The following is a 72,089-nucleotide window of genomic DNA, read 5'->3' as shown; positions in this document are numbered from 1 at the left end:
CAAGATCAGAAGATTTTGTAAGCCATATTATTTTCATTGATGGCATTAGAGTTGATCCTCAAAAGATCAAAGCGGTGAGAAACTGGTCTAGACCCATTCTCCATTCAACATTAGGAGTTTGTAGGTTTGGCTAGCTATTACCGTCAGCTTGTTAAAGAGTTTTCATCTATTACATCCCCCATGTACAGATTGATGCAGAATAAGGTTAAGTTTTAGTGTTTAGATTCTTGCAAAAAGAGTTTTCAAGAGTTGAAGACTTGACTCGCCTCAGCTCCAGTTCTTACTTTGCCAGATAGTTTAGATGGGTTTGTTATGTACTGTGATGCATCCAGAGTATGTTTGGGTTATGTCCTCATGCAGAGAGGTAAGGTCATAGCCGATGCCTCTAGATAGCTTAAGCCTCATAAGAAGAATTAGCCTACCCATGATCTTTAGCTAGCAACTATAATGTTTGCCTTAAATATTTAGAGGCACTATTTGTATGGGGTGCATGTTGATGTGTTCACAGATCACAAAAGCTTGCAGTATGTATTCTCTCAGAAATATTTGAATTTGTGTTAGAGGAGGTGGTTAGAGTTATTGAAATATTATGACATGAGTGTTCAGTATCATCCGGGCAAGGCCAATGTAGTGGCTGATGCTCTCAGTAGATTGTTTATATTAGTGTTGCTCATGTTAGGAATGGTAAGAAGAAGTTAGCTCGGGAAGTTCATCAGCTTGGCTGACTAAGAGTCCGCTTAGTTAACTCAACAGAAGTTAGTGTATGGGTGCAGAGTAATTTAGAATCATCCTTAGTTTCCGAAGTGAAGGAAAAGCAGGATAGAGATCCTAGTCTAGTTAAGTTGGAAGAATCAGTCAAAGATCAGAAAGTGTAGGTTTTCTCCCAAGGGGGAGATAGTGTCCTACGTTGTCAGGGCTAACTATGTGTGCATGTTTTAGATGATTTAAGGCCAGGAATTCTTGCCAAAGTGAATAGTGCGTGTTACTCGATTCATCCAGGGGTCACTAAGATGTACCGTGATTTGTTAGAGATCTATTGGCAGAGTGGAATGAAGAAGGACATTGTAGAATTTGTAGTTAAGTGCTCTACATGCCAACAGGTTAAGATTGAGCACCAGAAACCAAGTGGGTCCATGCAGGAGTTTAGTATTCCCACTTGGAAGTAAGAGAAATTGAACATGGACTTTGTGATAGGTTTGCCTCTTACCCTTCATCAGCATGATTCTATTTGGGTTATCGTAGATAGAATGACCAAATCATCTCATTTCTTGCCAGTCCATACCTCTGATTTAGCCGAGGACTATGCCAAATGCTATATCAGAGAGTTGGTTTGGTTGTACGGTGTTCCCTTATCTATTACCTCAGATAGAGGTACCCAGTTTACCTTACTTTTGGAAAGCATTCCAAAAATGCCTCGGTACCTAAGTCAACCTCAGTATAGCCTTCCACCCTAAGACAGATGGTAAAGTATAATGGACCATACAGACTTTGGAAGACATGTTAAGAGCCTGTGTTGCTGATTTTAAAGGTAGTTGAGATGATCACTTGCCCTTTATTGAATTCTCATATAATAATAGCTATCATTCTAGTATTCAGATGACTTCATTTGAGACTCTTTATGGTAGGAGATGTAGATCTCTGATTGGTTGGTTTGAGGTGGGTGAGGCCACAGTAGTATGTCCAGTCTTGGTGTTTGATGCATGAGAGAAAGTTTAGTTGATCAGAGAAAGGCTTAGGGCATCCCAGAGCCGACAAAAATCATATACAGATGCTAGAAGAAAAGATCTTAAGTTTGAGGTTGGTGGTTTTGTGTTCTTGAAAATCTCTCCCATGAAGGGAGTGAAGAGGTTAGGCAAGAATGGGAAACTTAATCTCTGATATGTTATTCCTTTCAAAATTCTTAGTCATTTCGAAAAAGTAGCGTATGAGCTTGAATTTCCTTCAGATCTAGCTTCAGTGAACCCAATGTTCCATGTTTCATTGTTGAGAAAGTGTATTGGTGACCCAGTGGTATTTTTCCTCATAGAAAATGTGGATTTCTAGAACAACCTTTTCTATGAGGAATTTCCAGTCAAAATTCTTGATCGTCAAGTTTGTAGACTAAGGAACAAAGAAGTTCCCTTAGTAAAAGTTCTTTGGTGGAATTAATCCATTGAAGGAGCATCTTGGGAAACAGATGCAGATATGCGGACCAAGTACCCTCATCTTTTTGTTGCAGATTCAATTTAAAGTCACTAGTTTCCTCAGATCATCTCTTTTCACTCCAAGTTTATCTTTATATAGCCATTTATTCAATAGTTCTTGCATTTATATATCAGTTTAGTCATGCTTTTAGTTGTGCATGCCATATATAGCCTCAGTTTTCAGCTTTTAAACTTTATTAATCTCATTCGGGGACAAATGTTCCCCAGAGGGAGATATTGTAATACCCCAAACACTTCTAGCTTAGTCCGACCATTAGTACAAACTTGTAACACTTAAAAGCTGGAAAATAGCATATTTCAGGTAAGTTTCGAGATTTTCAAATAAGGATTCGATCATATTTGAATTGGCAAAATAGTAGCTCACCGCGATTAGGACACGTCGCGGTAAGTATAATGATGAGCATGTCATCGCATTACGATGAAGACTATTTCAGCATTTGTCAATTTACAGAGGGTCACTGCGGTTGTACCACATTGCGGTGAACCCCAAAACGGCAATTGTCATAACCCAGAGAGTTACCTCAATTCCACCGCATTGCGGTGGGTATCGCAATGACCCACTCACCGTGATGTGGTAAGGCCTTAATCGACATTCCAGTGGCAGGATTTAAAATTCCAAGGGCAATCTTTTCTTTCATCAAGCCCCCAAATCGTGTAAACAGAAGGTTAATCTTGAAATTAAGCAAAATATGATCATTGTTCATCAAATTTCACTCCATTAAAACCCTAGCTCTCAAATACAAGATCAAATATCATGAAATCTCGCCATCAATCATCTCAAATGCATCAACCCAGGTATGTTACATGTTCACCCATGGGTTCCTTCCACCCATGGAGTCTAAGTATCCAGTTTAAATTGCAAAAATAATGATCCTTTCAAGTTATTTTGACTTTAGATTATGATTTCACCCATGAATCTCCTTGAACTATGATTTTACACCATGAAAAAATAAAATTATTGTTGTTATTGAATTCTCCACGTTTTAATGTTGTATTTCATTGAATTAAATCATGATTCAGTGCTATTAATGTAGAATTCATGCTATTACTACAAGTCCCATAATATTCCCATCATGTAAATAAACTATGAACTACAAGTGTTTGATAAAATGCCTATAAGAGTGAAGATTTGATAGAGGCTTGCATGTTATGTCATTTAAGCTTAAGTATCATGTTAACTATTTTTGCTTTTAAGTCCAGGGGGTATTGAATACTCGAAAACCATAGTTGTTTACTTAGTCTCATCTTAGTATTTTTAGGATAACTTCAAAATTTATTATGAGCATTACTAGATCAGTCAGTTAAACTAAGAACAGTTTAGCATCCAGTGTCATTCAGTTGGGATTACGATTTAGCACCGATCCAGTGCAGGTATGACAACTTCCTCGTTAGATAGGCAGAGTCACTAATACCAATCCTTATACTCCAAAACTACATAGCCAGCGTAGGATATGAGAAGTCACCTGTCAGTTTAGGATTGACTATCTCGTAGGGGTCACCCGTAAGATTAGGCTTGACACCCTTAGTCCATTGAAATGATATAATATACCAGTTTGGTGAATCCACATACCCAGCATTTGTACCCATGGCATAGTACTAACACCCTTCCAATTGGGGTTACATGTTGGACCCCGATTAGCTCAGATCAGGGCTTGTCAGTTAGATATACCTCTTACAGTCTCAGCTATAGTTTTAGTCCAATAATAATTTAAGACACTCAGTCTCGGTGTTATTTGTACAAAGTTTATGGATATCAGATATTTCAGTTATTTTAGTATTTTATTTTACAAATTTTATTCAGTTCATGTTACATGTTTGGTCATAAATCCTCAGTATTTACAGATTTTACATATTTTTAGTAGCTCCAGATTTCATGCATTCTATTCAATACCTTATGTTATACATACATATTCAGATGATTATTTATCCATGTTCATGAAATTATGCATATTAGCCTACCTTATTTAGCATACCAGTACATTCAAATATTGATCGCATACTTTTTCTTTTACGCTATAATGTATTATATCATAGGTTCGTACACCCAGTTCTCAAATCACGCTTAGACTTCTCAGGCTCACAGCAGTAGCAGTGGTGAGTCCTCATATTTTGAGGAAAGATTATTTTATTTCATGCTTTCAGTTTTGTACTTAGTTAGAGTTAGTTGGGTCATTTCCCATCAACTCGTATTCAGTTAAGTTTAGAGGCTTTTGGATATATCAGTTAGTTATTCATTTCATAAGTATTTTATCAGATTTAAATAGTTATTTTCTTTAGATTCATGTTTCAGTACTTATTCAGTTGATAAAACCTTATGGCTAATCAATTGTTCTTCCACATTTATTATGTTATTATTCAGTGCTCACAGTAGGTACTCTTAGGGTGTTACAAACTTTGTATCAGAGCCTAAGGTTTTAAAATACCTAGGAAGTCTAAAATTCGCATCAAGTAGAGGCTTGTGCATAGGTGTGTAACGCGCCACACTTATGGGCAAGAGGCTACAAGGCGCTTAGGAAAAGTTTCTTTTTATTCAGTACTCATGTCGTGCCATTGAGCATGAGCTCATGTTAAACTCTTTACCTAATCTAATCTTCCTTCCATTTATAGAAAATGCCTCCCAAAATGAAAAATAGAAGAAGAGTGAGAAACCAGCTAGTACCTCCGCCCGTTTAGATAGATCCTCTGAATGAGAATGTCTCCCACGTAGAATACAAAGTTGTGTTCACCACTCTAGTGAACTCTATAGTAGCTTAGAATAAATGGACAGCTACTTTTCAGGACAACCCAGTGGCCAATACTGCTGCAACCAGGATTTGGGACTTCACCCGAATGAATCCTCCTTTTTTCACGGGATCTAGGTCTGAAGGGGATCCACAGAAATTCTTATATATAGTTCAGAAGGTGATAGATATTATGGGGGTGACATTTAGTGAGAGTGCTAATTTGGATGCATATCAGTTGCAAAATGTAGCCCATTCATAGTTTAAGTAGTGAAAAGTAGATAGGGGTGTAGATGCAGGGCTTGTTGAATGGGAAGAGTTTTCTACATCATTCTTAGATAGGTTTTTCCCAATGGAGTTGAGGGAGGTCAAGGTGTTAGAATTAATTAACTTGAGGTTGGGCAACATGAGAATGAAGGAGTATTCCCTCAAGTTTACTCAATTAGATAAATATGCTCCTCATATAGTAGATGATAACTGGTCCAAGATGAGCAAGTTTGTGTATGGAGTGTCTAATGTGTTCAATGAGTGTAGGACTGCAATGCTGATTAGGGAAATAGACTTATCTAGGCTGATAGTCCATGCTCATAAGATAGATGAGTAGAAGACTAAGGAGAGAGAAAGAGAGAGCAAGAGGGCTAGGATGGATAGTTTTAATTTTAGCCAGCCAAGGTTAGAAAGTGGTAACCGTCCTTAGTTTTATCATAGATCTTCAGCCCAACACCCTCTTCAGCTATTGCCCCTATACCTAAATTCTGAAATGATCCTCGAGATAGGGAAGCAGGCTCCAAGTCCCAGGGTAGTATTAACAGTGACCGTACGAATCCTCTATATCAGAAATGTGGTAGACACTATTAGGGTGAGTGTAGGGCTGGCAACGATGTGTGCTTTGGGTGTGGAAAGCTAGGCCACTGGGTTCGGAAGGGTCAGGTGGTTGCTCAGAAAGGTAAGGATTTATGCCAATAAGGCTAGTCCCATCAGTCATCAGTTCCAGTCGATCGCCCAACTCAGCAGGGTGTCGCTTCCAGTGCTACCAGTGGTCAGCATCCGAACAGATTATATGCTCTTCAGTCCTGACAAGATTAGGAAAATTCTCCTGACATAGTTACTAGTACATTGCAGATCTTTCATTTACATATTTATGCTTTACTATACCTTGGAGCTTCTCTTTCTTTTGTAACTCCATATATAGCCATCAACTTTAAAGTTAGTCCTGAATCTCTAGTAGAGCCCTTTTCAGTGTATACCCTAGTAGGTGTTTCCATTATAGCTTGGTAGGTACACAGAAACTGTCCGGTCATATTATCTCAAAAAGTTACTTCAGTTGACCTCGTAGAGTTAGAGATTACAGATTTTGATGTCATTCTCGGCATAGATTGACATTACTCATGATATGCCTTAGTTGATTGTAGAAACAGAATTCTGTTCCCAAATGAACCAGTCCTTGAATGGAGGGGTAGTACTACAGTTCTTAGGGGTCAGCTTATTTTGTACCTTAGATCGAGAAGGATGATATCCAAGTGGTGTGTTTACCATTTTGTTCGAGTCAAAGACTCTAATTCAGAGACTCTAACCCTTGAATCAGTTTTAGTAGTTAGGTAACTCCTAGATGTGTCCCCTGAAGATCTTTCTGGAGTTTCTTTCGAAAGGGAAATAGACTTTGGAATAGACCTTCTTCCAGATACTCAGCCTATATCTATTCTACCACACAGGATGGCTCCAGCAGAACTCAAGGAGATACAAGAATCATTAAAAGATCTCCTGGATAAGGGATTTATCAGGCCCAGCATCTCCCCGTGGAGGGCACCAATTCTATTCATGCGTAAGAAAGACGGTTCTCTCAAAATGTGTATAGACTACCTTCAGTTGAACAAAGTCACAGTCAAGAATAAATATCCACTCCCTGGAATCGATGACTTGTTTGACTAACTTTAGGGTGCCATCTACTTTTCAAAGATAGACCTTAGATCAAGCTATCATTAGCTCAGATTCAGGGAATGTGACGTTCCAAAAATAGCTTTCCCAACCCGATATGGTCACTTTGAGTTTCTAGTCCTGTCCTTTAGTCTTACTAATTCCCCAGCAGCATTCATGGACTTAATGAATCGTGTGTTCAAGAATTACTTAGACATGTTCATTATAGTCTTCATCAATGACATTCTTGTCTACTCTTGTAGCAAAAACAATCATGCAGACTATCTCTGAATAGTGTTGCAGACTCTTAGGGCTATCAGTTGTTCACTAAATTCAGTAAGTGTGAATTCTGGATAAGATCAATAGGTTTTCTTGGTCATATTATTTCTTGTAATGGAATTAGAGTTGATCTTCAAAAGACCAAAGCGGTGAAAAACTGGCCCAGACCCATCACTCCATTAGACATCAGGAGTTTCTTGGGTTTTCCTGGATATTACCATCGGTCGGTTAAAGGGTTTTCATCTATTCCGTCCCCAATATCCAGATTGATGCATAATACGGTTAACTTTCAATGGTCAGATTTCTGCGAGAAGAGTTTTCAGGAGTTGAAGACTAGACTCACCTCATCCCTAATTTCTACTTTTCCGGATGGTTTAGATGTGTTTGTTGTGTACTGTGATGCATCCAGAGTATGTTGGGTTATGTCCTCATGCAGAGAGGTAAGGTCATAGCCTATGCCTCTAGACAGCTTAAGCCTCATGAGAAAAATTACCTTACCCATGATCTAGCAGCTATAGTGTTTGCCTTAAATATTTGGAGGCACTATTTGTATAGGGTGCATGTTGATGTGTTCATATATCACAAAAGCTTGCAGTATGTGTTCTCTTAGAAAGATTTGAATTTGCATCAGAGAAGGTGGTTAGAGTTATTGAAAGATTATGACATAAGTGTTCTGTATCATCGGGGCAAGGCCAATGTAGTGGATGATGCTCTCAGTAGATTGTCTATGGATAGTGTTGCTCATGTTAAGGATGGTAAAAGAAGTTAGCTCCGAAATTTCATCAACTTGGTCGTGTCTGCTTAGTCGACTCAGCAGAAGGTAGTGTATGGATGCAGAGTTGTTCAGAATCATCCCTAGTTTCCAAAGTTAAGGAAAAGCAAGATAGAGATCCCAGTTTAGTTAACTTGGAAGAATCAGTTAGAGATCAGAAAGTTAAGGTTTTCTCCCTAGAGGGATATGGTGTGCTGCGTTGCCAGGGTCGACTATGTGTGACTGGTGTAGATGATTTAGGGCAATGAGTTCTTGTAGAAGAACATGGTGCGCGTTACTTGATTCATATAGGGGCCACTAAGATGTACCATGATTTACGAGAGTTCTATTAGTGGAGTCGAATAAAGAGGGACATTACAGAGTTTGTAGTTAACTGCTTTACATGCCAGCAAGTTAAGATTGAGCACCTAAAACCTAGTGGGTCTATGCAAGAGTTTATTATTCCCACTTGGAAGTGGGAGGAAGTGAACATGGACTTTGTGATAGGTTTGCCTCATACGCATTATCAGCATGATTTTATTTGGGTTATCGTAGGTAGGATGACTAAATCAGCTCATTTCTTGCCAGTCCATACCTCTTATTCAGCTGAAGACTATGCCAAACTCTATCTTAGAGAGTTGGTTAGGTTGTACGATGTTCCCTTATCTATCATCTCAGATAGAGGAACCCAGTTTACCTCTCACTTCTAGAAAATATTCCAAAAGGGCCTCGGTACCCAAGTCCACCTCAGTACAGCCTTCCACCTTCAGACAGATGGTCAAGTAGAAGGGACCATTCAGACTCTGTAAAACATGTTAAGAGTCTGTATTATTTATTTTAAAGGTAGTTGGGATGACTACTTTTCCTTGATTGAATTCGGATATAATAACAGCTATTATTCCAGTAGTCAGATGGCTCCGTTTGAGGCTCTTTATGGTAGGAGATGTAGATCTGTGATTGGTTGGTTTGAAGTAGGTGAGGCCGCAGTATTAGGGCCTGACTTGGTATTTGATGTATTATAGAAAGTTTAGTTGATCAAAGAAAGGCTTAGGGCTGCCCAGGGCCGACAGAAATCGTATGCAAATGTGAGGAGAAAGGATCTCGAGTTTGAGGTCAGTGATTTTGTGTACTTGAAAATCTTTCCCATGAAGGGAGTGAAGAGGTTTGGCAAGAATGGGAAACTTATTCCCCGATATGTCGGTCCTTTCAAAATCTCAGTCATTTCAAAAAGGTAGAGTATGAGCTTGAATTTCCTTTAGATCTAGCTTCAGTGCACGCAGTGTTTGATGTTTCATTGTTGAAAAAGTGTATTGGTGACCCAGTAATAGTTGTCCCCTTAGAAAATGTAGATGTCCAGAACAGCCTTTCTTATGAGAAAGTTCCAGTCAAAATTCTTGATCATCAATTTTGTAGACTAAGGAACAAAAAAGTTCCCTTGGTCAAAGTTCTTTGGCAGAATGAATCCATTGAGAGAGCAACTTGGGAAGCAAATGTAGATATGTGAACCAAGTACCCTCATTTTTTCGTTGAAGATTCAATTCAAGGTAACTAGTTTTCTTAGATCATCTCTTTTAACTTCAATTTTAAGCTTTATATAGCCATTCATTTGATAGTACTTGCTTTTATATATCAGTTTAGTCATGCTTTCAATTATACATACCAGATATAGCCTCAGTTTTCAGCATTCAGCTTCATTAGTCTCATTCGGGGACGAATGTTCTCAAGAGGATGATATTGTAATACCCCGAACATTTCTAGATCATTCCAACCCTTAGTATGTACTTGTAACACTTAAAAGATGGAAAATATCTTGTTTCGAGTAAGTTTTAAGATTTTCAAAAGGGAATTGGACTACATTCAAATTGGCGAAATAGTAGCTCACCGCGATTAGGATACGTCGCGGTAAGTGTTACGATGAGCATGTCATCGCATCGTGATGAAGTCCATTTTGACATTTGTCAATTTCCAGAGGGTCACCGTGGTTGAACCGTATTATGGTGAACCCCAAAATAGCAATTGTCACGATCTAGTGAGTTACCGCGATTCCACTGCATCACAGTTGGTATCACGATGACCCACTCACCGCATCACGCTGAGGCCTTAATCAGCATTCCAGTTGCAGGATTTTAAATCCAAGGGAAATCTTTTCTTTCATCAAGCCCCCAAATCATATATATAGAAGATTAATCTTAAAATGGAGTAAAATATGCTCATTGTTCATCAAATTTCTCTCCATTAAAACCCTAGCTCTCAAATACAAGATCAAATCTCAAGAAATCTCACCACCAATCCTCTCAAATTCATTAAACTAGGTATGTTAGATGTTCATCCATGGGTTCCTTCCACCCATGGAGTCCAAGTATCCAGTTTAAATTTCAAAAATTATGATCCTTTCAAGTTATTTTGATTTTAGATTATGATTTCACCCATGAATCTCCTTAAACTATGATTTAACACATGAATAAATAAAATTATTGTTGTTATTCAATTCTCCATGTTGTAATATTTTCGTTCATTGAATTAAATCATGATTAAGTGCTATTCATGTTGAATTCATGCTATTACTACAAGTCCCATAGCATTCCCATCATTTGAATAAACTATGAACTACAGGTGTTACATAAAATGCCTACAAGAGTAAAGATTTGATAGAGGCTTGCATGTTATGTCCTTTAACCTTAAGTATCATGTTAACTATTTTTGCTTTTGAGTCCTGGGGGTATTGAATACTCGAAAACCATAGCTGTTTACTTAGTCTCATCTTAGTATCTTCAGGATAACTTCAAAATATAATATGAGCATTACTAGATCAGTCAGTTAAACTCAGAACAGTTTAGCATCCAGTGTCATTCAGTTGGAAGTAGGATTTAGCACCGAGCGAGTGTAGGGATGACGGCTTCCCTATCAGATAGGCAAAGTTGTTAGTATCAATCCCTATACTCTAGAACTATGTAGCCATTGTAGGATATAAGAAGTCACCTGTCAGTTTAGGCTTGACTATCTCACAGAGGTCACCCATCAAATTAGGCTTGATACCCTTAATCCTTTGGAACCATACAGTTTACCAGTTTAGTGGATCCACATAGCTAGTGTTAGTACCCGTGACATGGTACTAACACCCTTCCAACTGGGTTGATAGGTTGGAACTCGATCAGCTGAGATTGGGGCATGTCGGTTATATGATACCTCCCACAGTCTCAGCTACAATTTCAGTCCAATAATCAGCTCGGACACTCAGTCTCAGTGTTGTTTGACCAAAGTTTATATATATCAATTATTTTAGTTATTTTAGTATTTCAGTTTACAGATTTTATTCAATTCATGTTACATGCTTGGTCATACATACTCAGTATTTACAAATTTCACATATTCTTAGTAACTCCAAATTTCATGCATTCGATTCAATACCTTATGTTATACATACATATTTAGATGATTATTTATCCATATTCATGAAACCATGCATATTATCCTACCTCATTTAGCATACCAGTACATTCAAAGTACTGATCGCATACCTTTTCTTTTGTGTTATCATAGGTTCAGATGCCCAGTATCCGAATAGTGCTTATACTTCTCAGGCTCATAACAGTAGTAGTGGTGAGTCCTTATATTTCGAGGTCATATTATTTTGTTTCATACTTTCAGTTTAGTAGTTAGTTGGAGTTAGTTGGGTCCTGTCCTATCAACTCGTATTCGATTAAGTTTAGAGGCTTTTGGACATGTCAGTTAGCTATTTAGTTTATCAGTATTTTATCAGATTCAAATAGTTATTTTCTTCAGATCCATGTTTCAGTACTAATTCAGTTGATAAAACCTTATGGCTAATCAGTTGTTCTTCCATATTTATTATGTTATTATTCAGTGCTCACAGCAGGTACCAGCTCATTGGTTTGATTGTGGTCCCTCGGGACTGTAAGCACTAAGTGACGCCCAGGGTGTACTCTCAGGGCGTTACATCCTATTATCCTTCCTTTTTATTTTGATGCTTGGAAATTCTTCTGCTCCTCTATCATCTTCTCTCTTTTGGTAGTTGAAAGCTTTAAGGTTGTACTTCTTATTGTATTACTTTTGGTTCACAATTTTTTTGGTGAGCTTTCTGTGATATTTTGGGCTTTTGGTTGTCCCCGTGGACCCCTATTGTGTACCATTAACATGTATTATACAATAGTTATGTGTGTGGATGAGTAGGTAAGGAAATTATAATCTATCCATCTATATAATAAGTATGAATCCAATAGTAAAGCAGAGCGATTGCTCAAGCTTGGTTAGTTTGCATATGAAGAAAGAATGCCCTTTGTTAAAATCCAACATTTACTTAAGCGTGCCCATCATTCCGCGTACTTGAGAAAAGTTGTTGACCTTTGAAAATGCTAATCTTGTGTGTAGGTAGTAAAATGTGTAGAGAAAAATTGCGGTCTACATCAGCATCTAAGTAGGAGGAGAGTGATGAACAGGATGCTGATGATTGGTTTAAGAAAGAGAACACGAAAATTACAGGTATGAGTAAAACCAGTATGTCCTTTGAGGATGTGTATTTCAGTGATCTTGAAGTAGATGATTCTGATATGCCTGCAAAATCAAAGAAAATGGTTTATAGTACTGATAAGGACTCACAAGATTGGGTCCATTTGAAGAAAAGCAGCCCTAACTTATGTAGAGATACCAGCTCTGTCAATCAAATTTGTTATGTTAAGAAAATGTGCAGAATTCTGATAGTAAAGAATCAAATGATTGGCTGGATATTGATGACCTTGAGGTGGCATAAACTTATGTCAGATTTAAATATAGTTGTCGTTCCTCTTATTTATTGTTGTGAAAACTGTTTGTACATAAAATGCATACCGAATAACGATTGGGTTGCTCCTGTTATTATACCAATGCAGCTTCAGTTGACTCCCCATTGACGATCTGATTGTGTCTTCCTACTTATGTCACTATACGAGCATAATTTAAAGAAGATCTATTCCAAATACGAGCATAATAAATTGATCTATGGCAGCATTAAAAAATAGTTTCATGAGTCTGATCTTCACTTGTTTATTTTAAGTGTCGCCTCCATCTTAGCTTAGTGAGACTTAAACTTTTAGCATCGCCTAAGTTAGAGCCATTCTACTGATTAAGATAGACGGTAAATGGAGTTCATAGGATGTCACTTCCCCTTTCATCAGTTCCTAGTTTGCAGATACATGTTAGAAGAGGGGGAAGTAGTTGATAGATGCACTGCTGGTTGACGAACTTCCAATAGTTTTGCACTGCTAAGATATGTACATTGTACCATTCATCTATCATTATCTACAAGTTACTACTTATTTACAGATGGATGTTGAAAGTTACTTACTATATGGTATAAACACACTAGGGTCTTCAGATCGCTACTTGGAATCTTAGGATTTGATAGGTCAGAAATTGCTGGAAAGCCACTCAAGTTGAGACCAAAACATGCTACTGCTACTGTTACTGCTTATGTTAGTTCTTATATTTGATGAAGTAGATGGTTGAGAAGATGGCCTCCCTGAGGATTCATTTGCCACCAGGAATGTGCCTTCAATTTCTCGTCTTACTATCTCCAAGGTTTCTGGATTCACAGCTTTCCCTGAAGTATATTTTACATAGAATGTGACAGCTGCTTGCTCTCCCTGTACCCCAATCTCAAGCCCTGCTTATGGACAATTCTTTCTCCCTAAACACTCTTGTGACATCCGCTAACAATCCTACCCTTTTTGAGTAGTAACATCCAGCCTCAATCCCTGTACAGATTGTATATTAATTTGATTTAGTGCACTTAGTTATAGGGGAGAGGGAAGTATACTATGAAAGATTGTACAGTTTATGCTATGCTGGTTAATCCATATAAAAAATGTAAATGGGATACTATCCTCTCAGTGGCAGCCTTTATATTTTGGGTCATTCGACTTTTTTCACTTTTTGATTCAAAAGTCCATCCATTCTGGTGTCTCACATAGTATTTCTATGATTTTTCATGCATACGAGGAGAGTTAAAACAAAGATTGTATTTTTTGACTTTGGTAGTGTCTGGACCTGAACTACACTATGACTTCGCGGGATCAGTTACAGAAAGGGCAAAAGTAACAGATTACCTGAAAGGCAATGGATTCAAAAGAGCTGATGGAGGCATGGAAGAAAACATATTGCAAGTATACCAAGGTGCAGATGGTGTCAAATAACAATTTGGGTCTGTCTTTACTCCTCACAGTAACAATGGAGTAGCCCTTTTCCTTGCAATTTTCTATCTTCACTTCTCTGCTATTATATCCCTTCTTCTGCCTCTCTGCTACATCATCTTCACTTGAGTCATAACCACAAGAATACCATTGTTCATAGTCTCTGTCAGCAGCCATCAACTGATGGAGCCGCCTTTCGGTATGGGTCTGGCTAGGTGCAGGGTCAGCCAACCTCACACTCTGTCGCTCCCCTTCATCAGTTGGGCCTGTATTTGGGCCACTCAATAGGGGTCTATCATTGTCCCATACTTCAGTTCATCTTCCATGTAAACGATGCATGAGGCTCGATTGTTATGTGTCCATGCCACGGCACCAGAGATGTGGCATCCCAACTTACCCAGCACAACAGATATCTCAGAAAAAAGCGTGTTTTGTGCATTACAAATGCTAGAATAGTTTATCTATAAACCGGCAGTGGATTAGTCTTTCAAATGATAATTTGCCAGTTGGTATGGTGACAAGTATTCTCTCATTAATTTGCCAGTTAGTATGGTGAACTTTTAACTTGATTGAATGAATTTAAGAAACTTTGGATTCATATACTTCCTCATTCAAGATTGAAAAAATATTTGTCTATTTGTTGAGCATAATTTTACTTCTAATTGTTTATTTTATTTTGACTATGTAGGATCAATGTAGGGGATCAAATTTGAACACTGGGTGCCACAAGTCACCTTGATCTAGATTAAAGTGAATGATGAAGAATTTTTGAAATATTTTTACATACGTTTATATACATTTGGTTTTGTGTGGAACTTGGTACAAATTTTTATTATGTTGTTTTCTAATTAGTACGTAAAAGACATTTTTTTTTTAAATAAAATTTAAGCACTTCAATTATTTGTTAGCTAATTGGTGTGTGAGATTATATATAAATATGTATGTTTACGTAATGTGCTTAGTTATGTATATATTTCGATCAAAATAATTATTTTTCAATTAGAAATTACGTACTAACATTTTATATGCCTAACGTCATTTATGTAAAATATGGCTTGAACTATCAAATTTTAGGCAGTATTGCTACACTTCAAAAGTGTGGCTAAAACATGCTTACACTTTACAAGTGTTGTCATAGAGGATGTATAAAAGGATACGATTTCGAAGTGTGGCTAGTAATAAAGTAAAGGCCACGTTTTTTAAGTGTTGTTATGGAGGTGCTACAAAAGGCTATGATTTCGAAGTGTGCCCAATAGTAAAATAAAGGCAACAATTTTCAAGTGTTGTTATAGAGGTGCTACAAAAGGCTACGCTTGTAAAGCGTACCCAATAGCAAAACAAAGGCAACACTTGTAAGTGTAGCCTTATCAAATAAAAGTGTTGCCAATGATAATCTGCAAAGCATGGCCTTTATACCTTAATGACCACACTTTTTAAATGTAGCTGATATGGCAACACTTGAAAAGCATGGCCTTTGATCAAAGGTTATGCCTCTTTAGGCCACCCCAAAAAAATGTTGCATAAAGTCTGAAAGTGTAGCCTTTGATCAAAGGCCACACTTTCTGCTATTTTAGGCCATACTTTACATGAGTGGCAATAGGACTAAAATGTTGTACTGGAATCTCACCACTTCAGTCCAACAGGTGGTCCCGAATTCGATCACTAAGCAGGAGGAGTAAAATGGCCGATTCCTACGTCGCTTGGTGATATAGCCACTAGAAGATAGAATAGCGGGTGAATGCTAACAAGTACTCAAGATAAGGATAAAATTATGCCAACCTTGAAAACCAAGTAAACAACCATATGCATCCATAATCATACACACACACATATATATACATATATAAAATCCATGCAGGGAAATGGAACAGGGTTTAGCATGCCTATAAAACCATTAACCTGGGTATATGTAGCTTAACTGTCCTAGAACTACCCATGGGCTATATGGGTCTAGTATAACCCCCTGAACGGGCCCGATGCATGTAGCAGCACGAACCAGAGATACCATAGGAGTAGGTGATTCCTAAGTATCCTTCGCTCACCATAATACGATACATATATACAAATGTAACTTATAAGGGATTCCCATGTTCTCCGTAAATATCATATAAAGTCGCCATGACCAATCCTCATGTCAGCAAACATGAGTTTCAAGTGTTCCTCCATTAGACTCACACCTTCACGGTTAGCTATCATACCCCGCCATTGTTGCCCAATTAAAACCATTACCACATAACTAAAACCACCATTTCATTTATTATTAACCAAGTCTATAAGTAGTGGTATCGTCATATCGACTATATCTTGCAACAAATATCCTTAGCCAACCTTTTTTTAGAAGAAGGGATTCCATGTACCTATAGATTACATTATTTAGTTGCTAAGGGCATTCCCACGTACCCCACAAGATGTTCATTATTACGTTAGCTTAGGGGATTCCCTTGTACCACAAGGATGTTCAATTAAACCATAACCATGACCACTAAGACCTTACCATTTAACCATTCCAAACCATTTATACTATTTAAGGTTCCATTACCAAGTTGTACCATGCAATAGTTCTATTAAAAGTCCAATAATATATATTAAAAGCATTCTCATGGGCATTTTATCAAACATATTGTAGGCATAGTATTACCACAGCCAAAACCAAGTAGCAATTAACTATTCTTATGTAACCAAATGTTCAAACCAACATTATAAAATGAAAATCATAAGTAAATACATGGGAAAACTATAACTAACCATTATAACCAAAACCCCTAAAATATATTTGAAAACCCAAAGCCATAGAACAATTATGCAATGAAAACAATTCATAAAACATGCCTTCAGTTGGAACTAAATATGAGGAAGGAGTATCATGCCTTAGATTATGAAGATGACGAAGAGAAATCACCCTTTTAAGTCCCAAATTAATCCTATTGATGAAAACCTAGCCTTCCTTGATCCAAGACACTTTGAGAGAATTTGAGAGAGATTTTAATTATTTAAGATTAGAATATTAGGGTAAATAATGTCCCATAAGTGATATAAGTCATGGGGCCTTAATAAGTTAAGAGGGGAAATATCCAAATTACCCCTAAATTAAAATGTATAAAATTCCCACAAGAGGGTACTACTCCACCATACCACCCGTACCCAATCATACGAGTGGTACCCACCATTTGTACCCTAGGCATCCCTTGGACCCCTAACAGTGCCCAACATACAGACACCAAGCCCCAATCATACCCAACCATATGATTAGTACCATAAAAGCATACCCTAGGTAGAATAGAATCACCTAGGTCAAACATAGGGCAACATAAGATTGGCAACATACTACTCGTACCCTAAGGTATGACTAGTAGGACCTAATCATACCTTGGATAGAAACCAACCAACCCATACTATTTAATATATAACCAAGACCAACCAAACCATACCACATCATACGAGAAGTACCCCAAGTCGTATGATATCCAGAAGCTAAAAACGCAAGAAATTTCTAAGTTTTAAAAAACCAGGGTGTTTCATAATCATAATCATAAGTTATTTCAATAATCGTATCCATAAGCTATTAATTATTTCTATAAGTTGTTAATCATATCTATAAGCCATATTATAACTATGAGTCATATCATATTTACAATCCATATCCTATCTATAGCTATTAATCATTAATCACATAGATATCTATATTATTAAACATGTTGATAAGCTATATTATTAATCATATCTGGATTCCTTATCAATAATCACATATATGTAAGCCATATCATACCTATAAATCATCCCATTAATCACTTATAAGCATACTATCATTAGAAATACCTAGAATTAATATCAATCTTTCAATACCCAACTAACATACTCAATAAATATACAAAACCCCTGAACTATTAAAAATAGATTAAAAATATCCTCCATTTATTTTTAGGCTCATAAATGCCCCTTTATTTGTTTCTTTTCTCAAAAATACCCCTATGTTACTTTTTTAGGTCAAAAATGCCCTTCTCTCTAACGAACTGCCACCAAGCACGCCACGTGGATAAAAAAGTCATTTGATCAGTCCATGCCAGCATACACATGGAAAATCACTCTATTTAATTCATTTAACCATTAGCCCAATTTATTCTAGTTAAATATTCAACTCTAGACAAGAGGCAAATTCAGTTTTTTCAACTTTTTCCCTCATATCACCCCTTTCACTACCTTCCATTCTATTACTAACATTTTCAAAGTTACGAGACTCACTCGAGCAATTTTTGACCTCATCAACTTGTGGTTGTCCTACATTGCCACTAAAATTTCTCTCTCCAAATTTCAATTTTGTCTCTGAATTACCATTCCTCTAACTACAATCAGGTTCCTTATTGGATAAATTAAGATAGGAAATCTAGTAGCAATCCATGCTCTTGGAAATCAAGTTGACTATTTGAGGATCCAATTGTCGAGGATTGACCCGATTCTTTTGAGTAACAATTTGAGGACCTGATTATTTCCTCATATTTTGCCTTGATCAATCCAGAATATCTGAACCCATCACATGGAAAATAAATAATTAAATTCTTCAATTTTTTCCTCTTGGGTTGTTTTTCTTAATATGTATGGGGTTGGATATTTTAAATGGAAAAAATTGGGTTGATGGTTAGATGGATTAAATGGAGTAATTTTCCACGAGTATGTTGACGTAGACTATCCAAGTGACCTTGTTAATCCACATGGCATGTTTGGTGGCATTCCATTAGAGAGAAGGATATTTTTGAGCCAAAAAACTAATAGAGAGGTATTTTTTAGACAAAAAATCCATAGAGGGGTATTTTTGAGCCAAGAAACAAATGCAGGGTATTTTTGATCCATTTCGAATAGTTTATGGGTATTTTTGAACCTTTTCCAATGAATATATTCAATTAATCAAGTCCCTAGCCAAACATTGGAAAGGATATATCATGCAAAAATAAGTTTATAAGGCTAACACAAGTATTGGCCTAGGGTGGATTGGAGGGGCCCACTCTAATCCCCGAAATCCATTTTAGGCAACTTCTACCTCGGACTAGGCTAAGGTATCTAAGTTCATTTCTAGATATTGAATAAGCCATAAATAGCCCTAAGATAGTAATTTTTCCCAATCACAAACAACTAAGTCAATCCCACTTAAAATATTAGTAACTAATGCAATTTTCTTTTGCTTAAGCGACTATGGCTGATTCCACCCTAAACATGAATGACTAAGGAAATTTTACTTAGCTTAAGCAACAAAGGCATTTCTATTCTAAATATGAGCCATGAAGCCAAATTCACCTAAGAGAAGGGTAACTAAGCTAATTGCTCCTAATTAGCAGTTTTGAGATTGCCTAAATGGTCTAACTAATCCAAATAGTGACAAATTATCTTCACACCTAAATCCCATCTCATATCTAGCATATTATTATATTCATACAATGAAATAGGTCAATCTATGGAGAGGGTAAATCTAGCCTATCTGAGTGTCAAAGAAAAGCCAGAAGAATTTGCTAAATCATTGATTTTATTTTTTGAGAACTTCTGCAAGGTGACACTATATCAAAATCACAATCTACTCGTCAAAATGAGAACAGTGACACCCATATTGCACTATTGTATTTCAGATTCAAAATTTCATAAAAATCCCATGTAGGGCCTGTTTGCAGAATCACACTTTCCAAACCAACACAACATCCCACTATGTTCAAGGAATATTTACCCTTAAAAATAGGTGAATTTTGATCTCTAATAGTGCTTAAAATCAAGCCACCAAGATTCTAGAGATTTTAGCAAAATATGGAGAATTTAACCAAAAAATAGATCACAAGAAAGGAAAATAGTCCCAAATACCTCGTAGCCTCTCCCTTATAAGTGTGGAATGCTATATACCCATTATAGACACTCTACTTGACACGACTTTATGGACACCCAATGACCATAAACCTAGGCTTTGATACCAAGCTTTTTATGACCCAAATCAGGGCTTAGTAGTGAAGGGTATCTCAAGTACGCTAAGGACCGGAGACCACCCCTATTAATCTAGCCAACCAGAACACAATACAACTAGCAATAGATGAGTTCCAAACATATAACAATATAGATAAATCAACAACAATAGATATGTAAGAATCCACAACACAAGCCGCCTACACTTTTTCCATAAAAGCCTCTAAGAAACCAAACATCAACCTAAGTATGGACATGCCCCCGACCATAGCTAAAAACCCACAAAAATAGTCTAAGATATAATTAAAGACAAGACTATAGAATGAGGGACTTCCGGAGAGTAGAAGCTCACCATTTAGAAGTTGACTCATGGATAATCCAGAAATCATCTACCACTACACAAGGAAATAGAAATGGCTTCGATCCTATATTGCATTGGGATACAACATTCAGGGATGGTTATTGAGGTAAGCGCTAGCCTGTAAATCAGGGAAGGAATAAAATAATGCCATGATCAATCAGTCCAAAATTATTCCAAAATCATATACACATAATCATATACATATATATAATATATTGGAATAGGGAATAAGGTTTAACATTAGAGTTAAAACATTTACCTGGACTGTGTAGCTTCAACCATTATAAAGGCACCCATGAGTTATATGGGTCTGGCTCCTCCCATAGAAGGGCCCCGATGCATGTTAGCCACACAAACCAAGGATATCAAGGAAGGTCGGGTAATCAATATCCCTTCAAATCCTTGATAAATATATATAAGGTGTGCGCAAGGACACAACTATTATGACCAATCCCCACGCTGGCAAATGCGGGTTTCCAAATTGGTCCTTTCGGAGCTCCACCTTCACGGCTAGCTACACAACCCCCTTTAGTCCTAGTTAAAATATTTACACATTCCCATTTATTAAACCAAGTACCATCCATCAAGGAACATACCGTTGGTACTGTCATACCAATTATGCTTGCAGGTTAATATCATTATGCCATTCTCATTGATCATCAACTTAGGGGAATGACACGATCCTCTATAGTTTATTAAATCAAGCTGAGGGAATATTGTGACCCCCTTTAGTTATCAAATCAACTTGGGGGAATGCTGCAACCCCTGAGATTCTAATTTAAAACCAGAAACCATGGCCAACAAGGCCTTCAAAAACCATTTTATCCATTTAACTATTTATGTAATGCATTAGTTTAGGGGAGTAAGCCAAAACTTATTATTATCCATATTTCAAAGCCAATTATGTAAGTGGGTTAAGGGCAACACAGTTTTCGAAACCAATTCCAAAACAAAATCATCAATTTGGGGGAACACCATGAACCCTTTCCCATATTACCATACCGATTCACCTAATTAGTTTAAAAACTATCAATAAAGCATAGATAATAGATATACAATCATGGGAACACCATTCAAACAACAATCATCTAAAACCCTCAACCCAAATACCAAAACAAAGAATTAAAACCCCATGAATATCAATATTGAATGCCATGAATAAAGAAAAAGTTTGTAGGGAAGAGATACATGCCTGAGAATATCAAGAATTTGGAGAAGAAACCACACAAATTAGCCCTTAGATGTTCAATCCATTGAAAACCCTATTTGTTCTTGCTAGTAGAATTAGAGAGAGTTTAAGAGTAGTTTAAGATTGTCTATGTGATAAAAATAACCCCTTTTAGATGTTTTATGGCTATGGGTTATGATTGGGAAAGAGGAAAATAACCATAGTACCCTCAATCAAAAGTTCAACAAATTGGATGCCAGTCATTATATGTAACAACCCGAGACTACCCCCAGTCGTCAAACGGTGCTTGGAACCACAAGTGATCCCAAGCTAACCTATGAATTGTCATACTGTTAAGAAACTAAATTATAACATAATAAATTGTTGTTCTACTGTGCAAAAACATAATCATACTAAAAATCTAAAATAGATACAATATTGATATAGCTTTACAATCTGATAAATCTAAAGGATAAAACTAAAAATTTCATGATTGACTCTGACTGACATCTACGAAGCCTCTACTATACTGACTATAGATAGCTGGGGCATGCCTCCAACTACCACTAATTAATACATATGAAAGTAAATAAACTATACATGAACTAAAACTGTCTAGAGTTCCTAAAGTAAGAGAACTCATCACCTGCTAAATAAAATCTATAACTATCTTATCGTGATGTGTGGGCTGCAATTGGTACCTACATTATGAAATAATATAGCCACACATACGTATATGTAGATCAGTACTTATGGAATGTACTAAATATGCAGGGGTAAATGCAATAAGTAAAACTAATTTCATACGTAATCATAAAACATGCATGCTAAGCGTAAGTAGACTCACCAATAGGCTGGAATAAACTGAAAGCTAAAAACATCTTAATGCATAAGTGACAAAAATACTCTGATAAGATGGTGAATCTCTATACTTGGTTTTAATAAAACTTTACTTTACTGATATAAGTAGAACTGAAGTTGGGACACGATAAAACATAGATACTGTATGAATACTAGGTCTAAAACTATGTAATCGAGACTAACATAAATTGAGGATCTAAATATACAATCACACTGAGCATGAATGCATAAACATACTAACTTATCTGATTAACTGATTGACTGATAGCTAAATACTGGTTATGTAAGACTGAACTGTACATAGTCTGAATAACTGGACTGAAACTGTAGAGTACTATATATATGAGGTAAGGACTGACTGAGCAACATGAGATAACTAAGCATGATTGTATGTAAATTGTATTGTTTGAGAATGCAAGACCAAGCATATAACATGATTCTAAAATAGATTGTAAACTAAAATACTAATAACTAAAGAACTGATAACTGTATGCTATGGTCAAGCAAACCTAAAACTGAATCACTGAACTAATTACTAAATTGAGACTATAACTGAGATTGTAGCTGAGATTGTAGTTAAAACTGTAACTAAGACTATAACTAATATCATAGCTGAGAATGTAACTGAGACTATAACTAAGATTGTGGCTGAGACTATAACTAAGACTGTAACTGAAACTATAACTAAGATTGTAGCTGAGACTAAAGCTAAAACTGTGGCTGAGACTATAACTGAGACTGAATACCGAGTTCTAATAACTGAGTAATTGATAGATGAGATTACTAATAACTGAGTTATTGATAATTGGATGATTATTTCTGATAGTCCTAATTTTATAGAAATAAACTGAGTTCTATATTGAGTTGGATGACTATTTCTGATAGTCCTAGTTCTATAGAACTGAACTAAGTCCTATACTGAGTCTCAAACCGAAATTGTGGGAAGTAATTATCTAACTGACATGCCTCTCTCTAAATGGATTGGTGTCCAACCTATAACCCCAGTTGGAACGGTGTTAGTACCGTACCACGGGTAAAGACAAGCTAAAGAGTCACCCTCATCTGGCAGGTTCCCTGAATGAGAATAGTGGTACCCTCAACTGGCAGGTAAAACACCTTATCAACCCTCAACTGGCAGGTTGATATCTCCACCTATGCTGGCTACGTAGTTCTGGAATGCAAGGACTGCTACTAGGGATTACACCCTCTACTGGTAGATGAACCTCCATCCTTGGGTTAACTCGGTGATGAATCCTACTCCCAACTGAAGACGCTGATTATTATACTAAGCCAAACTGGACTGTTATTAAGTTTCACTGATTTCTGTAACTGAATGAGTACTACTATTCGTGACATTACTGAGACTATTCTATAACTACTGTAGTTCTTGGTAAACAGCTAAATTATCGGGTATTAAATACCCCAGGACTCGATAGCATTGATAGTAAAGCATAGTATGACCTTGAAAGCATTTCATAAACTACTTATTCACCATGCATTCATTTAGACATTTTGGTCAAACACTTGAGAGGCATAAACTTGTACATGAATGGGACCACATGATACCATGTCATGATCATGATCATGAACTTGAGCATGGAAATATCTTAAACATGAGAGCATAACATATTATATAACTAATATAATAAATTGGGGAATTCACATGTAATTTGCTTGAAATAGTACATGAGTTTTTCGTCAAACCATGTAAAGTTCATAACATGAATGTAAGAATGTCTTAAACATGAGGGAATAATAGAGTTCCATGGCAAAATTCACAACTTGAAGATTCATCTTAAAATTTACTTAACATGATATGGGAATTTCATCAAACATGTGGAAGGCATGAATTTAAAACATGAGAATAGTGCAAACATCATGAATTTAGGTTTCATCATGGAATTTACTTGAATAAAGCATGGAAAATTCAAATTCATAGCATGAGAAATTTAAAATCTTTCATGGAATCATACATGGGCTGAATTGAATTAAAAACACCATGAAAACATGAGATTCAATCTTTCTTGAATATACAAAATACCATAATAATGGAAAATTCATTCTTTAATTAAAAAAAAAGTATTTCTGGGCTCCATGGGTGAAGGAGGACCTATGGATGAACTCCCACATACCTTAAAGCTTTAATCTTGAAGGAGAAACACAATCTTGAAAGCATTATTGAATTAGGAAACTTGAGTTCTTGCTTTTCTTGAAGAAAAATTGATGAAGTTCTTGATGTTCTTGAGGAGGCTAGGGTTTTTCTGTGAGAGAAAAGATGAATAATTGAGTCTATATTGCTTTTAGGGGATGAAATTAAGTATTATGGGTGGATATGGGTGAGGGAAAGTGACCAAAGTGCCCATAGACCATTTAAAAATAGAATTAGCATGTGAAATAGTTCTGTAACGCGCTGGCTGATGCGTCGCATCGCTATCACATCGTCTTACTGCCTCACGCAAAAAATGCCATAACTTTTTGCTAGATTATTGGATTTTGGTTAAATTGGTATTGTTGGAAAGGTAATTCAATTATCTAAAATTTGGTGTATCTTGAGCTGAAAAATTCTATCTATATAAGAAGTTATATACATTTAAAGTAGACCCTTATAGAATAGAATATCAGACTTTGGACGAATCAAACGCTCTAAGCTCAACTTTGTTCTAAGTGATTCTTATGAAAAAATTTCACCTCAAGAGAAGATAAAACATGAGGATAAAGATCATAAAACTTATATTTGCATGGAAATCATTTATATCATAGCTTATACACGTAGAAACGGTGATTTAAGGACTAATCCAAAAATATGGGGTATTATATTTTCTCCCCCTTGGGGACATTCATCCTTAAATGATACTGGTTAGACTAAGAGTACTATTTTAAGGTAACTAAGATCATATTCTGAACATTCATGATTTGGAATATGATTGCATAACTTATTCTAAAACATGATACATGAACTGAAAATCATGAATTGAACTAATTTCTTGAATACATGCAGTGATATGAATTCATCAGAGAGGTCTGAACTGAGGACATACTTGATGTACACTGAATTTCACTGATCATTAGAGGTGTAGCATGAGCACCTGGGACTCAACATATAGTAAGGCATGGGTACATGAGTCATAAGCTGCATGACCTGAGTTTGGAGTTCATGATGTCATGGAACATGATTTATACTGCTAAGTGAACTGGAACTCCTCATACTAGAAACTGAAAGTGCACATTTTTTTTCTTTTTTTCTCTAAGGTGCATGAACATGAGCTGTAATGAGTGAAGTAATATGTTAGGCATGAGTAGATATCATGATGTCTAAAAAACTTTGCACTGAGATAAGAATAGGTTGGGAATCGTCCTTCCTTACTACTTTTCTATGCATACTGGCACTACTACTAGAGTCTGAGAGCCTAGCTTGGTCACTTGTTCTATTATCTGCCCCTTAGCTTTAAGCCATCGTCTTAAGTCTGTGACCACTTTACTAAACTCTAAACTGAACTGTAATCACTTTACTCTAGAGTCTGGGGTATAATAATACACATGAATGATAACTCACCCACACCATCATACTTAATCTTGAATCAACAAATTTAAATTCTTACATACACTATTCGAGCCTACTGATTTACCTTTCATACAACTAGCTCCGTGAATATCTAATCTGCTCAATCTGGATAACGCTATCGTAACTCTAATACTGCTAAACTTCTAGGTTTATAATTCTAACTCTAGATCACATACTATAAAAGGGATTCTGAGAAGGGATCTGAAAGCATACCTAAATTTGGCTATATGCACGATTTTCATGAATATGAATAAAATATTTCAAAATTTAGGACATAAGGGCACTGATGGGATACTTTCTGAGCCAACATGCAATCTTGTAACTATCTATGGGGACTGGCTAAGGAAATATTGTCTGTAAGGACTTAGACTTCACTATTTTTGTCACCTCAAAACTAAGGCAGAGTTAGCATAAATAGAGCAAGATGAGGATCTGCATAAATTTCTTAGATAATGCTTCTATTGCACGATCTGAGACTTGAAAGAAGGGAAACATTTTCTAAATTCCTTGTAGCCTCTCACAGAAAAGTACAGATGTCTCAGTACTGTTTTGCAAGACTCTACCAGAAATAGCTTCATAGATACCCTAGTACACTTGAACTCTCTGCTCTGATATCAAGTTTGTAATGACCCGAGATAACTCCCTAGTCGTCACACGGTGCTTGGAACCACAAGTGATCCTAAGCTAACCCATGAACTGGCATATAGTTAAGCAACTGAATTATAACATAATAAATAGATATTGTTGTGTGAAAATATAATCATATTGAAAATCTAAAATAGATACAATACTGATAAAGTTTTACAATTTGATAAATTTGAAAGATGAAACTAAAAATTTCATGACTGACTCTGACTGACATCTATGAAGCCTCTACTATACTGACTATAGATAGCTGGGGCATGCCTCCAACTACCACTAGTCAATGCATATGAAAGTAAATAAACTATACATGAACTAAAACTGTCTAGAGTTCCTGAAGTAAGAGAACTCATCACCTGCTGAATAGAATCTATAACTATCTTATCATGATGTGTGGGCTGCAATTGGTACCTACATTATGAAATAATGTAGCCACACAGACGTATATGTAGATCAGTACTTCTGGAATGTACTGAATATGCAGGGGTAAATGCAATAAGTAAAACTAATTTCATACATAATCATAAAACATGCATGCTAAGCGCAAGTAGACTCACCAATAGGCTGGAATAAACTAAAAACTGAGAACATCTTAATGCATAAGTGACAAACATACTCTGATAAGATGGTGAATCTCTATACTTAGTTTTTATAAAACTTTACTTTAATGATATAAGTAGAACTGAAGCTGGGACATGGTAAAACATAGATACTGTATGAAGACTGGGTCTAAAACTACGTAATCGAGACTAACATAAATTGAGGATCTAAATATACAATCACACTGAGCACGAATGCATAAACATACTAACTTATCTGATTAACTAAATGACTGATAGCTAAATACTGGTTATGTAAGACTGAACTGTACATAGTCTGAATAACTGTGCTAAAACTGTAGAGTACTATTATATGAGGTAAGGAATGACTGAGCAACATGAGATAACTAAGCATGATTGTATGTAAATTGTATTGTTTGAGAATGCAAGACCAAACATATAACATTATTCTGAAATAGATTGTAAACTAAAATACTGATAACTAAAGAACTGATAACTGTATGCTATGGTCAAGCAAACCTAACACTGAATCACTGAACTAATTACTAAATTGAGACTGTAACTAAGATTGTAGCTGAGATTATAGCTGAAACTGTAACTAAGACTATAACTAAGATTGTAGCTAAGCTTGTAACTAAGAATATAACTGAGACTGTAACTAAGATTATAGTTAAGACTATATCAGAGACTGTAACTGAGACTATAACTAAGACTGTGGCTGAGTCTATAATAGAGACTATACTTAAAATTGTAGCTAAGACTGTATCTGAGACTATAACTCAAACGTGGTTGAGACTGAATATTGAGTTCTGATAACTGAGTAACTAATAGATGATATTACTGATAAGTGGGTGACTTTTTCTGACAGTTCTGATTTAATAGAACTGAACTAAGTTCTTTACTGAGCTGGGTGACTTTCTGATAGTCCTAATTTAGTAGAACTGAACTGAGTTTTATACTGAGTTTAAACTAAAACTGTAGGAAGTAATTATCTAACTGACATGCCCCTCTCTGAATGGATTGGGGTCTAACCTATAACCCCAACTGAAAGGGTGTCAGTATCGTGCCACAAATAAAGACAAGCTGAAGAGTTACCCTCATTTTGTAGGTGCCCTGAATGATAACGGTGGCACCCTTAACTGGCAGGTAAAACACCTTATCAACCCTCAACTGGCAGGTTGATATCTCCACCTACGCTAGCTACGTAGTTCTGGAATGCAAGGACTACTATTAGGGATCACACCCTCTGCTGGCAGGTGAGCCCCCATCCTTGGGTTCACTCGGTGCTGAATCCTACTCCCAACTGAAGACACTGATTATTATACTAAGCTAAACTGGACTGATATTAAGTTTCACTGAGTTCTGTAACTGACTGAGTATTACTATTTGTAAAATTACTGAGACTATTCTGTAACTACTGTAGCTCTAGGTAAATAACTAAATTATCGGGTATTAAGTACCCCCAAGACTTGATAGCATTGATAGTAAAGCATAACTTGACCTTGAAAGCATTTCATAAACTACTTATTCACCATGCATTCATTTAGACATTTTGATCTAACACTTGAGAGGCGTGAACTTGTACATGAATGGGACCATATGATAACATGTCATGATCATGAACTTGAATATGGGAATATCTTAAACATGAGAGCATAACATGATTACATAACTAAGATCATGAATTGGGGAATTCACATATAATTTGCTTGAAATAGGGCATGAGTGTTCCATCAAAACATGTAAAGTTCATAACATGGATGTTAAATGTCTAAAACATGAGGGAATAATAGAGTTACATGAAAAAATTCATCACTTAGGGATTCATCTTAAAATTTACTTAACATGATATGGGAATTTCATCAAACATGTGGAAGGCATGAATTTAAAACATGAGAATATTGCTAAAATTCATGAATTTAGGTTCCATCATGGAATTTACTTGAATAAAGCATGGGAAATTCAAATTCATAGCATGAGGAATTTAAAATCTTTCATTGAGTCATACATGGGCTGAATTGAATTAAAAACACCATGAAAATATGAGATTCAATCTTTCTTGAACTTACAAAATACCATAACAATGGAAAATTCATTCTTTAATTAAAAGAAAAGAGTTTTTGGGCTCCATTGGTAAAAGAGGAGCCATGGATGAACTCCCACATATATTAAAGCTTTAATCTTGAAGGAGAAACACAATCTTGAAAGAATTCTTGAATTAGAAAACTTGAGTTCTTGCTTTTCTTGAAGAAAAATTGATGAAGTTCTTGGTGTTCTTGAGGAAGCTAGAGTTTTTCTTTGAGAGAAAAGATGAATAATTGAGTGTATATTGCTTTAGGGTGCTGAAATTAAGCGTTATGGGTGGATATGGGTGAGGGGAATTGACCAAAGTTCCCCTACACCCTTTAAAAACTGAATTAGAGTGTGAAATAGTTCTGTAATGCGCTAGCCGACGCGTCGCATCGCTATCGCCTCAGCTTACTGGCTCACACGGAAAATGCAATAACTTTTCGCTTGGGTATCAAATTTTGGTGAAATTGGTATCGTTAGAAAGATAATTCAATTATCTAAAATTTGGTGCATCTTTATATGAAAAATTCTATATACATAAGAAGTTATACACATTTAATATAGACCCTTTTAGAATCGAATACCAAACTTTGGACGAATCAAAGGCTCTAAACTCAACTTTGTTCTAAGTGATTCTTATGAACATTTTTCACCTCAAGAGCAAATCAAACATAATGACAAAGATCATAACACTTATATTTTCATGGGAATCATTTAGATCATAGCTTATACAAGTAGGAACGATGATTCAAGGACTAGTCCAAAAATGCAGGGTATTACATTATGGGTCACGTCACGACTCATGATGACTGGGAACATTGCTTAGACTCGTAGTCTGGGTAGTGACTCGGGACAGTCTTCACTAGTTTGGTCATGGGTCACACTCTATGACTTATGACCAGACCTTACAGTTCGTAGGGTCCTAGTCGTACTCAGGATAATAATCTTGGCTAATCTACTGGTTTTGACATAAGTCCTTCCCTACGACTTGTAACCACACCTTATGACTTATGAGGTGCCAGTCGTAGCCTGGGCAGTGAGCTCAAAACTCAGAAATTTTAGAGAAAAAAATTTAGGGTGTTATAGTAAACCTCTTCAGTTCTTCAAAAGGCATAACAAGACATAAAGAAATAGGAGGCATAGTGAGTCTAGCAGGTTGTTATCCTTCCTAAGAAATAACATAGATGAAGGTTGATCCCCTAGACTCCAAATTTCATACTTGAACACTAACACAGAAGAAGAAATAGTACTTAGAACCTACAGAATATCATAAGTAGATGTCAGCACTGAAAAAGAAACCACACTCGAAACTAGAAGAACACTATAAGCAGACTTTGCCACAAATAGGGGTACAACACTTAGAGAAGGAGGAATACAAAGGGCAGTCAAAGGAATACCCTGCAAAAGAGCCAGCAAACAAATTATTAAACCCTCCAAGATGGGGTAGAAGAACTCTATGAAAATTGAGTAGGACTCATATCTCTAGCATGCTCAACCTCATTCTCAGAGAAGATCCCCTATTACTATCTCTAGAAAGGGCAAATCCTAGTGCCCGTCCCTTACATCAAGTCTATCCCCGACCCCTGCCTCATCCCCTAGGTTGGTTTTTTTACTCAGGTGTCAGCTCTATTTTCCTAGTATCACTGGATTTAGTCCTCACCATCTGTGTAGAAAAAGGCGAAACTCAATTTATAATATATGGTATGGGTAAATCTATATGGTAAGGAACAAAATAAGGAAAGTTTCCTAAAGATATCTTACAAACTCACAAATATAGATATAGATGTCTACATACCAACTTGCGAGACTCTACTAGACACCTTATTCTTATACTGATGAGACAAATTAACCTAGTTGCTCTGATACCAATTTATTATGACCCGAAAACTCGGGTCATAGTAGCGCTCATTACTGCTGAGCCTTGACAAGTAAGCCAAGGGGATAAAATCCAAGGTGAGACCCTAGAATAGAGTCATGTAACGCCTCGAATCTGGTACCGAAAATGTTACATGGTGCTTATGACCCCGAAGGACCACAAGCTAACCCATGACTGATATCTGTACCTGTATACTGCATGATATATTGTATAAATGCGGAAATATGAACTGAAAGGCCATAAGATTTAAAACTAATAAATCACCATCGAACATAACATTTGGGATGGGGTATAACTACCCAAAACAAAACTGTCTAAACATACTATAGTCTAAAAAGCCTCTAAAACATAATTGTTTGAATAAGGAGATGATGGGACATATCTTGAACTAACTCCAACAAATAAACTAATTAATGAGATAATAAAGAAATGATCATGTCCTTAAAAGATGAGGACTCACTGCCAACTCTGACTGTGGAGACTGGAATGCTACTGATGCTCTAGAGCTCGTGCTTCTGAACTTATGGTATAGGACATCATAGCACAAATACGTCAGTAATTTGAATGTACTGGTAGACATATGAGGTAGGCTGAATGCAAAGGGTTTACATGCATAATATATACTAACTGACTGAATAATATGAACATAAGAATACATGCATGATACATAATAACTGTAAATAGGGTCATGATAACATGATTACTGAGTCTGAGTACTGATAAAATGAGATATTAATAACTGTATAACTAAAATAACTGATACTGAGAAACTATATTTGACAGTTTAGTTTCTAATGGAACTAGCTAAGCTTTGCACTATTCTGAGTTGACTGTATCTGACAGCCTTAAATTTTGTAACTGAAACTATGGAAAGTAGTCATCTAACCGACATGCCCCTAATATGCCATTATGGCTGAGTTAGGGTCCAATCTGTGACCCTAATTAGAAGGATGTCAATATCGCACCACCGATAAGGACAATCTGTGAGTAACCCTCATATAATAGGTAACTCTATTGAGAATGGTAGGAACCCTTATATAACAGGTTAACCCACCTCGTCTTCCCTCATATAATAGGCTATGATGTCTCAACCTATGTTGTCTACGTAGTTCTAGAACACAAGGTTTGCTTTTAAGAATCACACCCTCATATAATAGGTGATTTCCCATACTTGAGTTTACTCGGTGCTAATTCCTACTCCTAGCTGAATAGACACTGAACACGATTAACTGAACTGGACTAGACTAAATTTATGGAGTTCTATTAGCTGACGGAATACTATTAAGATTACTGAATTAATGACTTTTCCTGAGTCACATGACTAACTGGGTCCTATGGACCATGGCTTGACTGAGGATATCATGAAAACATGATACTAAATCTAGGCACATAGCTATATTTTTTGGGTACAAGTACCCCCAAGACTCGATGAAAGGAAACTGACAAGGCATGACATTATTTAATACATGATCAACATCAACAATCCATAATACAATAGTTAGAGATATTTCATGGGCATTTGATTATCATAGCTTGGTACGTGAATAAGATAGCATGTATGCAAAGCATAATTTCATAAGGCTAACTCATGAGAAATCCCACAAGCAATTTCAATACATAAGAATAACATGGAGGTCATTTTGAACATAAGGTTAAAGCATACATTGTTATTTGGGTCACAATTTAGCTATAGTGCATAATTTTTATCCCTTTAGGCATTTTATCAAACATCTTACATGCACAACTTAAGGTATATGCCTAATCATCAAATTGATACATTATAAATAACTCAATTTATGTATTTCATTCACTTGCTAATGTATTTTCATGAAAAAAACATAAATATTCCAACGTGGGAATCATATAACAAGATAACATGGTTACAACCAACCCACAACTTAAATAATCATGATTCATAATTTAAAATAGGGTTCTTGAGCTTTATGGATGAAAGGAATCTATAAATAAACACAACTCATACCTTAGTTCTTGATTTAGCGAAGACTGATAGAGAGATGTTCTTGAAATTGAATCCCCAATTGAAACCCTAGTTTGTTCTTGAGAGAAAATTGAGAGAAACTAGTATATTTTGGGTGAAGAATGGCTAAATTATGGGTTATTGGGTTTAAATAGGGATGGTAAATTGACCTTTTTAACCCTGAATGCGTTTAAAATTGGTAAAAATTTCCAGGCCTGGACCCCTGGCGCGACGCGGTGCTATGGAATCTTACAATTGGGAAATAGGGGAATGGCGTAACGTGGAGCCATCGCGTTGCCACTTTATTTATGACCTGGAAGTTTGGCGCGATGAGGGAAAAACTGCGCTGAGACACTGAAAAAGGGACAATTTCCATTTTAGCTTGTGGCGCGGCACGCCACTGACCAATATGGTGTTGTTTTAAGACATGAACTTGAAATAGTCATAACTTTTTACCCGGTTATCAGATTTTGGCAAATCTTATATCAATGGAAAGCTTATTGAATTTTCCACATCACAAAAAGAGAAAATCTTAAAAATTCCCTATGGAATAAACATCAGTTAATTAAGAAGATAATACTTGACATTCTTGGGATAAAATTAGTTAGAAAACTTTGGGGTATTACAAGTCAGGACATACATGCATAAAGATAGCAGAATTCTAAAATACAATAATACCAAAAACCATCCCAAAACCTGATCTCACAGTGTAGTAACAAACTAAGTACATCTCAAAGTCTAAAAGTACAAGCGAAAATTCAAAAGAAAACATAAGTCTCTCTGAATACATAATAAGACATAAACCAGATAGGATGAGGCTATAGGTTAACACTGAAAGCATAGATCAGCCCCTACCTCAAAAACACTCCCATCACCACCCAAACTCAGCAACCATGTGGCACACTTGTACGTAAATATATACTAAAAGGGCACAGTAGGGATGAGTATGGTACACTTGTACTTAGTAGGTATCATAGGACAATTGAGCAAAGTAGAAAATAAGGTATATAAATACATACTATGGGCACATCATATGCAACCAAAAAGTGTCAAAAATAGTAGCCCACACCATCTCAACTAATAGTTCTAAATATATCACATACACCAAATACAAGTACAAAAAGTAAATATAGAATAGACAAACATCAAATCAAACATGAAAATACAACACAGAAGATGCATAATATAATAGATGCAATGATAATGATAATGTTAATGATAATGATAATGATGTAATATGTTTGAGGTTATTGGATAATCTCTATATACACCTACCAAGCACTTCTCCTGAGGTATACCCATGGGGGGTTTGCAACCCATATACAATCTCAATAACCAAATCAAGTCTAAATATCTATATCTTCTCTCCAGCTAATGAAGTATGACAGAGGGTTTTTAAAGGTATCATGTTTTTGTTAGAAAACTAGTATTTCCATATTGTTACCAATGTCTCATGAATGTATGTATGATATGAGGATGTAATACTCACAACAAAACCAAAATAAGAGTCTTAAATCCAACCAATATACATGCACATGAGCTAAAAAATAACTCAATAGGACAACCATCCATGATCCAATATAAGCCATGTAACATTAAAGTGAAATATGTCAATCCAACTGATAGAAAAGGCCAACAATCTTAGATAAGGCCTCCACACGGGTCCCACATAACAAATATCATCTCAAATCACCAATAATATCATCATAAGCCCTCACACAGGCACACAACAGTAATAAAATCATTTTCACAATTATTACCCATACCTATAACATGCTTTTATATAATCATTAACTAGTCAACCTAATCTGAAGAAAGTTAAGATATAACCTACCTCGTAGTGACAAAATTTGGTCCAAAACACTTCAACCCATAGCCCCCCTCTCAAAAGTCCTCAAAATAAACTAAAACATACAAATATAGATTCTATGTGTTAAAAAACCAACGATACTCATATTGCACACTTTTGAGTTAGAGTTAAAACAGACTCCCAAAATGAGTTTTGAACATAAGAGGTAAAACTAAATTATTTGTTCATAAACATATTACCCAAGATTAAAGTAAGCCATGAAAGAAACCCCAAGTTAAAAAGGGTTAGAAATGAGATTTAAATTAAAGAAAAACCAGTTTTAGGCCTTCTAACAAAAATTCCATATTTCACTTTTAAAATTCTAAATTTATGAGTTTTAGATGGCAAGAATTGAAATAAAATAATTAAAATAATAATTGCTTACCCAAGATTAGAAATTGAAGAAATCGCATAAAAACTTTAAAGCCCGAAACTCAAAGTTTTAAGAATGGAAGAAAAATGATTTTTATATTACCCAGGCCTAACTACTTAGGCAACCACTTGACTACTTAAGTGGTCACCGTTAAAGCGGTCAAGTTCCTCTTTAACGGTACCAGTGTGCCAGCCTAATCCATTTTAGTGGATAAGGGTCCGCTACTCTACTAAAATAGACAAGGCCTCACTTCAGCAGACCCCAACTTGGAGTCGGGTTGCTAACGTGGCCAGTTGTCCACTTAAGCGATTGCACCAGTTGAGTGATGCACCAATTAGGACTTGGAAAATTTTCATGTCTCCATGGACCCCTCGATATTCATCCAAAAACATAAGAACACAAATGAAATATGCTACCCTGTCAAATTCTACGTTCCAAACTCAATGGCATCATCAGAATTTCAAAAAAAAAATTGTTTTCATAAAATTGACCCGAGACTCAATTTCATAGTATGTTGAATAATGGGTAAAAAATTTAAAGGCTCTAAAATCAAACCAACCACCCTACGAACCGAAAATTGATGCTCCAAATCTTCTAACTTAGTCTGTTTTGCCATCTGACAAACAAAATAACAAATATTGGCAAAGTTAACCATAAAGCTTTTTTAACCTCTAAACACTACAAACTCACACAAATCATATAGAAATACATTGGGAATCATATTAATTATCCCCATAACCCAAAAACATCATGTAGAAACTATGGGGAGAGATAAAATGATCAAATTATATAAAATAAAAAATTCATAAAATCAAGTCCTTATAAAATGTAATACCCTAATTTTTTGAACCCTAGACATCTTAAAATCCAAGGCATGGAGTTATCTTTCCAAAACCACAAGTCTTGCCTCGATCTGACGTCGTGGCAAAAAAAAGTTACAAAAATTTTCATCCAAGAGTCTATCAGCTGTCAGTGATCACAACTCACTTGATGAACCATAACCAAACCTTATTAGTCATTACAGTCACAATAGCAAGGGTCATAATTTTTAGTTTAGCATTCATATTATGACAGTTTAGGTTTGCAAGACCAAGTATCAATACATTAGTTATTCAGTTATTCAAATTATTTCAGTACATGTTTATACTTTGTCTTGTATTCATTTTATATGTTCACACATTCTTGTTTAGTACCTATATGTATTTCAGTTAGTCCCTATCTCACATACCAGTAAATTCAAAGTACTAACCTCATACTCACTTTTGCGTTATGTTGTCTTATAACATAGGTTCGGTTGCTCAGTTCCCCGATTGCACTTAGATAGTTCATATACCACTCATATACATCATTAATAATTCCTTATTAGTTGAGGACTAATTATATCAGTTATTATGCTTTCCATTATTTTAGTTCACATTTATTTTAGAAGTCGGAGTTAGTTGGGAACTTTCCCAATAACTCATTATTCTTAAAGGCTTTTAGACAGTCAAGCAGTTAGCTATGTATTCAGTGATGTGTTTCAAACTCTTTTGATATTTACTTGACTATTAAAACATTTATTAAATGACTTCCGCATAGTATTTTCTTATCTCTCTTTAGTATTTGCAGCTTGTGTCAGATCATGGGTTTGTTTAGGGTCACCTTTGGCCTTAAGCACTTGTTATGACTTGTGGGTAGTCTCGGGTCATGAAAAACTTAGTATTAGAGCATAAGGTTTGAAGTTTTCTAGGGTGTCTAAAAGCCATGTCAAGTAGATTATTGTTCATAGGTGTGAAGCATGACATACTTATGTGTGATAGGCTGTGAAATATTTTAGAAAAGTTTCCCATTTTTTAGTATTTATTTCTTGTGATGGGGAATGAGTTCTATTAAACTTATCCTTTTAACTCATTCTCTACCGTTTACAAAATATTCCTCCTATAAGGGCTAATGGAAGAAGAACTGGGGACCAACTCGCACCACTTATTCTTAAAGACTCTCTGAATGAGTAGGTCTCTCATGCCAATTTAGGGATGCCTTCACTATACTAGCCAAATCTATGTCCACCCAGAATAATTTTTAATTCATTTCCCCATTCAACCTTATGGTGAGCACGATAGCAGCCAAAATCTAGGGTTTCACTCAAATAAATCCTTCAACATTCTTTAGATCCAAGTCTAAGGAGGATCTATAAGAGTTTTTGGATTGTGTTTGGAAGGTGACAGATATAATGGGTGTCACTCCTAGTGAGAGTTTTGATTTGGATGCTTACAGTTGCAAGGGGTAGATCATACTTAGGTTAAGAAATAAAAGGAGGATAGAGGTGCCGATTTAGGGCCTATAGAGTGGGATAAGTTTTCTACTTCTTTCTTAGACAGGTTCTTCCCATTCAAATTGAGAAAGGCCAAGGTCTAAGATTTTATAAATCTGAATCTGGGTAACATGAGTGTGAAGGAGTATTCACTCTAGTTCACCTAGTTAGTGAGGTATGCTCCAACTATGGTGGCTGATTCCAGACCTCGAATAAGTAATTTTATGTCTGGTGTGTCAGATGATGTAGTCAAAGAGTGTAGAATAGCTATGTTAATTAAGGTGGTGGGTTTCTGTAGGCTGATAATTCATGCTTAGAAGATTGAAGAAGATAAGCTCAAAGAAAAGAAAAGAGAGAATAAGAGGGACAGAACTAGTAGCTTTAACTTTTCTCAGTAAAGTTCAAAAGGCGATAATCATTCCCAATTATGCCAGAAATCTTCAACTCCAGACTTATATTCCACCAATGCTCCATTGCCTAAATACAAATAGGATAATCGTGATAGAGCTCTAGGCTCTAAGTCACAGGGTAGTGTGAATAGTGGCTGTATAAATCTAGTCTGCAAGAGGTGTGGTAAGAATTATAAGGGTGAGTGCATAGATTTTAGTGATGCATGTTTAGGGTACGGAAAGTCAGGACACAGAATCACGGAGTGCTAAGTGGTTTCCCAGAAGGGTAAGGATTTTCATCAATAGGGTCACTCTAATTTTTTTTTTAGCTTTAGAAGGTCACCCGACTCAGCAGGGCGCCACCTCCAATGCCACCAGTGGCAACGTCAGAATCAACTTTATGCTCTCCAACTTGTCAAGATTAGAAAATTTCTCTTGATGTGGTTACTGGTACATTATAAGTCTTTTACCCTCATGTTTACGCATTATTAGACCCCGGAGCTTCACTTTCTTTTGTAACTCCCTATATAGCGATAGACTTTGGCGTCAATCCCCAAATTCTTGCAGAACTATTCTTAGTATCTACTCTAGTAGGTAGTTTCCCTATATCCAGGTGGGTGTACAAAAATTGCCCATTTATAGTGCCCCATAAAGTTTCCTCAGTAAATCTTATAGAATTAGAAATAACTAATTTTGATGTCATTCTCGGCATGGATTGGATCTACTCTTGATATGCCGTAGTTGATTGAAGAAATAGAATCACTCATTTCTGGTTCTGTAATGAGCCAGTCATGGAATAGAGAAGTATACCTCAGTGCCTATAGGTCAGTTTATCTCTAACCTTAAGGTAAGGAAGTTGATCTCTTAGGGTTGTATCAATTGTTTTGTTCGTGTGAAGGACTCAAGTTTTGAAACCCCGAGTCATGAATCTATTCCAGTAGTAAATGAGTTTCTAAAAGTATTCCCCAAGGATCTTCTCAAAGTTCCTCCTAAGAGGGAAATCTACTTTGGAGTAGATCTCCTACCAGATACGCAGCCTATTTCAATCCCACCTTATAGAATGGCTCCTACTGAGTTTAAGAAATTTAAAGAACGTTCAAATATCTTCTATATAAGGGTTTCATTGGGCCTATTATCTCTTTGTAGGGTGCCCCAGTCCTCTCCTTGCGCAAAAAAGATAGTTCTCTCAGAATATGATCGACTAGTCAGATGAACGACGTCACAATCTATAATAAGTATCCTCTCCCCAGGATTTATGAATTTTTTGACCAACTTCAGGGAATGAATTATTTCACCATGATAGAAATCAGATTTGGGTACCATCACTGTAGCGTTAGAGAATGTGACATTTTAACGACAACCTTCAAAACTCGATATGGTCACTTTGAATTTGTAGTTATGTCTTTTGGACCAACAAATGCTCTTCCAGCTTTCATGGACTTGATGAATAGAGTGTTCAAGAAGTAATTAAATATGTTTGTGATAGTCTTCATAAGTGACAACTTCGTCTATTCTCATAGTAAAGTTGAATATGCAGACTATTTAAGGGTTGTTTTGCAAACCCTTAAGAATTATCAGTTATTACCTAAGTTTAGTAAATGTAAATTTTGGTTGAAATCAGTTGTTTTCCTCAGACATATTAATTCTGAAGAAGGCATTCGAGTTGATCCTTAAAAGACCAAAGCAGTAAGGAACTAGCCTAGACCCATCTCTCCATTAGATATTAGGAGTTTCTTGGGCTTAGTCGGTTTCTACAAATGGTTTGTTGAGGGATTTTATTCTATTTCCCCTCCAATGTCAAGATTGACTTAAAAGAAAGTTATGTTTCAGTGGTTAGATTTTTGCGAGATGAGTTTTTAGGAATTGAAGACTCGACTTACTTCTACTCCAATATTAACTCTACCAGAGGGTTTAGATGGTTTTGTAGTTTACTGTGATGCTTCCATAGTTGGTCTTGGTTGTGGGTTGATGCAACGAGGTAAGGTCATTTCCTATTCCTTTAGGAAGCCTAAACTACATGAGAAAAATTACCTGACTCATGACCTCGAGTTGGCAATGATTGTCTTTGCCTTAAAGATTTAGTGGCATTACCTTTAGGGGTTCATGTTGATATATTTGTTGATTACAAGAGTTTACAATATGTGTCCATACAGAAAGATTTAAATCTTTATTAGAAAAAGTCGCTTGAATTGTTGAAATACTATAATATAAGTGTGTTGTATCACCCGAATAAGGCTAATGTTGTGGTCGATGCCCTTAGTGAGTTGTCTATGGAAAGTGTTGCCCATTTTGAGAAAGATAAGAAGGAGTTAGTCCATGAAATTCATTGACTTTCTAGATTGGGAATTTGGTTGGTTGATTTAGCCAAAGGTAGTAGTTGGGTTTAAAATGGTTCAAAATCTTCTTTATTTCTGAGGTAAAGGAAAAGAAAGACAGAGATCCTATTTAGGTTAATTTAAAAAAGATAGTTCAAGGTCATAAAGCTAATGTTTTCTCCAAAGGAAAAGATGGTGTGGTTCATTGTTAGGGCAGGTTGTGTGTTTTGAATGTAGATGGTTTGAGGCAATGAATGTTAGTAGAAAAACATGGTTCATGATATTCTATTCACCCAGGATCCACTAAGATATACAAAAAATTATGGAAAGTCTGTTGTTGGAATAGTATGAAGAATTATATTGCAGAGTTCATGGCTAAATGCCTAAATTGAACCAATTAAGGTTGAGCATTAGAGGCCTTACAGTACACTTAAGGATCTCAGCATCCACACTTGGAAATGGGAAGGGGTGAATATGGATTTTTTTATAAGGTGACCTCGTACACGTCGTCAGCATGATTTTATTTGGATCATTATGGACAGAATGACCAAGTCAGCCCAGTTCTTGCTAGTTCATACTTCATATTCAGTCCAAGATTATGCTAGACTCTATGAGTTGATAGGATTGCATGGTGTCCTGTTAACCATTATTTCAAATAGCGGTACTTAGTTTACCTTTAATTTTTGGAAGGCTTTTCAGAAGGTTCTCGAACCTAAGTTCATCTAAATATAACTTTTCACCCATAAACTGATGGTGAGGAGAGAGGACCATTCAGTCCTTAGAAGATATGTTGAGAGCTTGTGTTATCGATATCAAGGGTAGTTGGGATGATTACTTACCTTTTATTGAGTTTGCCTACAATAACAACTATCACTCTAGTATTCAGATGGCTCTGTTTGAGGCTCTCTATCCTATTAGTTGGTTTGAAGTTAGTGAGGCAGTTTTGATATGGCTAGATTCAGTACTTTGAGGCGATGGAAAAAGTTCAGCTAATTTGAGAAAGGATGATGACATTTCAAAGTCATTAGAAATCCTATGTAGATGTGAGGACAAGAGATGTTAAATTTGATGTTAGAGATTTTATGTATCTGAAAATTTTACCGATAAAAGGGGTGAAGAGGTTTGGTAGAAAAAGGGAAGCTCAATCCCCTTCATGTTGGCCCATATAGAATTTTGAACCATTTTTGCAAGGTATCTTATGAGTTAGAGTTGTTTGCAAAATTAGCATCAGTGTATCTATTGTTTCATGTCTCTCCACTAAAAAAATGCATTGGTGATCCATCTTCTGTCGTTTCTTTCAAAAGTGTGGGCGTAGAAGATAGCCTCTCCTATGAAGAAGTCCCAATTGAAATCCTTGACCATTCGTAGGTTGAGAAATAAAGAAATTTCCATGGTTAAGGTTCTATGGAGAAATTAGTCCGTTGAGGGAGCTACTCGGGAATAGAAGTCGATATGCGAGTCAAGTATCCTTATCTCTACTCTACGAATTCAGATTCAGCCTGAGGTAATGGTTTCTTAGATTGATTCTCTTATTTTCTATCTCATCTATCTAACCATCCCTATGTCATAATATGCATTCATGAATTTAGTTCAGCCCATGCATCATGTTTTCTGATTCTGATATTTAATCATGATTCAGCTCACAAGTATTCAGTACATGATCTTAAGTCTTCCTAGTACTCCAACTCAACTAGTTTCATTCAAGGATGAATGATCCCAAGAGGGAGATATTGTAATACCCAAAAATTTCAAACTCTAGACATCTTAAAAGGTAGGCCATAGAGTTAGCTTTCCAATGCCATAAGTCTTGCCTCGATCCGGCATCGTGGAAAAAAGTTATAGAAATTTTTCTCCAGGAGTCTGTCAGCTGCCAGTGATGACGACCTATAACCGGACCTTATAAGTCGTTACAATGATTCTTAGTCAAAACAATAAGGGTCATAAGTTTTAGTTCAGTATTCAGATTGTGAAAACTCAGGTTTGCAAGGCCAAGTGTCCATACATCAGTTATTTAGTTATTCCGATTATTTCAGTACATGTTTATACTTGATCTTGCACTCATTTTGTATGTTCATTTATTCATATTCGGTACCTATATGTATTTCAGTTAGTCCCTATCTCACATATTAGTACATTCAAAGTACTGACCGCATACTCTATTTTGCACTATGTTTTCTTATAACATAGGTTTGGATGCTCAGTTCCCCGATCATACTTAGACAATTCGTGTGCCACTCAGCTGCAGCATTGGTGAGTCCTCATAAATTGAGGAATAATTATATCAGTTATCATGTTTTCCATTATTTTAGTTCACATTTATTTCAGCAGTTAGAGTTAGTTGGAGAAATGTCCCAAAGCTCATCATGCTTAGAGGCTTTCAGACAATCAGACAGTTAGTTATGTATTTAGTGATGTGTTTCAGACTACTTTGATATTGACTTGAATATTTAAACATTTATTAAGTGACTTCCGCACAGTGTTATGTGATCTCCCTTCAAGATTAACAGCTAGTGCCAGATCATGGGTTAGTTTGGGGTCACTTGTGGCCTTAAACACCGTGTTATGACTAAGGGATAGTCTCGGATCGTGACACAAAAATATTGCTACCATATCACCAACTTGTTATTGAGCACCCAAGCCACTTGATTATCTTTTCAAAAATCTATCCTATTTGATCTAATTTTCTTTTTTATGTAAGTTATTAATTTTGATGTAATGTTTTTCTTCCAACCTACTTGTTATTGTTTGTTCATTTAGTTATCTTTGTAAATACTTTTTCGATTATGTTGCTAAAAATCTTTGAAAACCCATTAGAAATTAACCACAACTACATAGACTAAACCTTGCATTAATTCAAAGATTGTAAAATAGAATCCAAGTTCACCAATACAATTACTTGACAACAACTATCTTTCCTTGCTTCATTAAAATGGGGGGGGGGGGGGTTATGAGGTGACGAGGGAGGTGACTCAATTACATTAGGAGTGATGCCAAGCCAAGCGAGTATAACCCTTACTATGTTACCAAAATTATGACTTTGATAGACAAATGTTCATATTCATTTTTCATTATTTAAAAATTTTCTTGAAGTACATCTGACACGACCAGACCGGCAGCCTTATCATAATGGGCATATCAAGTCCAACCAGGATCGGGGACCACCCTCTGTTACCCAACCCAACCACCATTAGCATACCTTCAATCGGCTGAATCCCGAACATATAACAAGATAGAATAACTGGACAAGGACTGACTTTGGGATAGGTCTATTCCTAGACCAACCCTACCAAGTCTTCCCGTCACACCAAACCGTACCAACAAAACCACCAACCCAAACCAATACCGAACCAAGGGCCATAACCAAATGAGATCCAAAACATAATATGATTAATCCTAAAATGAAAGAGGACGGAACAACCTATAATATCATCAACCGGTATCAAACCCAATATCAATGTTAATGCTAAGGTTGACACCAATACTGATCCTGCCCATTCTAACCCATAGTAGTACCACAAACCCTATAACCTAAAGAGTAAGAATATCTAATTGGGACATACCCTCACCCATAGCCAGAAACATTATCCAAAAATAAATCAAAATGTCTAAGAACATCCATAACATAAAAAGAAGCCTTCCGGAATGATGCAAACTGACCACTTCAATCCAACAGTTGTCTCTGAGTCAATCACTATGTAGGCGGAGTAGAATGGTCGATTCCTGCATAGCGTGGGCATACAACCGCCCGAAGATGGGTTAGCGGGTGAATTCTAGCATTAACTCAGGGTAATGATAAAATGATGCCATTTATAAAACAAAGTAAAACTATCCATATGAACGCAAACGATATATTTATATATACATGCTGGGAAAAAGAAATCGGATTTAGTATGCCATTAAAACCTTTACCTAGTCTATGTAGCTTTGTCGTCCTAAACCACCCACGGACTATATGGGTTTAGCTCTCCCTGCTGAAAAGGTCCCAGTGCGTGAAGCTCCACGACCAGGAAAGAAAACCTTGGATGACTAGTAAATCACCCAAATATAAAGTGTGAGATCATGCATACGGTCACTTGGACCAACCCTCACATCAACAAATATAAGTTTCTAGATTTGGTCCCCCCTGCACCTCCACTTTCCACGGTTTTGCTATACACCCCGCCATTATTGCCCAATTAAAAACAGTAACAAGCAACCAACCAATCTATTAACCATTTATTACCCAAGGTCATTAGTAGGTGGTATCGTCACACCAACAATAACTTTCAAGTTTATTCCTTAACCAAACCTTAAGGGATATCCATGTACCCCTCATGATTTCCAATTAAACAAACCATGGCCACCAATGCCTTCCCAATCCATTTAAAACCATTTAAACCATTTATATCATTTAGGGTTCCATTACCAAGTTTAAACCATGCATAAGTTCCATTGAAAAACCAATATTATAGGGAAAACATTGTTAAAGGCATTTTATCAAACACATTGGGGGCATAGTATTTCCAAAAACAAAGTCCATTACCATAGAACCATTCCCATCCAATCAATTATCCAAAACCACCATTAATTCATATAAAAGCATAATTAAAACATGGAAAACCATAACAAAGTATTTATAACCAAAACCCCAAATCATATTTAAAACCCTAAAGCATAAAACTTTCAAAGCATAAAAACATTGTATGAATCCATGCCTTTAATTGGAACTAACAATGAGGGAAGAGAACATGTTTTAATTGATAAAGTAGATGGAGAGACACCACCAACAAGATTCCCAATTTAGTCCTCTTCTTGAAACCCTAGGTTCCTTGGCCAAAAGCTCTTGAGAGAATTATAGAGTGTTTAGGAAGAGTTTCTAAGTGTTAATGAAGAGAATAATAAGGTAAATAGCCTCCCAAGTGAGTTATAAGTCGTGGATCCTTATTAGGCCAAGTGGGGAAATATCCAGAATACCCCCACTTAAGTTGCAGAAAAATCCCAGCACAGGGGTACAACTGAACCTCAAGAGTCGTACCCTTTGATATGAGTGGTACCCACTACTCGTATCCTAAGCCTTAACTCTTAGACCCAACATTGTCCAGTGTACGACTCATCCTATCTAAGTCATATTAAAAACATATTGTACATACCCTTCACCCATATCCCTGGCAATATAGAATCACAGAAGGTTTGATCATTGTCCACCATACGAGTCCCTCGTACGACTCATACCTTAGGATACGGCTCCTGGTGAGCCACTCGTACTCAAATCCAACTTAAGTTACCAAGTCTAAGGTTATGTAAAGAAACCAAACAATCTATATCCAAACATACAAGTCGTATAACCAAGTCATACACAATCTAGTGACCAAAATCCACCATACCAACCAACACTAGTCAGCATACGAGTGGACCATACCATTCGTACCCCAACATGTGGCTCGTACCCATAAGTTGTATTGGGTCCAAAGACTACATTTCCAAGAAATTTTCTATGGTACAGAAACCAAGGTGTTTCAATCTCCCCGACTAGGAACATTAGTCTCCAAATGACGGACAAGGTAGAGGTAACCATACGCACGAATCATTTGCATTATCAAATATATTTCCAATCTTTAACAAAGTTTGAAAACATAGAGGCAAAGATGTTAATACTTCATTTAACAAACTCAGAAAATAAAGATGTATCGAAGACACATACCTTCTGTATGAATCCAAAGAGCAGAAAACAGATGTGGATACTTGGACTTTATGTCCTGTTCTGCTTCCCACATAGCTTCTTCAACCTTATGGTTCTGCCACAGAACCTTAACCGAAGCCACATACTTGGTTAACAACCAACGAACCTACTTATCTAAGATCTAAACCGGGACCTCTTTATGAGACAGAGAGTCCGAGATACCCAACCCCTTCAAAGAAATAATCGAAGAAGGATCACCAAGACACTTCCTCAGCATAGAGACATGAAATACCAGATGAACCAAACTCAAGATAGAAGGTAACCCCAACTCGTAAGAAACACTACCAACCTTCCGCAGAATCTCATAAGGACCAACATACCAAGGACTGAGCTTTTCCTTCTTACCAAACTGCACTACTCCCTTCATGGGAGATACCTTGACAAAAACCTTATCCCCAACCTCAAACTCCAAGTCAATACGCCTTACATCCACAAAGGACTTTCAGAGACTCTGGGCAGCCTTAAGCCTATCCCTAATCACCTTCACCTTCTCTATAGCCAAGTAAACTAAGTCGGGATCAAACATATCCGCCTTTTCAAGACGGAGATCTATACATCCTACCATACAATGCCTCAAAAGGGGACATACCAATACTAGAATGATAGCTATTATTGTAAGCAAACTCTACCAAAGCTAGATGTTCAACCCAACTGCCACCATAATCAACCTCACATGCTCGAAGCATATCCTCTAACATTTAAATAGTCCTTTTCGCTTGCCCATCTATGTGCGAATGAAAAGCAGTACTTAGACTAACCTTAGCACCCAATCCCTTCTGAAAAGACTGCCAGAAATGAGATGAAAATTATGTACAACGATCAGAGATAATTGAAAAGGTACCCCATGTAGCTTCACAATCTCCTGAAGATATAACTTCACATATTCCTCTACCGAAAAGGTAGTCCTCACTAGCAAGAAGTGAGCAGACTTTGTCATCCTATCCACGATAACCCAAATTGAATCATATTAATTCTAAGACTAAGGGATATCGGTAACAAAATCCATATTGATTACCTTCTATTTCTACTCGGGTAGAACAATCTTTTGATACAACCCACTAGGCCTCATGTGCTCAACTATAACTTGTTGACACACCAAGCACTTGGCCACAAAATCAGCCACATCCCTCTTCATACCATTCCATCAATACATCTTCTTGAGATCATGATACATCTTCATGGAACTGAGATGAACAACATTGCACAACTCATGTGCCTCAGCCAAAATTCTTTTGTCACAAACCATCAAAATTAGGAACATACAACCTTTTTTGGTATCGTAAAGTAACGTCATCACTGATCTCAAACACCATCATCTTTTTCCCACCAAAATCACCCTTGATTTTCATCAAGATAGGATCTAACACTTGCTTTTCCTTGATCTCTGAACTAAGTGGTGATCAAACAACTTATTATATCATTACACCTCCATCCTTGGAGTCCAAGAGGTGAACTCCAAGATTAGCCAACCGGTGAATATCCTTCACTAACTCCCATTTTTATTTCTCTACATAAGCCAAACTCCCCATAGATAACATGGTAAGAGCATCATCAACCACGTTAGTCTTACATGGGTGATAGTGAAGACTCATATCATAGTCCTTGAGAAGCTCAAGCCATCTCCTCTGCCTGAGATTGAGCTCCTTCTGAGTGAACACATTCTTTAAACTCTTATGATCAGAAAGATGTCCATGTGTACACCATACAAATAATGTTGCCATATTAGGTAAACACAATCGCTAACATCTCCAAATCATAAGTAGGATAGTTTCTCTCATGTACCTTTAACAACTTGGAAGCATAGGCAATCACCTTTCTATGTTGCATCAAAACATAACCAAGACCTACTCGAGATACATCACAATATACCACGAACCCATAATTGCCTTCAGGAAAAGTCAAAATTAGAGCCGAAGTTAACTTATCATTCAACTTCCCAAGACTTCTCTCACAAGCATCCAACTAAGAAAATTTAACCTTCTTCTGAGTCAACTTAGTCAAAGGAGCAGCGATTGATGAAAGGCCTTCCACAAACTGCCTATAATACCCAACCAAGCCCAAAAATATTTAAATATCATAAAGTCGTGGGTCTAGGCCACTTCTTAACCATAACAACCTTTTGTGGATCAACCATGATCCCCTCACTAGAAATAATATGACTAAAAAAGGTCACAGCATTCAACCAAAACTCACACTTAGAGAACTTCGCAAACAACTGTTGTTCCTTCAAGGTCTACAATACCACACGAAGGTGATTAGAATGATCCACCTCACTTTTGGAATAAACCAAAATGTCATCAATAAACACAATGACGAAGAGATCCAAAAACTACTTGAGAACCCTATTCATCAAGTCCATAAATACTGTCGGGGCATTAGTCAATTTTAACGATATTACTAAAAACTCAAAGTGCCTATATCAAGTACAAAAAGACGTCTTAGGGATATCCACCTCCCTAATCTTTAGTTGATGATACCTAGACTGAAGATCTATCTTAGAAAAGAACTTGGAACCTTGCAACTGATCAAATAGATCATCTATCCTTGGGGGAGGATACTTCTTCTTGACCGTTACCTTATTTAACTACTTGTAATCAATGCACATTCAAAGGGAACCATCCTCTTTGCGCATGAACAACACCTATGTACCCTACGGGGATACACTAGGACAAATATACCCCTTATCTAAATAATTCTTAAGTTGCTTCTTAAGTTTCCTCAACTCATCTGAATCCATTCTATAAGGAGGAATAGATATTAGATGAGTGTTCGGAGCTATATCAATACCAAACTCTATTTCTCTATCTGGGGGAACACTAGGAAGATCATCTGTAAAGACCTCAAAAAACTTATTCACTACCGGGACTGACTGTAAAGATAGACCTTACGAGATAGAATCTTTAACCCAGACCAAGTGATAAAGACAACCTTTAGAGATTAACCTTCGAGCTCTAAGATAAGAAATAAACCGCCCCCTAGGAGCTAGGGAACCACCCTTCCACTCTATAATTGATTCACCAGGGAACCTAAAGACAACCTTATGGGTCCAACAATCCAAGGATGCATAACAAGAGTGTAACCAATCCATCCCTAGAATAATATAAAAATGCACCATATCAAGTTCAAACAAATCCACCAAAGTTTGCCTACCACCAACAGATACCATATACCTCCTATAGACTCTATCAGTAATAATCGAGTCACCTACCAGGGTAGAAATAGAAAAAGGATTCAAAACAACCTCAGGATCAAAACTAATACAAGCAACCATAAATAAGGTCATATAAGAAAGAGTGGACCGTGGATCAAGCAGATAATACACATCATGAAAAATGAGTTATAACATACAGTAACGACATCAGAAGGTGCCTCAGATTCCTATCGGAATGCCAAAACATACAACCTGTTTCGGCCAACACTAGAACCAAGAGCAGTAACAGAAGTAGATGTGGAATCACTGGGTGAAGGAGCAGAAGATAAAGCCATCAGTACCTTATTTGCTCCTGTAGCAACCATACTAACCAGACAATCCCTGAGTTAGTGCCCTGCCTAGCTACACTTGAATCATTTGCCCCTTCGTTTATGAAAATTACCCCAATGAGGATGACTATAAAATTGATAAAGAGGGCATGAAGAAACTGACTACCCCTACTTTCCTGAGATTGGGTATCCTATGATCGATAATTATCACTACCTTATTGACGTCTATCACCCGACTTTCTTGAGTAAGAAGTGCTAATAGTAGAGAATGAACCAGAATTGCCCCACTTTTTTCTACCATTTGCCGTCATCCCGACTACCCTGAGACTGAGCACCTCTATGATCATAAAACCTGTTCCTCTTACCCTGCGTATCTCCGAACTCTGCCTGTTTCTTATTCTCATCCTCCACCTACTGCATATGGTCAACTAACCTTAAAATATCTATATCCCTAATCAGCAGGGCAGTTTTACTTTCCAAGAACAAATACTGATTCAACCCAAAAGCAAACTTGCCCATCCTCTCTCTCATATCAGCCACTTAATAAGGAGCATATCTTGACCAATGGTGAAACTTCAAGGCATATTCCTTGACAAATATTCTCCCTTACTTAAGATTTACAAACTCCTTATTTTTAATTCCCTCAGCCTTAAGGAAAGAAATTATCCAGAAAAGCACTAGAGAAGGTATCCAATAAGGATATCTCTTCCACATCAGCTCTATCCCTGTCCCACTTTTCGTACCATTGTTATGCAATATCCTTGAGCTGATAAGCTTCAAAGATTACATCTTCCACATTAGTAGCCTACATCACCCTAAATATCTTCTCCATCTTATCTAAGAAACCCTGAGGATCCTCCTCTACCTTCACACTAATAAGTAGGAGAATTTAGTTTCATAAATTGACCAGCCCTTGTGGCCTCAGTAGACAACCCGTCAGACGCATCCCACTCATCCTAAGCAGCAACCAATTTAGTAATAGTATGAATAGACTGGAGAAATTTGATATTAGTCACCTCACCCTAAGGAGGACTAGTAGCAATCGGAGGAACTCCAGAACTATCAGGGATAGGACCTTGAGATCAAAGATGAACTTTCGACGTAGGACGTATCCCTTTAACATTATCCCAGAAGGGACTGAAGAGTTGTGTTCGAGATCATCAAGGCATGATCTGAAAAATAAACAATGAAGGATTAGAGAAGAATTCCAAGACTTAGACTCCAACCTTTAAAATAGAATACCAAGAAAGTAAAACATTTTTAAATGTTGTGCAGCCTCACTATTGTGAGTTTGGCACACTACACACCCCTAAAAGAGACTCTACTAGACACGGCTTTATGAACTCTCAATTGACCATGAACCTAAAGCTTTGATACCAACCTGACACGACCCAATCGGGGGCCTTCTTGTAATGAACATCCCAAGTCCAACTAGGAACGGGGACCACCCCCTATTACCTAACCCAACCACCATTAGCATACCTTCAGTCGGCTGAATCTCAAACATATAACAACATAGCATAACTGGACAAGGACTAACTTTAGGATAGGTCTATTTCTAGACTAGAACTACCAAGTTTTCCCACCATACCAAAACTGTATCAACTAAACTACCAAGCCAAACCAATACCGAACCAAGGGCCAAAAACTAGGCCATAACCGAATGAGATCCAAAACATAATATGATTAATCCCAAAATGAAAGAGGATGGAACAACTAATAATATCGTCAACCGGTATTAGTCCTAATACAAATGCCAATGCTAGGATGACACCAATACTGATCCTGTCTATTCTAACCCATAGCAGTACCACAAAGCCTCTAACCTAAAGAGTAAGAATATTGGTTGGTACATGCCCACAACCATAGCAAAAACCATTATCTAAAGATAAATCAAAATGCCTAAAAATATCCATAACATGAATTAGAGCCATTCAAAAAAGAGATGAAAGCTCACCACTTTAATCCAATAGCTATCCCCGAGTCAATCACTTTATAGGAGAAGTAGAATTATCGGATCCTGCATAGCGTAGGTATACAGTTACCCGAAGACGGATTAACGGGTGAACTCTAGCATGAACTTAGGGTAATGATAAAATAATGTCATTTATAAAATCAAGTAAAACCATCCACATGCACACAAACCATACATATATATACATATATATATACATATATATATACACATGTATATATCCATATATATACATACATGTCAGGAAAAGGGAACCAGTTTTAGCATGCAATTAAAACCTTTACCTAGGTTGTGTAGCTTTACTGTCCTAAACCACCCATGGACTATATGGATTCAGCTCCCCTACTGAAAGGGTCCCAATATGTAAAGTTGCACAACCAGGGAAGAAAACCTAGGATGACTAGTACATCCCAAATATAAAGTGTAACATTACGGACACGGTCACTTGGACCAAACCTCACATCGACAAATATGTGTTTTCAATTTTGATCCCTTCGGGACCTCCAACTTCCAGGGCTTTTATACACACCACACCATTATTGCCCAACTAACACTATTACCAAGCAACCAACTAATCTATTAACCATTTATTAACCAAGGCCATTAGTAGGTGGTATCGTCATACCAACAATAACTTCCAAGTTTTTTCCTTAACCAACATTAGGGGATTTCCATGTACCCCTCATGATTTCCAATTAAATAAAACTATGGCCACCAAGGCATTTACAATCCATTTAAAACCATTTAAACCATTCATATCATTTAGGATTCCATTACCAAGTTTAAACCATGCATAAGTTCCATTGAAAAACCAATATTATAGGGAAATCATTATTAAAGGCATTTTATCAAACACATTGGGGGCATAGTATTTTCATAATCAAAGACCATTACCAAAGAACCATTTCCATGAAAGAAATTACCCAAAACCACCATTAATGCATATAAAAGCATAATTAATACATGGAAAAAACATAAACAAGCATTCATAACCAAAAACCCAAAATCAATTTAATTACCCAAAAACATACAACATTCAAATCATCAAACTATTGTATAAAACCAGGCCTTTAATTGGAACTAACAATGATGGAAGAAAATATGCCTTGATAAAGTAGATGGAGAGAAACCAGCAACAAGATCCCTAATTTAGTCCTTTAGATGAAACCCTAGCTTCCTTTCCCAAAGGCTCTTGAGAAAATTATAAAGTGTTTAAGAAGAGTTTCTGAGTGTTAATGAATAGAATAATAAGGTAAATAGCCTCGCAAGTGAGGTAGAAGTTGTAGGGCCTTATTAGGATAAGTGGGAAAATGTCTAGAATAACCCCACTTAATTTGCTCAAAAATTTCGTCATAGGGGTACGACTGACCCTCACGAGTCATATTACTTGATACGAGTGGTACCCACCACTCGTATCCTAATCCTTAACCCTTGGACCAAATAATGTCTAATGTATGACTCAACCTACCCAAGTCGTATTGACGTCATACGATCTGTACCATTCACTCGTATCCCTGGTAAGATAGAATCATAGAAGGTTTGAACATTGTCTACCATACGAGTCTTTGGTATGACTCTTACCTTGGCTTACGGCTCCTGGTGAGCCACTCATACTCAGATCCAACTTAATTTACCAAGTCTAAGATTAAATAAAGGAAATAAATGATCTTTATATGACTCGTATCACCAAGTCGTACCTATTCCATTGACCAAAATTCTTCCCACCAACCAACACTGGCCAGCATACGAGTAGACCATATCATTCGTGCCCCAACATACGGCTCATACCCTTGAATCGTATTGAAACCAGAGACCAGAATTCCTAAAGAATTTCTAAGGTCCAGAAACTAGAGTTTTTCAACATTAGTGCATGTAGATATTTCTTCATAATTATCATCCAACTTAAAGTCCAGCTCCACCAGCCGCTTATATATGCGATAGATTTTCTTCTTCCATAAATGAAAATAAATAAGTTACTGCATCACATAGTAAGTAAATATTAAATAATTAAATCAATAAATATAAACTTACTACTGAGGATGCTATCCAGAAGACGTATATTAGGTTGGATTAAGTTTTGAAATGAAGCAAACCTTGAAATAGAACAGACTCGTTTTAAATTGGACATTTCAATTACCAAGGAAGTCTTTTCATTAGTAACCCTTCATTAATTAAAAGTATCCATTCCAATGTAAACACCACAAATATAATGAATGAAAATATTTATTTGAATGTAAACCAATAATAAAATACCGCTAGAAATTTAAAGAATATGCTAGTAAATGCAACATAAAGCTTTTATTAATCCCCAAATAAATTACATCCATTACATATCAAAATTGATGAAAATAAACTTAATAGATATAACTAAGTGCCCTCCATATTCATTGAAAGGGGGTGAAGGTGGAGGAGTAACGCATGCATTAATATCAACATGCAAGTGAATAAGTAAACCCCTTAGAAGATTGTCCACTATGTGATTTTATCAGATAAAATAGATAATTTTGTTTTAATTCTTCACGATCTGATAGAGCTTTAATTTTTTCTTCTAATGCTTACAGGCGAAAGTATATCTGTTTAATATTGTCTACTTCAAATTAAGAGGAACAAAAATTACATAATTAGTCATTATCATAATAAGAATGTAAATAATGAATGTCTAAAAAATAAAATATTTAAATTGTTAATGTGGATTCATACCTTTTAGTGTTACTCTTTGAAAAGATTATATATCAAGTCCACTATGCTTAGTAGCCATAGCAAAATCACCTTTAAATAGCATATTGCCAAGTCATTTGATGACTTCCGCTAAAATTTATATTTCTAGTATTTTCCTCCATTGACTAAAAATTATACCTAAATTAAAATTTTAAAATTTTGAGGATTCCCTCCACTAACTAAATTTTATACTTCAATAATAATTTTAAAATTTTGAGGATTTTCCTCCACTCATTAAATTTTATATTTCAATTATAATTTTAAAATTTTAAGGATTTTCCTCCATTCACTAAAATTCATACTTCAATTCTGCAAAATAATAATATTTTGATGGAGTTGACATGATTTACTCATATTTTAATACTAAATTTAAAATTTTGCAGATTTTCCTTCAGAAACAAAAATTTATGTTTCAAGTAAAATTTTAAAAGTTTTGGTGTTTCATTCCATTGATAAACTCGGTTAATATTTCATTTAAAAACTTAAACTTATGATGATTTTCCTCCAGAAAGAGAACTTGTATACATTTAGCTTCACTGGAAAAAATGTTGAGAATTTTCCTCCATTAATTAATATGCGGCATTTAATCTAAACTAAATAGTTTATTAGTTCAAGTACAGTTGTAAGATTCCTATGTCCAATGATTAGCAGATGAATAGAGTTATAATTCTATATTCTTACTATTCTTTTAACGACAATAATACTGTTTATTTTATCATATTTATTTGGGAGGATAATTCATTTAATATGCAGGCATTTATTTTATCAAAATTTCAATTTCAGTTTACTGTATTCTATTTGCCACCAAATATATTTTCATTAAGAAAAAATTAACCATTGATTTTACTACAAGATATATCTTTAAACTAACCAAAAAAATTGAACTGTATCAAAAAAGTCCCTTTCATTGATATTAGATAAGTAATTTAACATAAATAAATAAAAAGAGACAACAGTTCTTAATTTTACTAAGGTTGGGGTGGTGTGTAAAACCCCGTAAAATTTCAACGAATTTAATTTTGACCCTCTCACATGCGTAATATCAAATTTTGACATGAATTGTGTTATGGGATGTTATAGAAATGTTTTAGAAAAGTTTTGAAATTTTCAAAAGGGGTTCAGGGTCATTTTGGAACTTCGAGGTAGTAAGCCTCTGTGATAGTGTCGTGCCATGGAGGTTAGCCTCCACGATAAGGGTGTGCCACACTCCTATGTTAATTTCACTCAATTTTTATTTTTTTCACTTAGGGAGAGGGTCTTTTGGCCTTTATACCACTTGTACGACTTTTAAACATAAAATTAATCATTTTTCTTCAGTTTTCAAAGATCAAATTCCATTCTTTTTTCTCTTAGCTGAAAACCCAAGAAAGCTCAAGGGTTTTAAACTAATTCATCATTCAAGTTCCAAACTTCGAATTCTCATTGAGTTGTTCTATATTTCAGGTATGCTGCTCATCCCTAACATATATTTTTACATTTTGACATATATTTAATCATTATTTATGTGATTTTAATTATTGAATTTGAAATTGAGTTAAGGATTTTTTATGGATATTACTTGAATTGTATTTTCATGTTATGAATTGTTTATTCATGCTTTAAATTATAATTTGTAGGACTGATTGGTATTTTATTTTAATAGTTAGAGTAAGGGACATGGTTTTCCACATATTAATGAAATTTTGGATTGATAATTGCATTAACCTCAACCCACTTTGTAAACTTGATTTTGAATATAGATAATTGCATGGTTAACTTATTTTTTAACCTATTTCATTACATTAAAGTATAAATGGATATAAAAATAATTTTGGGTGGCCTTGGTGGCCATGGATCGAATTTTAAATAGAACTTGAGAGTCAGTTTGGTTATATGAACTGGTTTGGTATAATTAAATTAGCTTGTAAGCATATTGGTATGACGATGCCATGATAGTAAATGTCTTAATAAATGACTCCTGGGTTAAATGGTTGGTTTATGTGCACCTATTTTAATTTGGGTTTAAAAAAATTGTGTAGCTTACCGTGAAGGTGTAGGTCCCGGAGGGGAGATCAAAACTAGAAATCATGTTTGCGGACGTTGGGGTCCATATGACCATGTGCTTAGTGCACACATTATATGTATATGTATATATATATATATATATTGGGAGGTCTATAGCCTTGATGTTTTTAGAGTTTTTCTATTTTTCCTCGATTCGTACTAGAGCCTTTCCAGCAGAGGAAGCTGAACCCATATAGCCCATGGGTGTCTTTAGAACAGAGCAATCTATATAGTTCAGGTTAGTATTTTGAACTCTCATGTTCATGGACCTTGTCTCTATCCCGACAACCTATATATATGTATATGAATGTGGTGCATATAGTTCATGACTGGATATTGGTAATTGCATTATTTTATCCTTATTTCATAAGTTACATGCCAGTGCTCTCCCCACTAACTGTCCCTGGATGCTACATTATTTCATATTATAGGGTCCGAAGGGTTTTCTATAGATCCTGTGCAGTTTTAAGTGATTTGGTATTTCTTATAGATCTATTGTGAAGTGGTGAGCCTCCATCTTTTGGAAGCCTCACTGGTTTCTTTATGGTCTTAGTATTTTATTTAGGATTTTTTTTGTCATAGTCAGGGGCATGTCCCGACTTAGTTGGTGTTCTAGTTTAGAGGCTTTTGTGGACAAGTACTAGGTTGATTGTTTGTTTTGATTCTTAGAATCTTCTTTCGACTTATCTATCCTTCTCTTTGCTACTTTGGTTGACTTCGCCTATTTATATTTATGTTATTTTGAGGTATGGCTAAGGAAGTGGTCTTCGGCCCATGGTGGGCTTGAGATATCCATTACAGCCTTGCCCACGGTCAGACTGGGATAAGATTAATTTCAGAGCACGATTCAAGATCATTGGATGTTCACAAAGTCATGTCGAGTAGAGTCCCTTTTCTGAGTCTACAGCATACCACATTTATAAGGGCGAGCAAAAACATATTTAGGAATATTTCTCCTTCTCGTGTTCTATCTTTAGGATATAAAGTCTAGTGCTATGAAACTTCTCTAACTCCTGGCTTACTCGTATTTCAGATCATGCCTCCCCAAAGATCTGATGATCATAGATGCTCTGCTGGAACCTTTTTCCTACATAAGGAAAATATGGAGAAAACTCGCCCTGTTAATAGAGTGTATACCCAGTTTAGGGTCACTACTCCTGACTATACCGCTCCACGTGGGGATCCACCGGTCACTACTAGTCCTCCTTCAGCCTTTTGGGTTGGTGATACTTATATTCAATAATCTTAGGGAGATATATCTAATGCGAAGTTCTATCTTTATATTTATATACTTGCTCAATTGGTGGCATCACAGTCTCTTTAGTATGATTTGTTGGTTCTACTGTTAGTTCTTCTGAGATCACTCAAATTGGGCAGTTTATGAGGTTGAATCCCACAACCTTACAAGCTCTAAGGTTGAAGAGGATCCTCAGAGGTGTATTGAGGACATAAAGAAGATTTTTAGGGTGATTCATGTTACTGATTCTAAAGGTGTGGAGTTTACTGTCTATCAGTTGAAAGATGTGGCTTATTTATGGTATAGTGAGTGGGAAGCAATAAGGGGTGATGGTGTTTAATCGACTGTTTGGGATGACTTTTTGAGTGTTTTTCTTGATCACTTCTTTCCTCATCAGTTGAGAAAATCTAAGGCTGAAGCGTATGTGAACTTGAAACAAGGTAAGATGAGTATGAAAGAGTATTCTTTGAAGTTTAAGTAGTTTGTCTGTTATGCTCCAGAATTGGTGTCTAATATGAGGTCCTAAATGAAGAAATTTGCTTTTAGGTTATTTCATGATTTGGTTTTGAAGTGTAAGGTTGCTATATTGAATAACGATATGGACATATACAAACTGATGGTTTATGTATAGTAGGTGGAGGATGAGGAAAAAAATAGGCAGAGATGGAAGAGAGGCAGAACAAGAAGTTAAGATATTCAAAGTAGAGTGCAAATCAGTAGAACAGTGAGAGAGACGATAGGTAGTGAACCAAGAAGAAAAATTAGGAAAATTCATATTCTACAGCTAGTGCTCCTTATTCTAAGACTTTGGGCAATCGTCATTTTCAAGCTAACAGTGGCCCTAAGGCACAAGGTGCCCAGTCTCAGGCCAGTGAAGCACAGTCAGACTCATCTTCTCTTCCATGCCATTTTTATGGGCATCTTTACCATGGATATTGTGAGAAAGAGAAAAGTCAATGCTATAATTATGGTCAACTTGGTAATATGCAATGAGATTCTCCTTCGGCCAAGGTTTCCACTGGAGCTAATAAGGTCTTGATTGCCATATTTTTGGATCATGCACCTAAGGGTGCCGTGTCTGGTACCAGCACTGGCCGAAATCATCTTTATGCATTTGCTACTTGTCAGGAATTTGAGGCACCCCTCGATGTTATTACTGGTATGTTATAACTCTTCTCTCATGATGTTTATTATTTTCTTAATTTGGATTCTACCGAATCTTATGTGACCCCTTATGTGGCTGTGCACTTTGGTTTTGGTTTCAAAAATATTTTTGACCCCTTTTCTGTATCTACTCTGGTGGGTGACTGTATTATTGCTAGAAAAATCTATAGGGGTTGTGTGTTCTCCATTCTTCACAGGGTGACATTAGTGGATTTGATAGAACTTTATATGGTATATCTTGATGTAATCTTACGGATTGATTGACTTTATTCATTCTATGATTCTCTACATTGTAGGACCCAAAAGGTCAGTTTTCATTGTCCTAATGAATCGATAATTGAATGGGAGGAGAGTTCCTTAGTACCCAAAGAGAAGTTTATTTCTTATCTTAAAGCTTTGAAGTTGATTTCTAAAGGGTGTTTGTATCAGCTAGTTTGGATTAAGGATTCTAATTCCGAGAGTTCCTCTTTACAGTCTGTCCCTATGGTTAGTGAATTTCTTGTAGTTTTTTTTTTGATGATCTTCTTGGAATTTCTCCCAATAAGAAAATAGATTTTAGGATTGATCTTCTACCAAATAGTCGTCCTCTTTTTATCCTCTTTATAGAATAGCTTCGGCTTAGCTAAAGGAGATTAAGGAGTAATTGAAGGATCTTTTTTATATGTGTTTCATCTGTCATATGTTTCTCTACGGGTTGTTCTTGTACTATTCGTGCAAGAAAAAGATAGGTATCTTTGGATGTGTATAGATTATTGTTAGTTGAATAAGGTTACTGTGGAAAATAAGTATCCTCTCCCTATGATTGATGATATTTTTGACCAGCTTCAGGGTGCCATGTGTTTCTCTAAGATTGATCTCTATTCGGGCTATCATCGGCTGAAAAATAGAAAGGTTGATATTCCCAGTACTACTTTTCGAACCCGATAATGCTTTGGCTACTTTCATGGATCTTATGAATCGGGTGTTTAGGTAGTTTCTAGATTTATTTGTTAGTCTTCATTGATGACATCTTGGTGTACACTAAGAGTGAGCAAGATCAATCCAATCATATTCGAATTGTGTTGAAGACTCTTAAGGACCAGAAATTATATGTAAAGTTTTTGAAGTGTGAATTTTGGCTAAGTGTTATGACTTTTCTCGGGCATGTTGTTTCTAGTAAGGGGACCAAAGTAGATCCACAGAAGTTGAGGCAGTTAAGAAATAGCCTAGACGCACGACTCCAACCGACATATGGAGCTTCTTAGGCTTGGTTGGGTATTATAAGAGGTTTGTGGAGAGTTGCTCATCTATTGCTGCTCTACTAATGAAGTTAACTTAGAAATAGGTTATGTTTTTGTGGTCCAATGCTTATAGGGGTAGTTTTGAGAAGTTAAAAGATAATTTGACTTTTGCACCTATTTTGACCCTATCCGAGGGTACTAATGGGTTTGTTATATATTATGATGCATTCCGTGTGGGACTTGATTGTGTTTTGATGCACTATGGTAAGGTTGTGGCTTATGCTTCCATGCAGCTTAAGGTTCATGAGAGAAATTACCCGACTCACAATTTAAAGTAGGCAGTTGTGGTCTTTGCATTAAAGATTTGGTACCATTATCTGTATGAGGTATAGGTGGATATTTATTTACACTATAAGAGCTTGCAGTATGCATTTATACAGAAGAAATTGAATCTCAGGCAGAGGTGTCGGCTTAACTTGCTTAAGGATTATGACATGAACCTTCACTATTATCCAGATAAAGTAAATATTGTTACTGATGCTCTTAGATGGTTGTCTATAGGGATCTTATCTCACGTTGAAGATGAGAAAAGAGGGTTGGTAAAGGATATTCATAGGTTGGCCAACTTGGAAGATCACCTTTTCGACTCAGTGGATGAAAGAGTGATTGTTCAGGAAGTAGTTAAATCATATCTGGATGCTGAAGTGAAGGAGAAGCAGGTTTTGGATCCATTCTTGTATAGATTAATAATGATGTAGGTCAACAAAAGGCTATGGCTTTCAAGATTGAAAGAGATGGCATCTTGAGGTATCAATAAAGGTTGTGTGTTTCTGATATTGATAGGCTACGAAAAAGGATTTTGACTGAGGCTAATGAGTCTCGATATATAGTTCATCCTGGCTTGACTAAGATGTACCATAACTTGAAGGAAATCTACTAGTGGAATAATAGGAAGAGAGATGTGGTAAATTTTATTGCTAAGTGTATGGTTTGTCAACAATCAAGTTTGAGTATTTGAGGTCTGGTGGCATGTCTCAAGAGATAGAGTTGCACATATAGAAGTGGGAGATAATCATATGTATTTCACGGGTCGTCCGCGGTCTCACAATCTGTTTGATTCTATTTGGGTCATTGTGGATATGACTAAGTCTGCTCACTTCTCGCTGGTGTGGACTAACTACTCAAGAGAGGATTATGCTAACTTGTTCATTCAGGAGATAGTTAAGTTGCATGAAACACCGATTACTAGGGGTGTACAAACCGAACCGTTAAGTCAAACCGAACCGATGAGTCAAACCAAACCAGGAAAAAACCCAACTTATGGTTTGGTTTTATTAATTTAGTGTTGGAAAAAAAAATCGATCATTCTTGGTTTGATTTGATATTAGCAAAAATAAAATCAAACCGAACCGACAAAATACATATATAATTTTATTTTTTTGTACGTGAAAATATTACTTATAATCTACTTTCTAATTACTTTTATTACTTTTTTATATTCAGAAAATAGATGTATATCTTGGGCTTTTAATTATATTATTTTTCCATTAGTAACAAATTAATAAAAAGCCCAATATTAATATAAAACCTAAAACTGTTCAATTGCTTCACTTTACATTTTACTTTCCAAATTTTCAGAGAGTTCTCATTATTTCCTCATCTTACTTTTCTCATTCTCCTTATTCGTCAAGTTGTGATTTAGGTTTGTTTCTTCTCTTTCTCTTTTGTTTTATGAAACTATGCTATACTTAATTACATTATGGAGTTAAGTTTTTAATAAGTCGTCTCCAATTCTTCATTCTTTTGTATGCTCACATTTTATGTGAAGGGAACTTTCAAACAAGCTACTGTAACTAGTGACTTAGAAATTGAACCACTAGGTATCCACATAAAATTACTTTGAGAGATAGTAGTTTAGACATCTTAGTAATTTACCAACTTAATTTTAATTGGAACTACTCTATGACCATTGTTTTTTTATCTTTAAGAGAAAATATTTAATTCTTTTCTTCAATCACATTATAATTGTAGAAAAATCAAGAAAATTGAAAAATCCTGACTCAAACCAAAATTAAGAAACCGATTGTATATTGGTTTGATTTGGTTTATAGATTTAGAAAACTGTCATTATTGGTTTGGTTATATTTTAATCCAAAACCAAACCAACCCGACCTATGTACACCCCTACCGATGACCATCATTTCAGATCGAGGTAAGCAATTGTTTACTCACTTCTGGCATTTATTTCAAAAAGGTTTGGGTACGCAGGTGAACCTTAACACCTCTTTCCACCCTCAAATGGATGGACAAGCCAAACGAGCTATTCATTGTTCGAAGAATATGCTAACGACCTGTGTGATTAATTTTAAAGGAAGTTGGGTTGACCATTTGCCTCTTATTAAGTTTGGTTATAACAACAGTTATCATTCTAGCATTCAAATGACTCCTTTTGAGGCTCTTTATGGTAGGAGGTGTAGGTCTCTTATTGGATGGTTTGAGCTTAGTGAGATTAGGTTGTTTGGTCTTGACTTGGTTTACTAAGCCATAGAGAAGGTGAAAGTGATTAAATAAAGACTTAAGACAGCTCAAAGTCAACAAAAGTCTTATACAGATTTGAGGCAGAGGGAGATGGAGTTTGAGGTTAGTGACTGGGTGTTCTTGAAGGTTTCTCCTATGAACAAAGTCATGATATTAGGGAAGAACGAAAAACTCAGTCCATGTTATGTTGGTCTGCATTAGATTTTGAGGAGAATTGGGAATGTCGCTTACAAGTTAGATTTACCAGCAATTTTGGCATATATTCATCTTGTTTTCCATGTATCTATGCTGAAAAAGTGTGTGGGTGACTTTTCTTTGATAGTTCTTATTGAGAGTGTTGGTATTTTGGATTCATCGTCTTATGAGGAAATCCCAGTTAAGATATTGGACAGGCAAGTCCGTAGATTGAGGACAAAGGATGTAGCTTCGATAAAATTCCTTTAGAGGAATCAAAAGGTGGAAGAAGCTACATGAGAATCTGAGGAAGATATGAAAGCCATGTGTCCGTTCTTGTTCCCCGCGTTGGATGGAAATGCTTAAAGTATGAGTATCATTTTACTCTTGTCGTATCTCAAATTTATTATTTGATTCTGATTCATTCTTAATATTATCGTTCTAAAAACTTCCTAACTTCTAATTTGGGGATGAATGATCCTAAGAAGGGATAATGTAAGACTATGCAAAAATTTTAATGAATTTATTTTTGACCCTTCCATATGTGTTATGTCAATTTTTGACTCAAATTTTGTTGTGGAATATAAAAAGGAGTGTTATGAAAAAGTTTTGAAATTTTCAAAAGTGGTTCGGGATTATTTTGGGAGTCTGAGGCAGTAAGCCTCCGCGATAATGATGTCCCATGGAGGTTAGCCTCCGTGAAAAGGGTGTGGCATGGAGGCTACCCTCTGCGATAAGGGAGTGCCACACTCCTATGTTAATTTTACCCAGTTTTTATTTTTTTCACTTGGGGAGAAGGGCTTTTGATCTGTTTACTCCTTGTGCAACTTTTAAACATAAAATTGATTCTTTTTCTTCAGTTTCAAAGATCAAATTCAATTTTTTCTCTTTTAAACTCAAAATCCAAGAAAGCTCAAGGTTTTTATACAGAATTCACCATCCAAGATCCAAACTTTAAATTCTCTTTGAATTATTCTATATTTCAGGCATGTTACTCATCCCTAACTTGTATTTTTATATTATGACAAATATTTACTGATTATTCATGTGATTTTAATTATTGGGTTTGAAACTAGGTTAAAGGTTTTTTATGGTTATTACTTGAATTGTATTTCTCATGTTTTGAATTGTTTATTCATGCTTTAAATTATAATTCGTGGGAATGAATTGGTGTATTATTTTAATGGTTGGAATGAGGGACACAAGTTTTTCCAAATTGATGGAATTTTGGCTTGAAAATTGCATTAACCTCAACCCACTTTGTAAACTTTATTTTGAATATGGATAATTGCATGGTTTAACTTGTTTTTGAACCCACTGCATTGCATTAAAGGATAAATGGATATAAAAATAATTTTGGATGGCCTTGGTGATAATGAATTTGATTTTAAATGAAATTTGGGTGTCAGTTTGGTTATACGGACTGGTTTGGCATAATTGAATTAGCTTGCAAGTATATTGGTATGATGATACCATGATGGTAAATGCCTTACTAAATTACTCATGCGTTAATGATTGGTTTATGTACAAATATTTTTATTTAGACTTAAAGAATTGTGTAAATCACCGTGAAGGTGTAGGTCCCGGAGGGATCAACACAGGAAACCATGTTATCTAGCGTTGGGGTTCCATGCGACCATGTTCTTGGTGTATACATTATATAAATATATGGGCTTAAGTCATCTCCAGGCACCTAAAATTGTTCCGAAAATTCACGTAGACCCCTCAACTAAGGCTTGTACCTATCAAGTACTTCAACTGCTTAAAATTGATACCTTGGCACAAAATACCGATTTGGCAAGGAGAGTGTGTTACACTCTCTTTGGCTCTCCTTGGGCGCGTGAGTTGAAGAAAAAACAATATTTATTTTTTTAAATAAAAAACTTATACTTTAATTATTTTATTAATATAATTTTTTAATTTTAAAAATAAAAGAGCAACCCCCCCAGTCCATTTTTACAGCCTCCTCCCCCTGCGTCATCATCTTCGCAGCACCTTACCCCCACCCCAGCTCATCGTTTTTAACCCCCTACTCCGTCATCGGCGTCTTCACACACACCCCTCATTTTTTTCTTCATAACAAAGAAAAGGAAGATCTAACAATATTTCTAACTAATCCAATTTTAATATCCATAAAGGACACAATCAACAGATTCTAAAATCCGTAGATTTCCAGCCAACAACACTTCAGTAGCCAAGTATTCAAGAACGTCGGCACCACGACTTAACAGAATGGAAAGCCAACCAGAAAATGCAAACTAGCCTCAGCAAAATGGGGAACGGGCTTCTTCTTTGGGCCACCACAGCTTCTTCCGATGGCACCCTTCTTCGTTTTTCAATTGACTCCATTTTTCTGCGAGAGATATTCTTAGAGAGAGAAAATTAATTGATTGATTGTTTTTTAGAATGGGATTAAAATTTATCATCTCCATCTACTTCTCCATTGAAGTTATCATTTCCATCTAATTGATTGATTATTTGTTGGAATTGAATTAAAATTTATCATCTCCATTGAAGTTATCATCTCCATTTGACTCCATTGAAGTTATAACTCACTCTGAACAATAATTTTTTTTCTTTAACCATCTGAGGAAAGTAAACAAAATACTAATATTGGTTTAACATTATTTTTAAAAAATGTGAAAATATTTAATCCATATGAAAAATGTTGAATGGACTAACTTTTCATGTCAGCCGCGTTTGATATCACGCAGTTGAGATTTGATGAGACATGACAAAAAAGGTCTAAGTGGATCAAATTTCGGGTGGGTTAGGGGCCTGATAGGTACAGGCCTGAGTTAAGGGGCTTAAGTGAAATTTCGGGACAAGTTTAAGTGGTTAGCAATGACTTAAGCCTATATATATATATATGTATATGAATGTAGTACATATGGTTTATTATTGGATTCTGGTAATTGCATTATTTTATCCCTATTCCCTAAGTTACGTGGCAGTTCCCACCCTACTAACTATCCCTAAACGTTGTATCAATTCATGATGTAGAGTTTGAAGGGTTTTTCGTTGCTCTTGTGCAACGCTAGGTGATTCTATATTTACTGTGGATCTGTTATGAAGTGGTGAGCCTCCATCTTTCAGAAGGCCCTGTCTTCTTACTGGTTTATTTATAGTGTTAGTATTTTATTTGGGATTCTTTTTGTCATAGTCGGGGGATTGTCTCGACTTAGTTGGTGTTCTAATTTAGAGGATTTTGTGGACAAGTATTGAGTTGATCGTTTATTTTGATTCTTAGAATCTTCTTTTGACTTATCTATCCTTCTCATTGCTATTTGGGTTGACTTCCACTGTTTATATTTATGTGATCTTAAGGTAATGCTATAGGGCTGGTATTCGGCCCACGGTGGGCTTGAGATACCCATTACGGCTAAGTTTGGGATTAGATTGTGACATGGTGGATGGGCAAAACTCTGATGCTCCTTTTTTATCAATCTCTCAATCTTATATGCAAGAGCTTTCACACACATGCACATCATCTCCTGATTGTGGCCAAGCTCTCCATGCAAATAATTAATCCACTCTCACTCCATGAACTTGCGTATACAATATTTGTAGTGGATTAATTAGAACATACTGATATTGGGTGAGGAAACGATTAGTTGTTTGGTAGTTGGTGGGTTGGTTGGTTGTTTATATTTACCTGCATTACAATAATTTCTACGATAATAGTAAGAAGAACGTGATTGGTCATACAAAAAATGAAGGCAAATAAGATCTCTATCTGACATTGCAAAAAAACGATACTAATAAAAAACAAGATTGCTTTTTTGTGTTGTGCTTACATCTTTCAGAGGCTTTAAATAGAAAATAATTTTTAAAAATTGACTAGATTTTAACTCTATTTTGAATAGTAAGTTGAAATGACAAATGATAATCTATCATATTGGGAGGGGCAGCTTTTTAGGTATGGGGAAATGGTACATCAATTACCTAATCCAGAAGTAATTTTGAATCGACTCCTTTTTTTTTTCCTCTTCTTGAGTTAATCATATCAAATTGTTATTTTATGTCCATTCGTATAAGTTTTTAGCTGAGTGAGCAACTGAAACATAAACTATAGAACAACAACCTACTAATAATATCCTTTGTACTATCATAAAATTTATGTAATAATTTGGCATCAAGTTTTTAAAGATTCTTTTTGAAGGATTTCTTATTTTTTTGAAACTGTAATTTCTGGAGAAAAAAATATATACTCTTTTATAAAGAATAAATGGAAAAGGGTCAAAAATGACCTTCAACTATTGAATTTGACTATAAAATACCCTCCATTAATCTATTGGCTCTAAAATACCTCTTCATCCACCTTTATGACCCAATTTTACCCTTACCTCTAATAAACATATTCAAAGTTTAATTAAAACTTACATTTATTACGCAGAAATTTCTTTTGTAGAAAATTAATTAATAAAAATATCATTATTCCTTATAACCAAATTCGAATCCTACCTGAATCTGTTAGACCCAAGCTATTAAAATAAGGGAAAATTTCAGAAATAGCAGCTATAGAGCTTTAATTGTAACTTTAATAGTAACAGTTTCATAATTATGAAAAATATCAAACTGTATATTGTATTTAAGTAAACTGTTGCTATACAAATACATATACAACAAGATTTGCTGCCCTTGTTTTACTCAAATTAATTGAGTTAAATACGTAATAATTATCCCATCTAATTAAATTCTCATAAATTACTCTTATTTAAATTAGTAGATTCATTTTCCAAATCAAACTCAAATATGAAGATTAATATTTCCATGATCTTCAAAATTTCAAAATATCATTCTCTTATATCTTTAGCTATTTTTTTTATTTTTTTATCTTTTTTTATTTTTATTTTTTTTTCTTTTCCATTTTTTCTTTCCACTTTATTTTCTCTCTTCTACTTCTCTTCTTTGTTTATTTTTTCATTTTTTTATTTATTTATTTTCTTTTTTTCCTTTTCTCATATTTTTTTTGTTTTCTTCTTCTTTTTTTTTTTAAAAATCGTTTTTGTTTTTACACTTCTATTTCTAGTTTCTATTTCTCTTTCTTTTTTTTATTTTTCATTTTTTTTTGAATTTTTATTTTTCATTTTTATTTTTTTTATTTTTTTTTACTCTTCTATTTCTATCTTTTATTTTTAAAAGACAAATATCTACATCATATTTTCATATTCAAAAAATATACAAAATAAATAGACATACGGATTTGCATATGTATTTACGATAAAAAATATACATATCTATCTGCATATGTATTTTGAGAAATACATATCTGACTCACATGTATATATAAACATATAGGACACAAAATCTCTATAACAAAAATGATAATTATATACATCTACATATAGGTAGTACATATCTTAAACAGTAAAAGAAAACAAATAAGTACATATGTTACCTCTAAAATGATATAGTATGTATAGTTCAAACATAAATCCAATACCGTATAAAATGCATATAGCTCTGCATATGTATTTACAGAATACATACCTGATCCATATATATATTCTTATTTTATATGAGTCGTCTTTGTATTTCGCAAATACATATGAAGATATATATAGTATAGTTATGTTTGTTACTATTTAATATGAATATGATATGTATTTCGCAAATACATATGTATGTTTTGTACTGAAATACATATCCAGATCTATATGGCTATGTATTTTGTATGTTTTTTGAATATGTGTATGTGATATACATATTTGTCTTTTCAAAATAAAAGTTAGAGATAGAAGAGTAAAAAAAAGGGAAAAAAGAAAAAGAAAAAGAATGAAAAAAAGAGAAGTGAAAAAGAAAATAAAGGAAGAAAGAGAAATAGAAGTATAAAAATAAAAGAGAAAAAAGAAATAAAATAAAATAGAAAAAAAAGAACAAAATAAAAATAGAAAAAGAAAAAAAAAGATATGAGAAAGGAAAAAAACGAAAAAGGAAAAAAAAAAAGAGAAATAGAAGAGAGAAAATAAAGTGGAAAGAGGAAAATGAAAAAGAAAAAGAAATCAAAATAAAAAAATAAAAAAATAAGATGAAAAAAAAACTAATAAGAAAAAAAAAGGTAGAGATAGAAGAGAGTGAAAGATAGTAATGATATTTTATATTGAAATCTTGAAGATAATGGAGATAATTATCTTCAAATATGAAAAAAATAAGAAATAGAAGAAAGAAAATAAAGTGAAAATAAAAAAATAAAAATAAGATAAAATTAAAAAATAAAATGATAAAAAAATAAGATGAAAAAAAGGGTTAAAAGATATTGGGAGGTGAGATAATGGAGTGAAAATAACAAAATATATAGTAGTGAGAGTAAAACATGCACTTTCCTAGTTAATAAGTAAAATAGTGTTACTCTTGCTATAAACTGTAATTTTACAAAAGTGTTGCTATTTATTGTAATTATAGTTTTAACTATGCTATGATCTGTAATTTTTCCTTAAAATATCTAACCTAACCTACTAAACAACCCAATTTCTATGACCTTCGTGGTAGCTTGCCATTTTTCACCATTCTTTGGCTTTGCAGCAGCACATTTAGGTGTAAAATGGTTCAACTTTTGGCTCAGTTGAAGTAGAACAACATATCTTGGTGTAGTAATGTTCAAGGTTTTCAAATTTCCTTTTTTAAATAGAAAAAAAGGCATAATTAAACTTTTGAAATGAACTCTATTCATTTTGGTTATAATAAACAGGATGAGGATTTTAGCTTCTTTAGTGTCATACGTACTAGGATAACCATTTGTGATCATCTGAGTTTGTGAACTAACAGAAGTTTTTAACATTCAAATGAAGAAGTTGTGAATTTCTCATTTTATTAATTAAAAGTGGGATTCAGGACTCAATTTTGATCTCTAGCATACTAGAATTTTTAATCTCGATCCATTTGGATGAAGAACACTCCTAATGTATTTAAGCAACATATTGGTTTTCATGTAGGAAATTATTTTTTGTTTGGCAAAAATTGACCTGGGTTTGTATTGTAAGCATATAACAGATTATATAAACTTGAATATTCTTATATATATAATCCTAGCAATTATTTAGGAACGTAAAACTTAATGATTTTCACATACCATGCTATAATAATTTAAAAGTCAGTCAAGAAACATACCAGAATTCTCCATAACTTTCTTGATTGAGATCAGCGGAAGCACAAAGCAGAATGTTATTTCTCTCTCTTAACCTTATGTTTTAGAATAGTGTTTGATGAAGCCTATTCTTCTTTTGGCAGAGAGAGGACCTTTTTTATAATAGGGAATAGTCAGTTATGTTTTCACATTCCATCAACGTAAATAGTGGATATAATAATTATCCACTAACTATCAGTAATTATCCTACTAGGAGTCAGTAATTATCCTACTAATAGATTAGTCAGTAGTTTAATTATACTAGGTAACTTTCCCATACAGATTTAGGATTTAACTTATTTAACTATTATTAAACCATCAAATAAATTAATTGTGTGGGCCATAGAAATTTACATTTTCTCACTTGGCACACACAATGTTAATTTAGTGGTTTAATATGTAAGTCAATCATGTGCACAATTAACGTCAAATCCAACATCATTTGTCATGGTTGAATAAATCAACTAAAATAATCATGGCGGTTGTACGTCACTTTACTTGACATAGTTCCTTCCATGTATTATAATATTAGTCTATTACCTAACATAACCTTTCAAATACATAATGGACCCTACGATAATACTTAGAATACTTTATCTAAGTCAGAACCTGTCATCATTATTCACAATATTACGTATACAAGAGAAAACAGGTAACAACAGAAATATATATAATTTGAGTTCAAAGTGTCAATTACATAAACATAATAAAGTCTTTACATAAAATCAACCATTGCTATCAATAAGACCCATCCTTTTAACATGTTCAACAAATATTTTGGGCGGTAATCCTTTCGTTTAAGGATTATCAATCATAAGCTTAGTGATAATATGTTCAATTGACACTTTATGTTTCAGGACTTCTTCTTTAATCGAAAAGTATTTCAATTCCATATGCTTACCTCCTTTCGAATACTTATCGTTCTTAGACAAAAAAACTGTGCGGTATTATCACAATAAATTTTCAGTGGCTTGGCTATATTGTCGACTAGTCTAAGTCCTGAAATAAAATTCCAAAATCAATTAGCCTGGACTGTGGCCTCAAAGCATGCCACAAACTCAGCTTCCATAATGGATGCAGCTATAACAGACTGTTTCGCACTCTTCCATGATATTGCTCCTCCAGCTAAGAAAAACAAATATCCAAATATGGATTTTCTTATGTCCACACAACCAGCATTATCTGAATCTGAATATCCAACCATATCTAGATGATCAAATCTTCTATAAGTAAGAATATGATCTTTCATTCCTTGTAAGTATCGCAATACTTTCTCTGCAGCCTTCTACTGATCCCTTCCAGGATTACTTTGATATCGACCAAGCATTCCAACAGCAAAACTGATGTCTGTCCTTCTACATGTTTGGGCATACATAAGACTCTCAACTATTGATGTATAAGGAATATCTTTCATTTGCTTTCGTTCCAAGTCATTCTTTGAACATTAATTAAGACTAAACTTATCTCCTTTTTGGATTGGAACGGGACTTGATGAACATTTTTTCATTCTAAATCTCTCTAATACTTTATTAATATAGGTTTTTTGAGACAATCCCAACAATCCTTATAATCTATCTCGAAATATTTCTATTTCAATCACATAGGATACTTTACCCATATCTTTCATTTCAAAGTTATTAGAGAGATATTTCTTGGTATTATGCAACAAACCAAGATCATTAGTATAAAGCAAGATGTCATCAACATACAAGACTAACATAATAAACTTACTCCCACTTACCTTCAGATATATACAACGATCAACAGTGTTTTCTTTAAATCTAAAAGTGTCAATCATTTCATTAAACTTAAGATACCATTGTCGGGAAGCTTACTTAAGTCCATATATTGACTTCTTAAGTTTACAAACCATGTGTTCCTTTCCTTTAATCGAAAACCCCTCAGGTTGATTCATATAAACTTTTTCCTCCAAATTTCCATTCAGAAAGGTTGTTTTCATATCCATTTGATTTAACTCTAAGTCATAATAAGCTACCAAGGCCATTATAATTCTGAGTGAATCTTTTCTAGAGACAGGTAAAAACATCTCTTTATAATCAATGTCATCCCTTTGAGTGAAACCTTTGGCAACAAGTCTGTCCTTGTGACGTTCGATGTTGTCAGTTGAGTCACATTTGGTCGTAAAGACCCATTTACACCCAACTCTTTTGCAACCTTCGGGTAATTCAACAAGGTCCTAAACTCCATTCTGTTCCATAAATTTTAACTCATCTTTCATAACATTTATCCATTTATCAGAATTGTTGCTTTCAATGGCTTGTGAAAATGAAACTGGATCATCATCAATTCCCAAGTCAGTTTCTGACTCATGTAGATATACCAAATAATCATCAGAAATAGTAGATCTTCTTTGTCTTTGATATCTTCTTGATGCTACTTCTTGTGGTTCATCT

The 72,089-nt window shown here is 35.4% G+C and overlaps 1 protein-coding gene and 1 pseudogene across 1 annotated transcript; both read right to left on the bottom strand.

The window, feature by feature from the left end:
• Positions 1–13,255: 13,255 nt before the first annotated feature.
• Positions 13,256–49,516, bottom strand: LOC124897826 (annotated as a pseudogene).
• A 21,177-nt stretch (positions 49,517–70,693) lies between these two features.
• Positions 70,694–71,089, bottom strand: LOC124897825 (secreted RxLR effector protein 161-like). The gene is made up of 2 exons (XM_047411404.1): positions 70,984–71,089; positions 70,694–70,881 (listed from the first exon to the last, which is right to left on the bottom strand). Exons 1-2 carry the CDS (start codon positions 71,087–71,089, stop codon positions 70,694–70,696), a joined length of 294 nt encoding a protein of 97 aa, XP_047267360.1.
• Positions 71,090–72,089: the final 1,000 nt, after the last annotated feature.

Source organism: Capsicum annuum, chromosome 1 (genome assembly GCF_002878395.1).
Source record: "Capsicum annuum cultivar UCD-10X-F1 chromosome 1, UCD10Xv1.1, whole genome shotgun sequence".
NCBI classification, from domain to species: Eukaryota; Viridiplantae; Streptophyta; class Magnoliopsida; order Solanales; family Solanaceae; genus Capsicum; species Capsicum annuum.
Note: the sequence above shows the minus strand (reverse complement) of the source record. Positions and strands in the feature narration are given on the sequence as shown.

Coding starts and splice junctions, on each gene's coding strand:
- LOC124897825 (XM_047411404.1), bottom strand. CDS start 71,089: ATGAAAGATATTCCTTATACATCAATAGTTGAGAGTCTTATGTATGCC. Junction 70,882..70,983: donor AATGCTTGGTCGATATCAAA/GTAATCCTGGAA, acceptor TTGATCATCTAG/ATATGGTTGGATATTCAGAT.